The sequence below is a fragment of the Pinus tabuliformis genome, chromosome 7 (genome assembly GCF_031772625.1).
Source record: "Pinus tabuliformis cultivar Carrire ecotype Pingquan chromosome 7, CPIR1, whole genome shotgun sequence".
Taxonomy (NCBI): Eukaryota; Viridiplantae; Streptophyta; class Pinopsida; order Pinales; family Pinaceae; genus Pinus; species Pinus tabuliformis.
Genome location: NC_142293.1, coordinates 105,228,142 through 105,300,230, shown reverse-complemented (window position 1 = coordinate 105,300,230; position 72,089 = coordinate 105,228,142).

The window sequence follows — 72,089 nt, the reverse complement described above, 5'->3', positions numbered from 1 at the left end:
CTATGAACACATCAATCCTATGCTCCTCTGGAATATCTTTTACCCTTATGTTCAATTTTTGGAACTCCTCAATGTGCTCCATTATTGAACCCTTTTGTTTGAGACTTATCAATTGGCTAAAAAAAGTGTTGCTTTTTGTATCCTCATAATGTGCTATCAATTCTTCCGTAAAAATTGCCCAAGTGATAAATTGTTTACGAGAGCAAAGCCATTGATACCATACAAACTGATTTGGTTCCAAATATAAAGTTGCCATACGTACCTTTTGTGTGTTTTGCACATTATTGAGATCGAAGAATTTCTCCATCTGTAATATCCATGTTGCAGGATCCTTGCCATCAAACTTCCTCATATCGATTTTTGGAATATGGTGAGTCTTTGATCCAACATTAGCATCTATGGAATCATGATTAACATTTTTTTTATTCTCATCATGAGTTTCCTTTAGTACCCTTTCACCCTTAGTGCCCATTTCTTGTAGCAACTTATTCACATTTACCTTCAATTCGTCCATGTTTGTCTTCAAATCTATCTTCAAATCATCCATCTTAGCTTCCATGTAAATCATCTTAGCTTCTACACCTTTCTTTAAATAGTCCATCTTAGCTTCTACACCTTTCTTTAAACCATCCATCTTAGATTCTGTTCCTTTTTGTGTAAGGGACAGTTGTTGCACTTGGTCTTGTAATTTTGATATATCATGTTGCATTTCTTCCTCTTCTTCATGAGTCATGCTAGAGCTTTCAGGTTCCTTACTAGGTGTTTGCATGTTCTTTCCTCGGGGAATTAGTTACCGATAATAATTCTCTACTATGCCCTTTGAATTCCTTCAAAATAAATTTTCAAACCAAGCTTAAGCAAAAATTTAAGAAAATCTACACACCTTTTTTCACTTTGTAGGAGCTCGATATTGCCTCTGATGTATCTTTTCACCTTCCAATCATCTAGTTCTGAATTTGTGATCTGTAGTAGCCCTCTGTGTCCTCTTTCCAATGCCACAAGTCTGACCCAAATTGGATTCTCCAAGGAAGATTTATGTGAAATCTCCCACAGTGACTTGATTATAGACTAGTTCAGTAGAGCGAACTTGTACGACGTGCCACGAGTCACTGTTTCGACCTTTGGATCTGAAAAACACATACAAGAAACTACAGTCCGTCCTCTTTTTGTACCTTCTTACGAAATTTCAATCCGACCCCCATAGAGAAAGTTATGACGATTTTCCCAAGTTCACCTGTTTGGAATGTAATTTAGGAGTCTGCAAAAAGACCAACTTCCTCAGATCATATCTCCATAAATATAGCGCGAAAAATTCTGAAATTTAGATACAAGGTTCAGCACAATTTCTTCTCAAATTGTTTTTTTTTGCGACTTTTGAAACGTCACAAAAAAAAAGTTATAACGAAAATGCCACGAAGACCTGTTTGGAGCAGCGAAACCCTAGAATCCAAAGCTCCGATACCAAATGTTATGAAACCAGCTCAAGAAAAGATAGAAAAGATAGATCAACGCGTTAGAATTCAGCCTCTTCGAGGGGGAAACCTCCTTTACATTACATAAATGAACGATTCTTGGATGATTCAAATGACAAAACCTCCTTTCTATATATAGGAGTCTAAGGAGTCACAATATAATCCAGCCAACCTAACAATAATAATATAAAGCCACAAAAATAACAATAGAGGGATTCTATGGGGCACAGTAATAACAATATGGGGGTAATAGGGGCACAACAATATTAATAAGGGGTATAACTACAATAGTAATGGGGTAATCACTAGTATTGTAGGGACCCAACAGAATATCCAAATGATGAGAGTGGAGCCTTGCGAAGAGGAGCCTAGCGTTAATATTATGACACGAAGTGGTATATCCATAGTAGAAGATAAGGGAAAGCAGCCAGAGGCTGAAGGATGGGTACACAAGGTTGCTGAGAAGGAAGTTGGGTTCGACCTAAGCTGCGTAAAGGAAAATTTTATGGAAGCTAAAAATAGCTTCGTAGAAGCTTCTACTTTAGGAAGTCAGAAGAAGCGTGAAGGAAAAAATAGCACACAAGGCGTAGACCCTACATTGTTAGCAACATTTTTGAATACTTGTATGAAGCTTCTACGGGATAGAAGGGCAGTAGAAGGGCTTCAAGAGCTAATTGATAATTGTACAGGTAAGATTAAAGCTCCTCCAAAACAACGCACTATTATAGACATATTTGGGCACTGCAACCCCAATATTATATGTCAATAAACCAAGGGCTCTCTAACCCCTAAAAGTGTTGTTTCATACCCTAAAGGATCATGGTCAACTATGTTGTGTGTGGAGCATGATTGTTCAAAGGTCTTTTGTTTCAGCCAGATGTATACCCCAGGAAGTTTGTACACCCCTCCACGCGGGGGGGTGTGGGGGGGACTTGTCCCCCTTGTGGGGGTTTGAGGGCCAGCAGTCCCCCGGCGAGGGTTTAGGGGCAGCGCCCCCGAAGCCAAAAATAGATGTAAAATTGCCTTGTAAAAGTATAGTAATTTCTAGTCAATTTTGGGCCGTTCATTAGGCGGATGATCTGACGGTAGAACTTATGTTTAGTTTAGGGTTTTTTGCCCTAGAAGGTAACCCCTCTCTTTGTATGAGGGCATTGTATTTGAGGCTATGATATAGATGTGTATTCTCTGAGCGAGAAATAGAGAGGTGAGACTGTAAGAGAAAACAGAGGATATTACAACGAATTTGTTGTAGGTTGTGTCTCTTCATTTTGCTGGATAATAGAAAGGAAGGACTGGCTATTCAGGGTGGACGTAGCCCAAACTAGGTGAACCACATATATCTGTGTCTCTCTTGTTTTATGCATTTTCTATGTTTATATTTATGTAATATTTTATGTGTTCCATTGCTCCGTAATATATAATTTTCTAACAACTGGTATCAGAGCCGAAGGTTTATTTGGCTGATAAACTCGCAGGAAAGAAGGGTTCCTTGTTCGAGTGGGAGCAATGGCAGAAGATGGTAAGTTTAGGGTTGAGAAATTTACAGCCAAAACTTCTTGCTATGGAAGATGCAGATGGAAGATATTCTGTATCAGAAAGATCTATACCTACCATTGAGTGGAAAAACAAAGAAGCCGACAGATATGATAGATGAAGAATGGAACCTTCTTGATAGAAAGGCACTCGGAACAATACGGTTGTGCCTCGTTGCGTTCGTCGCCGTCAACATTTCGAAGGAAACAATGATAGAGGGCTTGATTCAGGCGTTGTCGAAACGATATGAAAAACCCTCGGCCTCAAACAAGGTATTTCTTTTGAGTTATTTAATATGAAGATGTCGGAAGGTGGATCTATTGCAGATCATTTAAATGATTTTAATACAGTTACAAGTCAATTAAGTTCTGTAGGGGTAAACTTTGAAGATGAAGTTAGAGCTCTGCTATTCTTGCGCTCATTGCCAGAAAGTTGGAATGGTTTAGTAATGGCCATTAGTAACTCTATCTCTTGATCTAGTACTTTAAAGTTTGATGATGTTGTCGGTTCTATCCTTAGCGAGGAAATGCGATGGAAAAGCTCCGGTGAGACATCGGGTAATGCTTTGAGTGCAGAGTCTAGGGGAAGAAAAATGGAAAGAGGAAAGAGCTCAGGATATCCCAGTAAATCAAGGAAAAGCAGATCCAAGTCCAGATCGGGGATAGTGTGCTGGAAATGTGGAAAGAAAGGACACCTAAAGAAAGATTGTAGATCTCTAAAGGGAAAAGAAGGAGATGAACAACAAGAAAACAATCATGAAGCAAATGTGACAGGTGAGGTGTTACAAGATGCTTTGATTCTTTCTTTCGAAAATATTATTGATTCCTGGGTGGTAGATTCAGGGGCCTCATTCCATGCCACACCTGATAAGAAATACTTCCATGACTATGTTCAAGGAGATTTTGGACAAGTTTGTTTTGGTGATGATAAACCCTGTAAAATTGTTGGAATGGGTAAGGCTCTTGTAAAACAGCAGAATGAAAACCAATGGCTACTAAAGGAGGTAAGGCATGTTCCAGATCTAAAGAAAAATTCGATTTCAACAGGGCAGTTAGGCGATGAAGGTTGTGTGACAACTTTCACAGATAAAGCTTGGAAGGTCACCAAAGGAGCCCTGGTAATAGCAAAAGGCGAAAAGGTTTGTACATTATATTTATGCAATGGTATTTCTAACTCTGTTAATGCTTTAACTTCCAAAGGAGCAGATGCAGCATTATGGCATCATAGGATCGAACACATGAGTGAAAAGGGGATGAAGGTTCTTCACTCAAGGATTTGTTGTCGGGTTTGAAGAATGTTGATTTGGACTTCTGTGAAAATTGAATTTATGGAAAACTGAAGAGAGTAAGATTTCTCAGAGTTGGGAAAGAAAAGAAGAGTGAAAAATTAGAGCTTGTGCATACAGATGTATGGGGACCTGCTCAGGTATCATCTCTCGGTGTCTCTCGTTATTATGTTATCTTTATTGGTGATGCAACTAGAAAAACTTGGATTTATTGTATTAAGAATAAATATGATGTATTTGATACTTTCAAGAAATGGAAAGCTTTGGTTGAGATTGAGACAGGAAAGAAATTGAAGTGTCTTAGATCAGATAATGGAGGTGAATATTGTATCAAAGAGTTTGATAGGTACTCTTCAGAGTATGGAATTCGCAGAGAGAAGATAGTTCCAAGAACACCACAAGAAAATGGTATGTCAGAAAGGATGAATAGAAAAATCATGGAGCGTGCAAGGTGCATGAGATTGCATGCAGGATTTCCTTTACAGTTTTGGGCAGATTCTGTAGATACTGCTGTTTATCTAATAAACAGAGGGCCTTCAAGTTCCTTGGATGGTGGTGTTCCAGAGGAAGCATGGACAGGTAAAAAGGTAAACTACTCCTTTTTAAAGCATTTTGGTTGTGAGGCATTTGTCCATATTGATAAATAAAATAGAACAAAGCTTGAGGAAAAGTCAAATAAATGTACCTTTATTGGATATGGTGTTAATGATTTTGGTTATCGCTGATATGATTACGAAAATCACAAAATCATTAGGAGCAGAGATGTAATATTCAATGAAAAGGTCTTGTATAAGAATCAGTTGCAGGAAAAGAAGCAAGAAAAAGAAAACAAGGAATATGCAGTTCTTGATGAAATCACTGAAAAAGTAAAGGTGCCTGAAAATAATAATAATCAACAACCACAACAACAGAAACCACCACAACAACAAAAGGCACCCCAAACACCTGAAAGTGGTGTTAGAAGATCTACCAGGATAAGTAGACCCCCTGAACGATACTCTCCTTCATTATATTATTTATTGTTGACTGATTCTGGTGAACCCGAATGTTATGAAGAAGCAATGTAGGTTGAAAACAGGAAGAAGTGGGAGGCAACCATGGAAGAAGAGATGGACTCCTTAATGCATAACCAGACTTGGGACTTAGTCAGGTTGCCCGCAGGAAAAAGTACATTGAAGAATAAATGGGTTTACAGGCTGAAGGAAGAAGATGGAGGAAAACAGAGGTACAAAGCTAGACATGTGGTGAAGGGGTTTTCACAGAAGAAAGGTATTGATTTTGATAAAATATTTTCTCCTGTTGTTAAAATGACTTCAATCAGAACTATTTTAAGTCTAGTAGTAGTTGAAGATTTGCATCTTGAGCAGTTAGATGTAAAGACAACCTTTCTCCATGGGGATTTGGAGGAAGAGATATATATGCAGTAGCCACAAGGATATGAGGTGAAAGGGAAGGAGAAACTAGTGTGCAAGTTGAAGAAGAGTTTGTATGGCTTAAAACAGGCTCTAAGGCAGTGGTATATAAAATTTGACAAATTTATGTCTGAAGAAGGTTATACTAGATGTAACTCTGATCATTGTGTTTATCTAAAAAAGAAAAATGGTTGCAGCTATATTATATTGTTATTATATGTAGATGACATTCTTGTTGCAGGGTCTAACATTTAGGAAATAAATGTGCTAAAAAGAAAACTGACAAATTCATTTGCAATGAAGGATTTGGGAGCTGCAAAACAGATCCTTGGTATGAGAATCACTAGAGACAGGAAAAATCACAAATTAAAATTGTCTCAGAATGAGTATATACAAAAGGTGTTGAAAATAGTTAATATGCACAATGAAAAACCAGTTAGTACACCTTTTGCTAGCCATTTCAAACTTAGTAAGGAAATGTGCCCAAAGACCCAAGAAGACATGGATTATATGTCTAAAGTTCCATATGCATCAACATTTGGAATCTTAATGTATGCAATGGTCTGCACAAGGCCTAATATTGCACATGCAGTGGGAGTTGTAAGCAGGTACATGAACAATCCAGGAAAGGAACATTGGATGACAGTGAAATGGATTCTTAGATATTTGAAAGGTACCACAAATCAAGCATTATGCTTTGGTGGTTCAAACATTTATCTACAGGGATATGTTGATGCAGATATGGTAGGTGACAGAGATAACAGGAGGAGAACTATAGGATATGTATTTACTGTTGGTGAAACAGCTGTCAATTGGGTTTCAAAAATCCAAAGTGTTGTTGCACTTTCAACAACAGAAGCAGAATATGTTGCTGCTACAGAGGCTAGTAAATAAATGATTTGGTTACAAAGGTTTATGGGTGAATTGGGTAAGGAGCATGATATGGGCACGTTATATAGTGATAGCCAAAGTGCCATTCATCTTGCAAAGAACTCATCATTTCATTCTAGGACTAAACACATACAGCTCAAGTACCATTTCATACGATCAGTGTTGGAAGATGGAGAGTTGAAGCTGGAAAAGATACACACTAGCCAGAATCCTGCAGACATGCTAACAAAAGTTGTAACCCGAGAGAAACTGAGAACATGCTTAGTTTCAATTTCTCTTCAAGGATGACGATGAAGATGAGAAATAGCCAGGTCCAAAGAGGAGTCATTTTCCAACAAATGAAGCAGCGGTGGAGTTGCTACAATCATTCTCCAAGTGGGAAATTGTTGTGTGTGGAGAATGATTGTTTAAAGGTCTTTTGTTTCAGCCAGATGTATACCCCAGGAAGTTTGTACTCCCCTCCACACGGGGGGGTGCGGGGGGGACTTGTCCCCCCTGTGGGGGTCTGGGGGCCATCGGTTCCCCGAAGCCAAAAATAGATGTAAAATTGCCTTGTAAAAGTATAGTAATTTCTAGTCAATTTGGGCCGTTCATTAGGCGGATGATATGACGGTAGAACTTATGTTTAGTTTAGGGTTTTTTGCCCTAGAAGGAAATCCATCTCTTTGTATGAGGGCATTGTATTTGATGCTGTGATATAGATTTTTATTCTCTGAGTGAGAAATATAGAGGTGAGACTGTGAGAGAAAACAGAGGATATTATAGCGGATTTGCTATAGGCTGTGTCTCTTCATTTTGCTGGATAATAGAAAGGAAGGATTGGCTATTCAGGGTGGACGTAGCCTTACTGGGTGAACCACGTATATCTATGTCTCTCTTGTTTTATGCATTTTCTGTGTTTATATTTCTGTAATATTTTATGTGTTCCATTGCTCCGTAATATATAATTTTCTAACAAACTAATTATATCATTCCCCAAAAGTTCCACTTGAAAAACCACTCAGAACTGGCTAAAACTGGACCATACTGACTGCTCCATTGTCAGGGTGCGATGCATCTCACCTTCTGCACTCGGGAGGTGTGAGGCATACTGAAAAGGCCCTCTGTAGGGTGCGATGAGAGAGGATGGACAAATGTCCGAGACAGTTTACTAAGTGGATGCTCATGGAATTTTCCAGAAACTTCTCATGTGACACTTGCCTCTCTGAATTTGCCCAGGGATGAGTAAGAGATCTAAGAAATCTCCAAGTGGAACCAAGAAAAACAAGTGGAGTGACACTAATAAAAAACCCAGAGATGACTCACACCCTTGGAGACATCTACAAATGGATCCCTCATCTAAGAGATCTAGAGGTTACAATTTTGTAATTTTTAAGGAAGTGTTGTTGGTTTATCTTTGAGAATAGACATTGTATTGTTGGGTGATCTTGCTTTTCATGAGGTGAAGAGGGTTTTGATGTTGGGAGGATGATTTTGATCAGAAATCTAGGTTGTAATAATCTCTTCTACTATTCATAAAGTTCTTTGAGTTTTCCTCCATATAATCGTGTATTTGTGAATCTTGTTATTTGTGAATGCAATTGTATGGTCAATGTATTTCTGATTCTGCATTGTTTATGATATTATAGATCGAGATGATTTGATGGTGTTTTGTTACTTTGACTCTACAGGTATTCTCTACAACGGGACAAGTAGGAGAGGAATTGCAAACTCTATCAAGGGAGAGAGAAATCAAGCAAGGAGCCAAACGCAAGATCCAGGTTGGTCCCCTTTGCTTCTCTCTTATCTATCATACATAAAGGAAATCGAAAATTTCTTTGATTGTTTATTTTCAAGATAGCTACCCGTCTTAGTGGGACTAGTAGATCGAAAAGACACTATTTTTCACATAAACATGCGCAGAATGCAAAATGGGAAAAAGTAAGAAGCAAACAGGTCACGAGATGCGACTAACTGCGCAAATTGGGGAGTACAAGATAGACCAAGTAATTCTCGATCTAGGATCTGATGTGAATGCTATGCCAAAGTAGACATGGGAAAGAATGGGGAGGCCTGTGCTGCAATGGTATCCTATCTAGCTACACATGGAAAACTAGCAAAATATCATTCCTATGGCATGCCTGTATGGGGTCATAGTGGATATTGAAGGAGCGAGTGCCCTAGCCGACTTTGAAGTGATTGAGATTGCTGACAATAGTAACTCTTACCCTGCACTACTAGGCATTGATTAGGCCTTTGATATGGACACAATTATTAACCTTAAGAAGCACAAAATGACGTTCAAAAGAAAGGAGCTCCGAGTCATTGTTCCATTGGATCCAATTGAAGGTGTGCAATATACCGAACCAGTGCAAGATTATGAGGAGCATGATGATCTCGATCAAATTTATAATATCACCGTGCATTATGAGGAATGGATCAACCCTACAGTGGATGGATAGTTCACTTTGTATAAGGATAGTTCACACTTCAGATTTTGATGAAGAGCTTGAGCATTAGTAAAACCAATTACATGAAGTCTCCTCACTACGCTGTAACATGTTGATGAAATCGATCTGATGCATATCCACTGAGGTAATGAAATAACCTTATTATGATGGTTTAGAATACGTTAATTTATTTTTGGACAAATTTGAGAGGGATGTTCTAGAAGAGCATCAATTTTGAGCACTAGATTTGGCACTTCGTGCTATGCCTTCCCGGTGTGGGGTACACTTTAGGAGAAATTCGCTAATTGGAAAGAATATAGGTGAATGGTGAAGCTGAGATTTGGGTATGATAATACCTGTATGACAGAGAAATACACAAGAAAGGATGATCCGCATAAACATTTGGCATGATGGACTCAGGCATGGGGAGAGGAACCGTAGTCGGAGTGGGTTCACATCTTTTGTCACACTTTGGATACCATTACAAAGAACTAGTATCTAGAAACTAAGTTGCAACATGGGAGTCGGGACGATCGAATGGGAAATCTTGAAGGAAAGATTCTTGTTTACATTCAACTTTGAATATGGCTTTGAGTGTATTGATGAGGTGCTCCAAGAAATCAAAGTTGCAAACTTTAAAATACCTGAGAAACCAGTAGCATGGGTTTAGCTAGATTAGAATACCTAGTTGTGCCGTGCACTGGAATGTTATAATGTAACTACATAAGAAGGTGAATATGACCCTAGAAACATCAATATTCCTGAGTCCAAAGGACATCGTGAAGTCTAGGGACCCAAAGCAACAATCCCTGACATAATAGAGCCTCTAAGGACTAAGCAGGTAAATATTGGATCAGGCGCACAACCAAAGTTTGCTAAGATAGGGGAATATTGGGATGAAGATATGGTTGATAAGGTCGTAGAGTTGTTTCACGAGTAACAGGACGTTTTTCCCACCAAGTTCTCTGATCTAAAGGGGATAGTAGGGGATTTGGGTTTCATGAAGATTACTTTGAAGTGAGACATGAAGCCTGTAAATCAGTGCCCCTATCGAGTAAATCCCAAGTATAATGAAAAGGTGCACAAAGAGTTGGATAAGACGTTGGAAGATGGGATCATTGAATCTATGGAGGAATCAAAATGGGTAAGTTCCATGGTAGTGATGAGGCTGATCAATGGGTAAAATATATGGATCTTGATGCACCTCCATCTTACTAAAATCAACTCTTCTCATAATTGTTTACATGTTTTAATTATATTTTTAATGAGATGAGTGAAAGTAAGATGTCATGTCTAGTGGTCTAATGTGCATTGATTATAGGTTTTGGGAGAAAATTATAGCTAATTAGGGTGCAAGAACTCAAATTAGACAAGAAGGAGAGTTTACAAGTGATAGGATCTCCCTCATTAACTCCTCATTCACTTGAAGATCCATCAATCAAATAACACTAGCTCAGAGTTGCAGGCAACCGAGTGATGAGGATCATTAGCAGCCAAGCCAATGATAGTTAAGAACCAGTTAATATCAAGATTTGGAGCCAAGCCTCCCTAGGTTTAAAGAAGTTGTTGCAAACTTTAGTTGTATAAATAAAGAGGCCTAGAGCCTCATTACGATTTATATTTTTTATGCAAGATAGCTAAGTAGTTTTGGAGTTGAAGGATTGTGACCAAACACTGTTATGTATTTTCTTGATATGTTAATGAAAATGAGCAAAATTCCCTTGATCCAACAGAGAGTTGACTCAGAGGGCTGAAGCTCTTGGGTTAGGGCCTAACCATAGTAGCATAGGTTCCTCTTACTATGCTTGTATGCTTAGGTTATCTCATTGTTAGTTGTTAAATTGATTTTGGTGTTGTTACATTACAAGTATGTGTAGATTTTATTAGTTTTCTTCCATTTGTGAATAGATTTAATAGTAGTATTATAGAGATAATAAAATATTTAAAAAAGGCTAATAATAGCTGGATCTTACTTCATTCCTCCCTTAGGGACCATGGCTTGAGGAACAACTCCCATTCAGCCCAAAAAGATAGAATTCTGGTTTCTTATGAAATTTAGGGTTTTCTACTAATTAGGTCACCATATTTCGGTTTTAGAAGATAGGTTGCAGTTGTAATTTCTGATATCTTAAGTTTTGCATTAGATTTCATGTTTCTTACATAATAGGTTTCAAGCATCCCCATGCATGAACTTGGTAAACAAATGAAGCAAATTTTGTTTTCATATATTTTTGTAAACCCTTCTTGTTTTAAAATGATTTATGGATAAATGCCAACAATGATGTATATGCTACAGGAGTTTATACATTGCAAGAAGACCTTATGTCATCAGCTTCAGCCAAATCATATCCACCCATGATCACCAAAGGCCACTATATTCTCAATCCGAGTTATCGTTTTACAAGGACAACTTTCCATGCTTATTGAGCAAATCCAACCATCATAAAGATTTGGTTTGAGTTCTGAGTGAGTTCTTACCACTCCCTTAACTTATTTCTTCCATTCCTCACCTTCCTTAAGCTCCATACAACTTTATAACCTACTCCCTATGCTTTTTCTCTATTCCTGTAGGAAAACAGGGGATCATGTAGGTGAACTAGGACATCTTGTAGACATCCTGTAGGAAAGCATGTATTGGCCTGTTTTGAGACTGATTTGTGAAAAAGACATCACGAACGCTAGGTGAAGACCCTTGCTTGCCTCCCAAGCCATCTGACCCATTTCACTCATCTCCCTCCACACCTATATCACCTACCATGCAACCAAGAAGGATTAGCATTTATATTTTTACCAAAAGATAAAAAGAAAAAGGTTGTTCTATTTATTCATGCACACAACAGTTAACTTCTTGTTTAGATCAGATTTCATGCTTAGGTTAGTTAATATTTCACATGTGTTAAATTAGAATTCTTTTGAAAGGTAAGTTATATTAACAAATAACTAGATTATTTAGGTGTTTTGTAGGCATCTATTTTAGTCCTTCATTACTGCAGTAAGTAGCATTTCAATTCTCTCAATTAGGGTAAAATTATCCTCTCTCAATTGGTAATCAAATTTCTTCTAAATCAATAGAAGGTTGGTTTGAGAAGCCCTAGTGGTTTATCGCCCCAGCTCAGCAGCGACAAAGAGTGGACCTATTACATCTATTTGTGTATAGAACACTGTCACCTCCAAGTTTGTAAGAACCTCGGGTTGATGAAGTAAAGTTGGTAGCCTAGGAGTTGCAGCATCCTTGTTGTAATATCGGTGCTCATCACTTTTTGGCACCGTTGCTAGGGAGGTGTCTGAGTAGATGTGATTTATGCTTTCTTTCTTCCATTCCTTATCTCTTTCATTTTGCTATTAGTTCCATTCTACAAAGTAGTTGTAAGTTGGTTTCTTTCCTTTCCATTCTACAATTGATTCCATTCAGCAGTTAGTTTCAATTCAATTTGTCTTTTCAATTTTACAATCAGACTTAAAGATTGAAAATCAAAAGAAAAAAGCGCCTTTCATGCCTCATAGGAATAGGGATAACTTAGGAAAATTTATACCAAATACCCCCACCACTTCAAACAACCAACCTTCCCTCTTATTTGGTGGTTGTGAATTAGAGGACCCCTTAGGCGAACAACCAGAGATTTTTGAAGAGCCTATCGGGGAAGAAGAAGAAACCATTCCAACTAACATAATGGTTGAAAATAGAAATAAAAGGTATGATAGAGAAAGAATTGAGGGTGCTTCTCCCATTAGAGAAACTAATGGGGATGCCAAGATGAAAAACATAAACCCCTCTACTCTTCCTCAGTTCTATGGCCTGACCTCAGAAGATCCAGATACTTTTGTATTCAAATTTGTTGTCATATGTAGAACTTATGATTACACCTCTAATGATCAGAAGTTGAAATTATTCCCATGCAATCTCAAGGATGCAACCCTATACTGGTTCATGGGTTTACCTAGGGATAGTATCACCACCTAGGCTCAGATGCAACAAGCTTTCAACAACAAATATAGGGACTACTACAGGTCCAAAGATACCAAAGAGGAAATTTTTAGAATGACATTGGGACATGATGAGTCTTTAGAGGACTATGAGGAAAGATTCCAGCTTAGCTATAAAAGGGCTAGGTGCACACTTGATCCTGAGTCACTTAAGTTAGTCCTTCTTAGGGGGATCAAATAAGATCTCCTAGAAACCCTAAACCTGCTATCACGATGGGACATCTACCAGCTACCCTATGAGGATATGAAGACTGTTTTTAAGAATAATTCTAGGGAAGCTAGAAAAAGGTGTAGGGTTAGTCAAACAGTGGCCAACTCATCCTCTTCAAACACATCTATAAAAACTGAAATTAAGAACATGTTGGGAAATTTTAAGAGTGAAATGTTGCAAATCCTTGCCTTGCAGATGGACACTATGCAAGTCAAGAGGAAGCAGGAGCAAGCAGAGAGAGCATTAGCCATCTTCTAACCTATATTCACAAGGAGGCACCCTATGAATGAATGTCCATTAAACCTTATTGAAATCTGCTCGGTCTGTGAAGAAAACCACTCCACAGAAAAGTGCCCTTCTCTTCCTCGATTAAAAGTTGTGTGTCAGGGAACTGAAGGGGTGACTGAACAACTCTTCTACATAAATCAAAGGATGCCTCATGGGCCTCGACCATACCAGCAGGGTATGCAAGGGTCATCCTATGCATATTACAACCCTAATCAAAACACATCCATTACCTCTTGGTGCCCCCCTGCTCGTCCCTCCTATTCTACACCTTCTCCTTGGTCTTTTGCACCTCAATACCATTCCCAACCAACCAACTAGCCATTTCAGCCATATACTCCTCAACAACCTTAGTGGAATGCACCAGCCCAGGGGTGGAGGCCCCCATGCAACAATGCTCCAACTTTATTGCCTTCACGTCCATCTCAACCACAACTTTTACACCCTGGTCCACCTAAAAAACCTCAGATACCAGCCCAACCAAACTCGAACCTGAACAACAGAAAGGCACAACAGGTCTATAATGGAGAGACATCCTACCCTTCTTATGTTGTGGAAATTCAGGAAATCAACCTTAGGTCTGGGAGAGTTCTCCTAGATAACCAACCTTAATCTTGACCTAGGGAGGGTGAGGAGGAAAGAGAGGAAAGTATTTGTTGGGCCTCCAAATTAACCTCAATTTTCACTCCATTTTCACCTTTATCCTAATTTTGTCACCTCATTTCATCTCATTATCATTACATAACCCTATATTTCCATTACCATATGAGTTTATATTTTCATTTTCCAAAGTTATTAATTTCATGTATTTAGAGCGAATTTATGATTAAAAGTTAGAGAAATAACATGTATTTGCTTATACCTAAAAGTGGCTTGAGTTTGATGACATGTGTAGATCATTTGGAAGCTTCCAAGGCACCCTTATGTGGCCTCCTAAGATCAAATTCGAATTTCAACTCAAGAGGTGGACCATATTCCAAGGAGAAAGATCATGGAGATTTTGATGTGTCATGGGATTTGTATCTAGTATTTAGGGATAAGTTGAGACAAGCGTGGGTCTAGTAGATATTTAAGGGATCTACATTTATTGAGTAGATATCCCTAATTCATGTATAAATAAGAGGAGCATCCTCCAAATTATGTTATGATGGAAAGGAGGGAGAGAAAACAATTATCAGTTATTCATTAGCACCAAATTTATGATTGTTCATTCAACATGAATAATATCATCTTCTCCAAATCATGAGTTATGAGTGTTGTTTGATTCTTAAGGTGTGATAGTTGTTCATGTGTGCTCATTGATGAATGGAAGGATCCCCATACTGAGATAAGTTCACTTTGTTGTAAAGTAATGTTGTGAATATACTAATGATGTTCATCTTATTTCTTTCTTGTAAATACTTGTAGATAATTTTAGTATGAATTCATGTTGTGGCCATGTTTTTTTGTGTGAAGGTTGATCTCCTTTCAATAGCTAGTTTTGATGTGAGAAGGAAAACCAGGAACTCCTATGTTAGGAGTCCCTTCTCCATGAGCTAGATTAAATTGAAATAAGATTTACTTTCTCATATGCTTTCCTAGATTACATTTATGTGAATATTGATTCCCTTTCAGTATCTAGAGAAATCAAGTCCTCCTAAGTTAGCAGACTCTTCTCCATTAAGAACTGAGCTGAAAACAATATTTACTTGCTTTCATTTACATGCTTTCTTTCTTGCTTTCTTAGGTGTTTAATAATGTTATTATATGAAGATTGTAGAAGGACAATCAGGACTCTTGAACAAGAGACTCTTCTCTATCTTCTAAAGTAAAATAATTCCATTAATCAAACATTTGTTCTTATGCTTTCATAAAGTAGATTTGATTGTTTAGATTTGTAATATGCATTTCCATTCTAAACAAACTTCTTACACCTGTTTCATCTAAGGTCCCATATATTTTGGTTTGCTTCTAAGTTTACGATTCCCTGGATTGATAAATTAAATGATAGGGATTTAGCAGACAACTAAATCACCCAACATTTTTGCGCCGTTGCCGGGGAAGATCAGACGTAATCAAACCTTGAAAGATAATTTATTCAAAAGCTGAAATTAATACATCCTATAACTCTAATTCAATTAGTTTAAAAAGAGGAAAAACATTGAAATGGTTCTTGACTCAAGAAGTCCACTTTCACCTCAATTACCACTTAATGAATCAGAGATTAAAACCAAGAACTTAATATGGATAAATTATTAACGAAAGAAGCTCTTAACTTAAGAGACACATAAGGTATTCCATCATAATTCATTCATCTCAATATCAAAATCTCAATCAGAAACTACTTGCATGAAAACAAAGGAAACTAGTTTTAATTCATCATTTTAGTAGAAGGGATGCTCAACTTGAACACTTGTTTTTCCAGCTTGATAAAGTGATGAATAAGCTATGAACTAATGAAATCAATCACTATGCATGAACCATAAAGCAATTTGAAATAAAGCTTTGAAAAACCAGTTCTACAATAACCAGATTAAAAAATAAAAAATTAAAAAAATTAAAAAAAATTAAAAAAAAAATATATATATATATCTCTCTCTCTCTCTCTCTCTCTCTCTCTATATATATATATATATATATATATATATATATATATATATATATAATTTCAAAACAATTAAAAAATAATAATAAAAAAAAGAAACTATAAAAAATTGCAAATGGAAATTTCTTAACAGCTGGAAATATTTTATGCTAACTTGTCTTGTTGGAGTTGGGAACGAGCGCACAAAGGCAACAGGTAAAAAAATTCATTTCATTTTATTTTGTTGCTAGCATTTATACTTGTATTCTTCAAAAAGCTCTCACAATTTTCATGCAATATTTGTACTGAGCTTTGACAGGTGCGCGATGATCCAAGTCCATGAAGATGTGATCCCTCGAAATCACATTCATTATTGAAGCTTGAAGGAGTTAATTAAAAATGTCGTGACATTTGTCACTACACATCATCTTTTCCGTCATGATATGTTACCCACACTTCTCCTTCAAAGCCTCCTCAGTCATCCATGTTAAAGTCCATTGATTCATTGCCTTATCCATCATGACTTCATACATGTCTACTTTTCTGAGTCGCATACATTTTTGCCTACCTTCAATCCATCATTTTGCCTCGTGAATAAATCATCCATCTCTCTTCATTGCCTTGCTTTCCTTGCCATAAAAACTGTTTGACCATAACATCTTGTATTTATAATCCTACCAATCATTTGTACGAACTCGCGTTGACTGGTGTGGGATTCCTTAAGGCCCACCTTTCAACAAGTCTTGACCCATCGACCTCAACACCTTATCTGGGATAAAGACTAGAGTCATTATTAGTACCTTGAGGTTTGCATGCCCTAATGGCAAGTCTTCTCGCCAACGAACAATGGGAATACATTAATGTCTCTTGTTTGTTGGATCTTGCAAGTGGCTCGACATCAGCTCATTCATTCGCACTTCGCAAGATGTACTTGGGTACCTTGGCACTCATTGACATTAATGGTGAGTTTGCCTCACATTGGTTAACAACATTCATCAATGGTCGGTAATCCAATGACTTCTTTCCATGTTCGACATCGACACATTCATTCACATGGAAAGAATTGTGCCACGATATGGGACGAGATGAAGACTATATGATTTAGGAGAAGATTCAACAGGTTCAGTAATAGTAATAAAAGATCCACATTCGCAACTTCATCCATCATATATGCAACCAAGACACAGATCACATTCTTGTATTCTTCATTCCATGATCCAACAGTAGGAGCTACACATTTCTACATATGCACAGTTTGTCCACTCAAGTAAGTAAAGGTATGTTCTTTTCTAGCTTTTTATCATACAATTCCTTTAATACTAAAATTATAAATTTTGGAAAATGTTTCACCATGTTCATATTCACATCCATACTCCATTATCACCTTCCATATGTCATATATTTCCTTTCTACACATATCATCCTAACCAACATACTTTTTCCAAACAACTACTATTGCATTATCAAAATGTTACATGTTTTGCAAATAATGATAAAAGAAAGAAAGGTTGATTAAATGTTTTCAAAGACTTTGATGCAACACAAAAATAATGAAAGTATTATTACACAAGAACCAATACTAAGAAAATTTTGGTTGTTACACAAGAACCAACCAAACTAATATGTTGCACTCGATTAAATGTTTTCAAAGTCTTTTGATGCAACACAAAAACAATGAAAGTATTGTTACACAAGAACCAATACTAAACAAATTATGGTTGTCACACAAGAACCAACCAAAATAATATGTTGCAAGCATATGTTTTTAAGAGAGAAGACTTTGCAAGAAAGAACAAGGTTGTTAAAAAGAAATTATGTGAAGCTCAAAAAAATCGATATCAGCCAAATTTCATGTAAAAGCAAGACAATTCAAAAGATCAAATCATGATCAATGCAATAGATTGCATGAGGACATGCAATAACTTAAGTTGGGGGTATGTTGGGCCTCCAAATTAACCTCAATTTTCACTCCATTTTCACCTTTATTCTCATTTTGTCACCTCATTTCATCTCATTATCATTACATAACCCTATATTTCCATTACCATATGAGTTTATATTTTCATTTTCCAAAGTTATTAATTTCATGTATTTAGAGTGAATTTATGATTAAAAGTTAGAGAAATAACATGTATTTGCTTATACCTAAAAGTGGCTTGAGTTTGATGACATGTGTAGATCATTTGGAAGCTTCCAAGGCACCCTTATGTGGCCTCCCAAGATCAAATTCGAATTTCAACTCAAGAGGTGGACCATATTCCAAGGAGAAAGATCATGGAGATTTTGATGTGTCATGGGATTTGTATCTAGTATTTAGGGATAAGTTGAGACAAGTGTGGGTCTAGTAGATATTTAAGGGATCTACATTTATTGAGTAGATATCCCTAATTCATGTATAAATAAGAGGAGCATCCTCCAAATTATGTTATGATGGAAAGGAGGGAGAGAAAACAATTATCAGTTATTCATTAGCACCAAATTTATGATTGTTCATTCAACATGAATAATATCATCTTCTCCAAATCATGAGTTATGAGTGTTGTTTGATTCTTAAGGTGTGGTAGTTGTTCATGTGTGCTCATTGAGGAATGGAAGGATCCCCATACTGAGATAAGTGCACTTTGTTGTAAAGTAATGTTGTGATTATACTAATGATGTTCATCTTATTTCTTTCTTGTAAATACTTGTAGATAATTTTAGTATGAATTCATGTTGTGGCCATGTTTTGTTGTGTGAAGGTTGATCTCCTTTCAATAGCTAGGTTTGATGTGAGAAGGAAAACCAGGAACTCCTAAGTTAGGAGTCCCTTCTCCATGAGCTAGTTTAAATTGAAATAAGATTTACTTTCTCATATGCTTTCCTAGATTACATTTATGTGAATATTGATTCCCTTTCAGTATCTAGAGAAATCAAGTCCTCCTAAGTTAGGAGACTCTTCTCCATTAAGAACTGAACTGAAAACAATATTTACTTGCTTTCATTTACATGCTTTCTTTCTTGCTTTCTTAGGTGTCTGATAATGTTATTATAGGAAGATTGTAGAAGGACAATTAGGACTCTTGAACAAGAGACTCTTCTCTTTCTTCTAAAGTAAAATAATTCCATTAATCAAACATTTGTTCTTATGCTTTCATAAAGTAGATTTGATAGTTTAGATTTGTAATATGAATTTCCATTCTAAACAAACTTCTTACACCTGTTTCATCTAAGGTCCCATATATTTTGGTTTGCTTCTAAGTTTACGATTCCCCAGATTGATAAATTAAATGATAGGGATTTAGCAGACAACTAAATCGCCCAACAGTATTCCTAAAGTAAATCCCCCACCCTTTCCTAAAATATTAACCCATCCAGTCCAGCATACCATAGAAGGGAATGAATTTCTGGGTGAATTGAAAAATCTATGTGTCAAAATCCTACTTCTCCAAGCTATTAAAGATGTACCCATTTATAAAAAGCTAATTAAGGAGAAGTGTTTCAAACATCCAGGGAGGTGGAAAAGAGACGCCCCTACCATTAATGTCATTGGACATCTATCCGACTTAATGCTGCGGCAGGTAATTTTCCCAAAGTATTTAGATCCTGGGAGCCATGTAGTAGATGTACACATCGATGGCACCATTGTCCACCATACCTTGATTGATCTTGGGAATGCCATCAATGTAATGAATAAGGACACTATGGTCAAGTTGAATCTCTAGGGATCATTAACGAAGACCACGATAGTATTGTAGCTTGCAGACCGTTCCACACTAGCCCTTGAGGGGATTGTTGAAGATATGATGGTCTCCATTGACTCCTGGGAATACCCTACAAACTTCTTAGTTCTCCAGCCTAAGTCCAAATTTAATGGTTATCCTCTCATCCTTGGAGGCCTTGGTTAGCCACTTTGGATGGCTATATAAGCTACAAGGATGGAGATATGACTATTAAAAATCAACATCTATCTAAGAAATTGGTCTTGTACCCTCCTTCGTAGCCATCTCTAGAACATGACTTAGCTTTATGGCTAGAAGAGCAGGAAGAATATGAAGTCTACTCCCAAATATATCCCCTTGAAACTACTAGAGGAGGAGGGCAGCCCAAGGAAGATGATTTGATTGAACACATCCTCCAAAATCCAACTCCCAACACCATGTCCCTTGAGGAATTTGTGAAGGAAACCAAGGAAAACCATCAAGTTGATCTATGCTTAGTTGAATCAAGCCCTACTCATGTTAAGACAATAGAATTTGGCCCTGAAAGAGCCTTGAAAATAAACCCTTCCCTCTCCATACACCAAGAAGAAGAGTTATATAATATGCAAAGAGAGAATTTGGATGGCTTTGCTTGGAATTACAAAGAAATGAAGGAAGTGCACCCCTCGATGTGCAATCACCACATTTACATCAAAGAAGGTTGCAAACTAGTTCGACAACCCCAAAGGAGAATGAATCCAACTCTAAAGGATATAGTCAAAGAAGAGTTGTAGAAGTTGTTGGATGCATGATTCATTTACCCTATCTTAGACAGTGAGTGGGTGTCTCCTCTGGTTCAGTTCCAAAGAAAAATGAAATGTGGAGGATTTTTTTTTATTACAGAGAGTTAAACAAAGTAACAAAGGAGGACCATTTTCCTCTACCTTTCATTGACCAAGTGTTAGATGATATGGCAGGGAAGAAGTTCTTCTATTTCTTAGATGGATTTAGCAGGTACAATTAAATCCAGATCAACCCAGAGGACGAGGATGAAACCACCTTCAACTGTCCTTGGGGTACTTTCTCTTATAGGCTCCTTCCTTTTTGTCTACGCAATGCCCCTTCCACTTTCCAGAGGGCATTCTTAAGTATCTTTGCAGAGCTAGTCCATGATACAATAGCCGTTTATATGGATGACTTCACACCCTATGGGTGTGATTTCTAGGAGGCTCTCTCTGCCCTGGGTAAGGTGTTGAATAAATGAATTGAAATGAACTTATCCCTTAGTCCCGAAAAATGTGAGTTCTTGATGACTGTAGGGACTATTATAGGTCAGTCAATATCCTAGGAAGGACTGTAGGTAGACCCAAATAAGATAACCATATCAAAAGGGTCCCAACTCCACAGAAACATCGGGATGTTAGAAGCTTTTTAGGTTTAGCTGGATACTATAGGAGATCTATAAAATATTTCAGCAAGTTAGCTTCTCCCTTATTTAGGTTATTGACTAAAGACTCTGAATTTGTATGGTCAAAATGATTCCAAGAAGCCTTGGACACCCTAAAGGACAAGTTGACTATTGCACCTATTCTTTGAGGCCCAAATTGGGCTCTTCATTTTCATATTCATGTCGATGCCTCTCACAAAGCTATAGGAGCAGCTCTAGGCCAGATAGATGAAAAACTACCTTATGCCATTTACTTCATCAGTAAGAATCTGTTGAAAGCTGAACTGAACTACACAGTGACTAAAAAAGAGCTCCTAACTGTTTTGTAGTCATTGAATAAATTTAGACATTACATTACTGGTTGGCAGACATTTGTACATATCGACCATGCTACCACTAAATACTTGATGAATAAACCTGATCTAAATGCAAAAATTATTAGATGGTTACTTTTATTGCAACAATTTGATTTAACTATTATTAATAAGCCTGTCAAGGAGAATTTTGTTGTAGATTTTTTATCTAGATTTACTTTTCCTGCTAGGGATGAAGGAATGGTTGATGATCAATTACTAGAAAAACATTTATTCGTCATTTCAGTTCTCTCTCCGTGGTTTTCTGACATAGCAAAATACATGGTGTCTGCATAGTTTCCTCCAAATTTGTCATCCAAGGAAAAGAGCAGGATCATAAGAAAAGGTGCCCCATTCACTTGGATTGGGGGAATATCTTCAAGCTAGGTTTGGATAAAATTCTGAGAAGATGTGTCAGGGAGGAGTAAGTCTTTGACATCCTTATGGCCTCTCATGATGGGCCTTGTGTAGGTCACTTTGGAGCCAAAAGAACAACATTCAAGGTACTACAAGATGGTTATTACTGGCCCACTCTTCACCAAGATGTAAGGAGGTATACCAGCCAGTGCAATTGGTGCCAAAGGATGGGGAAACCTACCCTAAGGGATGAGATTCCTTTGCAACCTCAAGTGACTTTCAAGCCATTTGAAAAGTGGGGCATGGATTTCATTGGGCTCATTGACACTCCATCTAGACAGAAGCAGTACATCATTTTGTTCACTGACTACTTAACAAAATGGGTTGAAGCGAAAGCCATCAAAGTGGCAACAAAAGAAAAAATGGTTGAATTCTTAAGGGAGAATTTGTTTTATAAGTTAGGGTACCTTACATACTTGGTCACTGATCAAGGCAGTCAATTTACATCTCACATGATTTAAAATCTATTAATCCAACACAAGATCAAGCACACAAAATCCACCCCTTACCACCCACAGGCTAATGGGAAAGTGGAAGTAAGCAACCGAGAATTGAAAGGCATTATGACCAAGGTGATTAGCAGTAGTAGAAAAGATTGGGGGGATAGATTAGTTGAGGCCACTTGGGCCTACAATACCACCTGGAAGACCACCACTGTCTTCACTCTTTATGAGCTGGCCTATGGGAATAAAGCCTGTTGTCCATTGAATTTGAGTACAACACCTTAAGGATGGAAGCACAACTAGATCTAGATATCACAAGGGCACAGCAAGAAATATTGCTCTAGCTGAATGGGTTAGATGAATTTAGGAAGCAGGACCTCCTGCACACGGAATTGACCAAGTTCAAAGGAAAATCTAACATGACAACAATATAAAAGACAAATAATTCCAATAAGGCGATTGGGATTTTATGTATGATTCCGGTAAAAAAATTTCATAGGCAAGTTAAGGACTAGATGGTTAGGGCATTATGTAATGGAAAATTGTCATGATAATGGTGATGTGCAGATAAGAGCCATTGGTGCAGAGGCTATCCATTTGCTTGTTAATGGGTACATATTAAAAATCTACAAAAAGCCCTTACCAGCACGAGAATTCATCAATAACATCAACAAGATAGTGATGGTGGTAGAGCAAGTCTCAGCTTCCACCCCACCAAGTCCCTGAAGAAAAAACACAAAAAACACAAAAAAAAACAAAACGACAAAAAAAAGAGACTCAAGTGAAAACCTCCAAGAGGCACCTGAGTACCACTTTTGGGTTGAAAACCTCTTGAGGCAGCCCAAGAGTGTTCAAAAAAATAAGAATAAAATATCTCTGCGTGAAAACCTCTTTTGAGGCACCCAGAGTAGGCAACTAGGATGAAACCCTCCTTGGGGGCAGACTATTTGTTTATTTGTTTTCAAAAAAAAGGAAAAAAGAAAAAAAGAGAGAAAAAGACACAAAAGATGACAATTCTGTTTTGCAGGTTTGCAAGAGGAAGAGAAGCACAACATGTGGAGGACAAAAATACCTACAAGAGCCATGTTTTACTTCACCCATCTCATATCTTCCATTATCCCCTACTCCATTATCCTCTATACTTCACCCCAAGTCATTTCAAATAGTTTTGTGTTTTCTATAGGATTTTGTGTAATCCTACAAGAGTTTCATATAGAAATTACAGGAGAACTTGAAAACCACAAGAAAATAAGTCTAGTGGCAAGGTGGTAACACAAGCCTATGTTTGAATGTAAAAAAAAACCATTTACCTCACCACACCACAACCAATACCTTTCATGACCATGTCACCCCTCTATCCATCAAAGGAATCAAGTTCAAAAAAAAATAATGTAAAAGAAAAGAAGAGAAAAGAAAAAAGGGAGAAAAAGGAAAGATGAGGCATAGCAGGAGCAGCATCCCTCACCTACCATTCCATAACCCCCTTATCCACTCATTTCAACACCCCTTCTACTTCAAAGCTGAGAAAAATGTGAGAATTTTAGGGAAAGGCAACTATAGGACATCATGTAGACATCCTATAGGAAATCCTGTAGCAATCTATCCGACAAAAGAGACCACGAAGACAACAACCATCTTTAGCACGTGGACTACAAGGATGAGGAAGCTCCTCGAGAGCTCAGTAGCAGCAGGAAGATCAACAGCAACAAGATCCAATACCTGTACATCATCAAAAGGTACAAAGCATCAAAAGAGGAAATATATAGTGAAAATATGAAGATTGAAAAGCACAACAAAGTGGCGCCACTCTCCAGCATGCATGATGCAGGAAACCCCTTCATGACGGAATCTGATTACAAAGGTAGTTCCCCCTTCATATATTCAACTATCGGGTCTGGACTTAGTGGTTATACCCACATAAACATATCGGAAGCATTTTCTTTCTTTAAACCTTTAAAAACTCGGGCTAAACAACTTTATCATAATACAAAGGATTTCACGGGAAAACCTACTCTGATTCCGTAAGCTGGAACTCAAAATATGTAAATCCACTTCTATAAATCTTTCAGGCCCGCCTCTTCCATGTGCCTTATCATCTTTTCTCCGATCTCCGCTTTACACAAAAATACAAACAAATCCGCCCACAAACGCATAGGCCGCATCTCAAATCTTATACACCCTCATTAATAAACTTGATCGGGTCCGCTATGCTGCTTCTTTATACTCTCGACACTCGATTGCCCCAATCTCCGATCTCTAATTTTCGGATATCACTTTATCAGCATTTCGTTACACTGTCCATTGGCCCTTCAACTCTCTAATATGCAATTAGATCTGGACTATCGATCCTGTTTTTTGATTCGACGATCTGCGATCAATCGCATTATCACAATCACTATGGTTTCGATAATTCCCAAAAGGTTTTGTTGATGTGATAAATCAGCAATGATCGTAATCGCAACTCTTTAAACCTGAAGGCATCCTTTGTAAAACAAGTTTTTCGATGCGATATTACATTGACTTTGTTCCCAGCGATTCAGTCTTGTCCATTGGTTTTACGGATCCAATGGCTCCTGAGTGTTGTTGCGTCACTTCCTTTGGGACTTAGCCCTACCTGTTTTTGATGGACTATGTGTTATAAACACATTCTCCGCCATACTCTGTTCTTCACTGTCATTACTCCATACGATAGATAACTATGGTTTTTGAAGGGAAGATTGGGGTTTAAGCGACTCAAGCACTATTATTAACAATAAGGCTACAATTATGTTTGATCGCTGCAACTCATGACTTGTGCATAAAACAAACAAAGCAGAATGCCTCAGTTATTTCGCAGGCAAACAAAACAGAGACAGGGAAAGGTTTTCAACAAAAACACCACCTCCACAACATTGGTATTTTATTCAATAATGAGTTATAGAGTCTCACCCTCTGGCTCGATTACAACAATAATAGACTCTGTTTCTCTCGCTGGCCTCTATCTACACTCCCGCTAATCTATTCAACCTCTCTCTTCTCTCTCGCCAACCTATCCAACCACTGAATTATACAAAAGGATCACAATTTATGCAAAAGTGGATTCATGAAACAATTTTGGTTCAGAACTAGAAATCTCTCACTCTCTCCTAAAAAGTCTCTCCAACTCCACTCTTTTCTAAACAAAAGCTAAATCAAGATTTCAATTTCCTCATATTCTATTCAAACTAGATAAATATAACTATTTGGCCTGATCTTCACAAAGGGAGGATCAATCAACCACTATACCCTTTTTAATCATTTTTGACAATAAATAAACACTTTCACACTTTTAAATGATTAAAATTAACTAAACTCTTGTCTTCCGACCCCTTGTTAGTCACAACATGTGATCATGCTATCACATTGCTGACTAGGCCTGAATGCTCATGCATCAGACTCCCAAAGTTGAATGTTTCCATGACCTCCTAGTCATGTGTTCCTTCTGTTGATCATCCAGTATCCCAAAATTTACTTCGCAACCGGTCATCACTTTCATCATGCTACTGATTCAATTCTTCTACCACTGTCACTTCTGTTCCTCTAGATTTCCAAATCTTATGTTGTAGTTGTCCTTTATCCTTGCTGATACAAATTCATGTTGTTAATTTCTCTTCTTTGTTGTCCCTCTTCTCATCTGATTTCATCTTCCATAATTTCTCAACATCCTCTTTAAAATTTGTTCTCAAGTGAACTCCTCTGACATCTGCCTGCTGTACATTCTCCTTTACCATATAAATTATAAAATTTATGTCCAAATATTCTTTGCCTCTGTCATTTACAAACTATTGTTTATACTCTACATCTTCCCTTCCATTATCATTAAAGATAATCCTTTCCTCTATGTTATCAGGTTCATCTAATAACCTTCCCAACAAAATTCCAATTCCTTTATATTCAATAAGCATGTCATTTTCATATGGCTCCTCTTTCCTATATAAAACATAATTTCCATCACAATTGTCAGATTCAAAATAAATATGGGTTTCAATCTTTATAGGTAATTTTTCCATCAACTCTTTATACTGTCCTTCTGCAAAAGTTGTGAAACTGTCATCAATTCACATTCCAATACTTTCCTCTACATTACACAGCGTTCCTTGTTCTAACACAAGGCTATCATTCAACAATTCAATAGCTAGAATTTCTTGGAGAATATCATTGTGAAGTATCCTTTCATCCTCTAGACTAATATTATTGCAACAAAATGATGTTGTTTCATTCTTTCCTACATCAGAAACAAAATTATGGTTTTCTAAAGTTTCTTCATGGTTTATAGATTCATAAAAATAATCCACTTTAAAATCACAGAATTCCTGAACTTCTGCATCTATCAACATAATCATATATTCCTTCATAATTTCCATAGTACTTTCATTTTGATTCTCTACTGAAAATACCCCATTCTGGTTATCATCACAAACTTTCATTTTCTTATATTCATCCTCTTTAATCATGACAATTTCCCTATTAATACCATCATTCTCAAAATTATTAAATACATGCTCAAAATATCTTTCTGCTTCAGCCATCTCTTCCAATAATATCACTTCTTCATCAACATGCATAAGCACATTGTCCAATTCTTGTTCATCACCTGTCAAACCTGAAAACATACAAAACATGTTAGTTTCAAAAATACAAGGCTCTTCATTTGAAGCCTCGGTGATCAGCTCCTCATGCTTCTTTGAACTATTCTGATAGTTCACTAAGTTATTGAGAAATTCTTCCTCAACATCTTTGATTTCTTCCTCATCAAATAAAACTTCTGGGACTGCAGATTCTTGACTATGCTTGGAAACTTCATCATAGGTTTGTAGAATACCTTCCTATTCTACACAATTCTTCCCAACATTCAATTTATCCAAATAAGACAACAATGCCTCCTCCTCTTCTATAATAAGTCTTTGATCATTCAAATATTTCCTTGACTTAACTTCTTCAACTAAGTTCTCTGTGTCAGCTTTCCTTCTCTTCACTTTACAAGTCTACAATGCATTTGTTTCCTTTCCTGTTTCCATTTCCCATTGGTCTTCTATCCATGCTAAAATTACTTCAAATATGATCCAATAAGTTTTCACTAAGAGAAGACACAACCATTTAGTCATACCTTTTAATTTCCTCCACGAATTGAAGTCTTGAAAGTCTTTATGCATCTCCTTTTGTGTTTGTCTTGCCTTTGCCTCTTTCACCAACACATTTCTCTCATTCTGATCTACATAGATCAGTTCTTCATCACTGTCATCACTGTCTCCTTCCCCAAGGAGAGATCCTTTCTTTGGTTCACAGATGTATTCTATTCCTTTATTCTCAACTGCTCGAAGTATTAATTTCTCATAAAACAATTCTCTGACAGGCCATTAACTTTTCTTCCCACATAAAATCCTTGTTTCCATTTTTCTTAATTCCTTTTAATACCAGCTTCTCCAAATGACTGAGTTCTGCCTTCATCTCAACCAACTCTATGTTCCTTCTTTACTCATTCCTTTGAGTCCAACTACTGGAGCACTATTTTCCCTTTGTCTATGACTTTCCTCTGAACCCCTGTCATGACTATCAATAGTCAATTACATTTCTTCCTCTGGTGAACCTTCCTTGTTCACTTGTGAGTTGTAACTAGCCTTTTCTATTTCACCTGTAATAAGTCTCCTTCATGCCTCACCAAACTTCCCCAAGTTCAGCCTTCTGGCACCTATTGTTTCTTTCCTGAAACCTTTCACTGACTAACAATTCTACCCAGTTCTCCTCTTGCTCGAATTGCTATCTCTTATCCACAATCACAATTGTGGAGCTTCCTCAACAACTTCTACCAACCACTGTTGGAAGTTGTTCTCATCTCCTCTTGAATATTCCTTGCTTTAGTCTTTGCATCTTCAATTTCTCACTTCCTTCTTTCCTTCAGTAAATTCATTTACTATCGGATACTATCACCTTTACTCATCTGAGAATTCTTCTTGCTCTATCTTCTTTACATAGCTCATATGCTATGATGATGGTACAACTCATTCCACCTTTCAGCAATTCCACTACTTCCACTGACCTGCACAATCTTATCTCAAGATACATCAAAGTATCTTTCAAACCTGCAATATTTCCTTCAAATATGTCTTAAAACTAATTCCCATTCCATCAATTAAATCTTTGCCAAAGGATTCATCTGCTCACTATTTCATTTAAACTTTCCATTCAAAAGACTCCATAGAACCAACAACTATTTCCCATTTTACTTTCCATAATGGACTCTTCAGCTTCCAAGACGAATAAGGATTAGATCTGAATTTCAATTATTTATACCAATTCGTGACAGACACTGTCAATTCCTTCTGATAACTTGTTTGTAAGAAAATCCTGTTTTGCTTCTACAAATTCCAAAATTAATTCCTTGTAATGACTCTCTTTTCAGATCTATTGAATCCAAGCTTATGTCTAATTGTTCCTTTATCTATCAATATCATAGTCTCCAACAATACTTTAAACAATCCTTAATCATTCTCAGTTCTCAAAACATCCTTCAAATCATTTAAATGACTTCAATGCCACAGTAAACCATTCTTGTATTTAGCTTTAACTTCTAAACCTTTCATCTCAATCAAATCAATCATGTAATCAACTTACCTGGAAGTTTAATTTTCCTGAAAGGAAAACATCTTCTCCTTTGAAACTTCAATCCCTTGTTGTTCTTCAAACATTCAAAACACAGTTCTGCAAAATCATCAAAATAAACATTCTTTCCAAACCTTCCTCAAAAAATTCACTGCTTCCCCATTTTGATTTCAGTGTCCTTTGTAGTCTAATCCCCATCTGTATCAAATTCACTTCACTGCAAATTATACATATGCTGAGATTACAATTCAATTTCCAAACCATTCTTTACAGAGCATTGATCTAGCTCTGATACCACAAATGACTGAGGAAACCCCTTCATGATGGAATCCGACCACAAAGGTATCTCTTCCTTCATATATTCAACTATTGGGTCTGGACTTAGTGGTTATACCCACATAAACATATCGGAAGCATTTTCTTTATTTAAACTTTTAAAAACTAGGCCTAAACAACTTTATCATAATACAAAGGATTTCATGGGAAAACCCGCTCTGATTCCATAAGCCAGAACTCAAAATATGTAAACCCGCTTCTATAAATCTTTCAGGTCCACCTCTTCCATATGCTTTATCATCTTTTCTCCTATCTCTGCTTTACACAGAAACACAAAGAAATCCACCCACAAACGCATAGGCCAGATCTCAAATCTTATACACCCTCATTAATAAACTTGATTGGGTCCACTACGCTACACATTTATATTCCCGACCCCCAATTTCCCAGATCTCCAATCTTCGATTATAAGATATCGCTTTGGATTTAAGACCTCTGTGGTTTATTACTTTCGACTTAGTTACCAGAGAATCCACAATAAGAACCACTTTCTACCCACGTTTCAAATCCCAACTGGGATCCATCATCAGGACAACTTGAATGCTTGATAGAAGAAGAGCTTAGTTGAGAGTAAAATGAGATGAAAGTCGGCTCTCAATATTTGAATAATAATTTTTGATGAGATGTCGGCTGTCCCTAATTAATTTAATTAATTAATTAATTTTTTTTTTTGGAAGAGTTAATTAATTGATTTAAATTAATATCAATTATCATTAAGATTGATCATTATCATAATTAAAAAATAATATTGATATTAATATTAATTAATTAAATATAATCTTTTAATAATTAGTTGCTTTTAATATAATATGATAGTTATTATTAATATTAATTTTATTATTAATTATTATTATTAATATAATAATTAATAATAATAATTAGTATTATAATAATTAATAATAATTAGTATTAATGATATTATAATAATCATAATTAATGTTAAAAATATTAATCCTAGAATTAGTTAATATTTTTAACATTAATTATGATTATTATAATATCACTAATACTAATTATTATTAATTATTATAATACTAATTATTATTATTAATTATTATATTAATAATAAAATTAATATTTAGAATAACTATCATATTATATTAAAAGTAACTAATTATTAAAATATTATAATTAATTAATTAATATTAATATCAATATTATTTTTTAATTATGATAATGATCAATCTTAATGATAATTGATATTAATTTAAATCAATTAATTAACTCTTCCAAAAAAAAAATTAATTAATTAATTAAATTAATGAGGGACAGTCGACATCTCATCAAAAATTATTATTCAAATATTGAGAGCCGACTTTCATCTCATTTTACTCTCCTCATTACTATTTAATCTCTCAACTAAGCTCTTCTTCTATCAAGCATTCAAGTTGTCTTGATGATGGATCCCAGTTGGGATTTGAAACGTTGGCAGAAAATGGTTCTTACTGTGGATTCTCCGGTAACTAAGTCGAAATATATCGCTTTATCAGCATTTAGTTACACTGTCCATCAGCCCTTCAACTCTCCAATATGCGATTATATCTAGACCGTCGATCTTCTTTTTTGATCCTATGGTCTACGATCAATCACATTATCACAATTGCTATGGTTCTGATAATTCCCGAAAGGTTTTGCCGATGCAATAAATCGACATGATCCCAATCGCAACACTTTAAACTTGAAGGTGCCCTTTGTAAAACAAGTTTTTCGATGCGATATTACATTGACTTTGTTCCCAATGATTCAATCTTATTCATTGGTTTTATGGATCCAACAGCTCATGAGCGTTGTTGCGTCACTTCCTTTTGGACTTAGTCCCGCCTGTTTTTGATGGACTCTGTGTTATAAACACATTCTCCACCATACTTTGTTCTTCACTATCATTACTCCATACGACAGATAACTATGGTATTTTTGATGCGACAATTGGGGTTTAAGCGTCTCAAACACTGTTATTAACAATAAGGCTCCAATTACCTTTGATTGCTGCAACTCATGACTTGTGCATAAAACAAATAGAGCAGAATGCCTTAGTTATTCTGCAGGCAAACAAAACAGAGACAAGGCAAGGTTTTCAACGAAAACATCACCTCCACAACACTGCTATTTTATTCAATAATGAGTTATAGAGTCTCACCCTCTAGCTCGATTACAACAATAATAGACCCTGTTTCTCTCGCTAGCCTCTAATCTATTCAGCCTCTCTCTTATCTCTTGCTAACCTATCAAACCTGTGAATTATACAAAAAGATCACAATTTATACAAAAGTGGATTCATGAACCAATTTTGGTTCAAAACCAGAAATCTCTCACTCTCTCCTAATAAGTCTTTCCAACTCCACTCTTTTCTAAACAAACACTAAATCAAGCTTTCAATTTCCTCATATTCTATTCAAACCAAATAAATCTAACAGTTTGGTCTGATCTCCACACAAGGAGGATCAATCAGCCACTATACCCTTGTTAATTAATTTTGACAATAAATAAACACTCTCACACATTTAAATGAATAAAATTAACTAAACTCTTGTCTTCCAACCCCTTATTAGTCACAACATTTGATCATGTTATCACATTTCTGACTAGGCCTGAATGCTCCTGCATCAATGCATCATCAATGAAGCAAAGGACCCATAGGTATTTCATCTTACCAGTGCTCTCTCATAAGTATGATATGAAAAACACTGTAGGAATAATGCGGGAGTTGATTTTATAAGTGAAGGTTGCTAGTTAACTTGGCCACCCTCGGTCAGACACTGAGAAGAAAAGGGTTAGACCACTACCCACTTGGCAAGTTCAAATCAAAAGAAAAGGGGGATGAATCCAAAAATGGTTAAGTTACAGAGGATAAGAGTGTGAGACGATTACGAGGTAAGGTGAAATGATGGACTAGTAGTGGGACCAATGATCCAAAAGAAGGTGCTCATACTCAGCCATCTAGCACACCACCCAACATGATCATCCATAAACATGAATAAAAAACTTACTCCCATACGAGAAAAGCAAAGGAAACTTCAAGGACTCATCGAACAAAGAGGTTACTCTCCGGCATTCCTAAAATAGCACCTACAGGAAACAATCATCATCTACAGCAAGCAGGAAACCTACAAGAAACCTATAGGATACAGAGAGATTAGCATATAGAGCTATCAATGGACACTGAGGGAAATCAAATCAAGGGTTATCACCACCAGAACATAGCAAAATGAGGTAGGTGCCATACGTTCCATATTTTCCACTTAAACAGAAGAAATCCTAAATTCGGTTAGGAATTTTCACTGCATATAAGGATAAAAATATTGTATTGCATGTCACTAAAATTCAAATTCCAAAACTTCCTCACCTACCAGAAGTCTTGAACTCTATCCAAACAAACCTCAAGAATTACCAGGAAAACATGACAGGAGGTTTCAATAAGAGAGAACCCACCAAGACAGCAAGAATCCACTAGCATCCTCCTATGGTGGAAATTTTTACAAGACACCAATGGATGGGGTTCTTTGAGAGGATGAGAGGATACGAGAAGAAATAAATTCTGAGGGGCATAAGAGAAGAAAGAAAAGACATTTCAAAAAGAATTACCAAATTTCCCAAGAAAAACCAAAAGGAAAACATTACAAAGCAAAACCTTATAAGCATACAAAGATGTTTTCCAAAGACAGAGAAATAATTTGTTACAATTGTAACAAAAAAGGCCACACAGCTCCAAACTGTCCAAACAAAAAGGAGGATTCATCTAAAAAGAAAGTTCAGTATAGAAATAAGAAAGGAAAGATAAATTCTTTTGATCTTCCTAGTAGCTGCGATGAGCTTGTATCTTCTGATTCTGGGTCTGAAAATGATTTTAACTTTGTTGACTCAGAAGAGTCATCTGATGAAGAATTTTGTAATGACCCACACTGTACAGAATGTAAATGTTGTGACTGTGATGATCCTGATGTTTGTGCATGTAATGCAGCCAGAATGATGAAGACTGATTATGATTGGACCAGCAAAAATATTTTTGCACAGATGATGGCTGCTACTAATCCACAGATGAAAGATATGTACAGATCTTTGCTAATAGGACATTTGAAGAAAACACCTTCTAATATGAAGAATTCTCCAAATAAAGGGTATGTACCTCCTGCTACTCTTTTCTCAGTTGAGGCCTTAACCAAACAGTTTAGAAATGAAGATTTTGGAGAAGATCTGCCACAGACTTTGCCTGCAGTTCATCAGGCAATTAAGGAATTGAGAAAAACAATCAAGGAGAACAGGAGACTGTGTGTTGAAAAACACAATGAACTAAGTCTAAGGATATTGAATGCACAGGCATCTCCTGCCTCTTCATCACAAGGCCCTGTTTCAGGAAAAACAAAAAACTGGACTTATCATCCAGGACAAGTTCAGCAGCAGTACAGTCGGAAAGAAGGAGAAGAAGAGGAAAAGGCAAGAACAAATTTTGGATGCAATAGCATGAATAGAGATGTCATGTATTGTGTCAAAATGAAGGTAAATATTGGAAACCAGTATGAGTTCTGGAAAGTTCTTATGGATACTGGTTCTAGGTTAAATATTGTAAGTGATACTGTAGTTGGTATGCATCATCGAAGGCCAACAACATGTCCGAGGGTGATTACTGCAAGTGGTGATATCCCCACTAAGTATGAAGCAGAAATAGATGTTCTGTTTACAGGAAAGATCAGAGTTCATTTGGTTTGTCCCATTGTCCCAGGACTAGATTGTGCAATGTACCTTGGGACCCCATTTTTTCAGAATTTTAGCATGCATGGAGCAAAATTTGATACAAATACCCAGAGGTATGGATATTTTATCAGCCTTGAGAATAAGGAAGTCTTTTTTCCATTTATTAATTCTAATTCTCCAATTAGTATTAAAAGACTGGAGAGAATGGAAAATCTTCTGGCAAAAATGGAAGTAAAAAGAGAAGTATTAAAAACATAAGAACATTTGGATAATGGAAAATATGCCTCTGAAATAGAAAATCTCACTGCTAAATTCAAAGAGTGTTGTTCGGACGATCCAAATTCTTTATGGCATATTAAGAAACAGGAAGTAGAGCTTCCTCTCAAAAAAGACTTCAACGGAAAATTAAGGAGATCCAAAGAAGTGGCAATGAATGAAGAACAGATGAAGCTTTGCAGAGAAGAAATAAAGGATCTCTTAAAGAAAGGGCTTATCAGGAAAAGTAAGAGCCCCATAGCATGTTTTGCATTTTATGTTAATAAGCACGCTGAAATTGCCAAAGGAAAGCCAAGATTGGTTGTGAATTACAAACCTTTGAATAGTATTTTAGATTATGATGCATACCCTTTGCCAAAGCCATCCTCCATAGTTGGCCAGATATGAAAATCTAAAATATTCTCCAAATTTGATCTCAAATCTGGTTTTTGGCAAGTAGGAATCAAAGAGGAAGACAAATGGAAGACAGCATTCTCGGTACCTGAAGGACATTATGAATGGAATATCATGCCATTCGGCCTAATTAATGCTCCTTCAGCCTTCCAGAGAATAATGGATGAAACTTTTGAAGGAATGGAGGAATTTCTGAAAAAGTATATTGATGATTTACTAATTCATTATGATAATATTGCTGACCATGTTAAACATTTGAAAATCTTTCTCCGCAGGGTCAAAGAAATGGGTATAGTATTATCAGAATCCAAGATTCAGTTATTTCGGCCAATGATAGACTTCTTGGGTTACAATATATAGTATGGATCGTATACTGTAATCCAAAGGAGTTTGAATTTTGTTGATCACTTCCCTGATGAAATTAAGGATAAGACACAGTTGCAAAGATTTTTGGGAAGTCTGAATTACATTTCTAAGTTTCCGAAGCATTGTGCACAAGAAAGAAAATTGTTGAATAAAAGGCTTCAGAAGGATCCAATTCCATGGAATGGTGACTGCACACAAGCAGTCAGAGCAATAAAAGAGAAAGTCAGAAATATCCAGCCTCTCTCCCCTATCAGAGAAGAATGGGAGAAAATCATTATGACAGATGCTAGTTATGAAGGTTGGGGAGCAGTCTTATGGCAAAAGAACCCCAGCAGCGAAAATGAGATTGAGATAAGTCAATATGCATCTGGATTATGGGCCAAAAATCAATTGAATTGGTCAAGTCTGAAGAAAGAGCTTAGAGCAGTTTGTTTGGGAATAGAAAAATTCAGAGATTTTGTCATCTACACCAAATTCACCATCAAAACAGACTGCCAAGCATTAAAATATGCCATTCACAAATGTGATTTTGAAGACGCTGCTATGGTAAGATGGATTATGCAACTCAGTCAATATAACTTTGATATTGAATTTGTCAAAGGAGATAAGAACATTTTTGCAGATATGTTGAGCAGAGAGTTTTTATCTGAACATTCAATAATGAGTCTGCAATGCAATTTCATCAGAAGACACGAAGATACTATAGAAATTGAGACTTCATCTGGATGGATTTCATATGATCTGGAAACAAGTCTTCTAGACCATGATGAAGATTGGCTACCAATAAAATAAGTCATGTACAGGACATGCATTGATTTCCTTTGGACAGATCCCCATCAAGATGAAGTCTCAATTTCTACAGTATCTTCGTGTCTTCTGATGAAATTGCATTGCAGGACATTTGGGTCATCTAATGCAACAGAAAAGTCTGGAAAAACATCATACTGTATAGGGCCTTCAGAAAGGCTTGTCTCAATGCCACCCATCATGGCTTGTGTAAATGTAGTCCATTGATTATCAAATAGGGCTGAGAATACATTCCTACGAGGCATGAAAGGAAATGTTTTTGGTTTGGTTTTGTGTTCTTTTTCAGACTTGGAAAGTACTTTTCAGAATTGAAATTTTTTATTAAATGAAAACTATTGACTGAATGAAAAAACTACTTGCTAAATTGAAATCTTTCTTGCAAAATGGAAAGGAAAGCAGAAAATGTAGAATGAAAAAGGAAGCAACTAAATTAATTTTGTAAAAATAAACTAATGGAAGAATATTAGAGACAAGAAATAGAAAAAGGAAGCAGTAATCACCTATTACTCGGATGCCTCCCTAGCAACGGTGCCAAAAAGTGATGAGCGCTAGTATTGCAGCAAGAATGCTACAACTCCTGGGCTACCAACTTTACTTTATCAACGCGGGGTTTGTAAAAACTTGGAGGTGACAGTGCTATATACACAAGCAAAAGTGATGGTTCTACCTTTTGTCACTGTTCATCTGGCAAGATGCCACTAGTGTTTTCAAGCCAGACTTCTATGGAGTCAGAATAAGCTTGGTTTCTTGATAAAAGGAAGGGAAATCTACTCCAAGGGAGATCTACTCTACTACAATAATGAAAAAAACCGAAATTAAATGCTAAATCACACCATTTCCTAATTAACTGCCAAGAAACTATGCTTTGAAATAATGCTAAATTAAGATGAACCAAATGCTACTCTCTAAGCATGGAATTAAACAACATCAAACATCATTAATGTGCAAGTAAAGGTACTGAAATAAATCTGTTTTTATCTTTTTGTCTTTTCATGCAAAATGAAGTATGCAAAATAAGTTCTTTTGGTGATGTGGCAGGTGAATTAAGGATGTTGGAGGATGGTTGGAAGGGTTAGGAGATGGTTGGATGGTGTGGGAGACCCTTGGGTGACCTTTGGTGGATTCCTAGAGGTTTTCCCTCAATTCAGCCTCAAAACAGGCCATTACAGGAAAACATACAAGATGTACTAGAAACCTACACGATTCCCTATAAACCTACAAGATATAGCTGAGAGAAAAATGGTAGGTGTTGGAAGTGATGGAAGGCTTAGGGAAGGTGGTATATGGGTGGAATGGAGTGATAAAAGGTCTAGTATCACTCAGAGGTCAACATCAAGGATAGAAGATAGTTGGATTTTCTCAATGTGCTTGGAAGAATTTCTATGTAAAATTATGAAAACTAGTGAAGGCAATGATGAAAACAAGGAATGACTATGGTGGATGAAATGGAAGGTGGTTGCCAGTTATGAAGTCTCTATCTACTCCTAAATCACCCACTTTGCATAAAACATGTGTAATTTCCAAAAATCTATGTAAACAGGAAGCATTCTCATAAGCTAGAAACATAGAATTAATGACTAACTGTCTATCTTGTGCATGAGGAAAATTGCTAAAAGGAATGAAATCATGGATGAGATCTACTGCAAGAATGAAGATAGAAGAGATGGAAAGGAAATCCTTTTCAGAACTGATCAAATGTTAACTTAAAAACAGTAAACTCTAAAGCTCATACAAGAAATAGAAATCTCTGTTTTGTGGGCTTCATAAGGGTCCCTTCCTCAAATCATGATCCCAAAGGGAGGAAATGAGGCCAAGAAACCTACTGATAGCCTTGTGGTTCTCCTTTTATCCCTGCTAACCTACTACTGAAGTAAGGCACAAATGGAAGCAAACTAATAAACAACCAATCCAATATACACTACTCACAATGAAAATACATCTAAAGGCAAATTAACAATGAAGATATGAGACTAATATAAACATAAAGATACAAGAAAGAGGAGATTTGGCTGCTAGGGTTGGGCCCTAAACCAAGAGCTTCAGCCCTCTGAGTTAACTCAATGTTGGCTCAAAACTAAACTCATTATTATTACCAAAACAGAAAATTACATCAATAAAACTTCCAGAAGTCTGAAGCTCGAAAATAACTTAGAGTTTTACAACAAAAATTTGAATCCTAATGAGGCTCTAGGCCTCTCTACTTTACAACTAAATTCCCAAACGACTTCCTTAAAATTAGGGAGGCTCGGTTCCCAAACTCGAGATAAACTAGCTTTTTGTCTCTCACTTTCTCGACTGCCTTCTAATCCTCATGACTTGGCTGCGTGCACTCTAATCTGGTGTGATAAATTGAGGAATATTCAAATGGGGAAGAAGTAAATTAGGAGGATTTACCTCCTACAATCCCTCTCCCTTGTCCCATTCCAATTTTAACCTTAGTCTTTGCCAAAATTCCTTGATTTTCTCCTTCAATCCTGCATTCAATGCATATTAGTCCACTAGGCATAATATCCAACTCTAACTCATCTCATAAACAAAATATAATAAAAAACATTTAATAAGTTGTGAGAAAAGTTGTTGTGACTAATCTAGGAGGTGAATTAAGGCCCATATAATTACCCAATGATGAGGCTCATCAGAAAGCATACAGAGAAGGAGGAAATAAATGATTTAACTGTCCTAAGTACATCTGTCAAATCAAAGGGAAAGAGACAAAAATAAACCCCACTTTACTTCAAGACAAGAAAGAACACTAGGGTTAGACAAGGGAGACCTCAAACACCAACCAAAACTCCAATTGTCATAGAGGACCCACCAAAACAACAAGAAAAAGCAGTCCCTCGAAAGAAAAATGGAGAAGGAACACCAAAAAAATCTTCTCCCAAGTCTCCAATCACCTATGTTAGGAGGCATGTCACAAGATGAGCCTCATCAAGAGGAAAAGGTATCCTACAGGAGACACGGTCAGACCTAGAGGAAGCAGAGACAATCCTACATGAAACTCTATCAAACCTACAATAAACACAGAAAAGGGACTATGAAAGAATTACTCAACAAGAAACAAAAGAAGAGGGCTAATAACTAAAGGAACCTAGCCCACAGCCAAACCTTAGCTCGTACTACAGGTTCATTGAAGGAGGTAGGGTGATACCACATAAGTTTGCCATTCCTCTATTCTTCGAGCTTGAAAAAGAGAGGGCAAGGACACAAAGGTGGATGCAAATTGCTAAATATTAGGGTTTAATATTATTGCCTTAGGTTTAAATGAATAATAATTAATTATTATCATTATTATTAACCATGGTAAACCATGTCTATTTTATGGTTTATAATAGTCATGTTAGAATTTATATACCTTGGGTTTATAATTTTTATCCATTAGGTTTATTATTCCCTTGGGTTTATAATATCAATCCCTTCTGTTTATTAATCTAAGGGTTCATATTCCTAGGGTTTAATATTCAACAATGGTCAACCATCCACCTTGGTCAACCATAATCCAATGTCGCAATGTGACAAGGATTGTCTCAATATGAAAATCAATTGTGCTGAACCATGTTTATTTGAGTTTTTAATATATATCTTAGGTTTTATATACCTTGGGTTTATAATATTAGTCCCTTGGGTTTAATATTATTCCCTTTGGGTTTTAGTATTAATCCATTGGGTTTATTATTCTTTTGGGTTTATAATATCAATCACTTGGGTTTATTATTCCCAAACCATATTCAAACATGGTTGAATGTCACATTCTCACAAAGACTGTATCAATATGGAAATCAACCATGGTCAATCATGGTCCAATGTCGCATTCTGACAAAGATTTTCTCGATATGAAATTCAATGATGGTGAATCATGATCCAACGTCGCATTGTGACAACGATGGTCTCAATATGTAAATCAACCATGGTCAACCATGTTTATTTAAGGGTTTATAATATTTATGTTAGGATTTACATACCTTGGTTTTCTAATTTTTATCCTTTGGGCTTATTATTCCCTTGGGTTTATTGATCTAAGGGTTCATATTCCTAGGGTTTAATATTATTCCCTAAGTTTTAAATGAATAATATTAAATTATTATCATTATTCTTAAACATTGTCAACCATGTTTATTTTAGGGTTTATAATAGTCATATTAGGGTTTATATACCTTGGATTTCTAATTTTTATCCCTTAGGTTTATTATTCCATTTGGTTTATAATATCAATTCCTTGAGTTTGTTGATCTAAGAGATCATATTCCTAGGGTTTAGTATTATTAAAAAACAATCAACCCTAATAAACCATGTTCAACCATGGTCCAACATCACATTGTGAAAAGGATTGTCTCAATATGAAAATCAATTGTGTTCAACCATGTTTATTTTAGTATTATTAATATTTATATTAGGGTTTATATACCTTGTGTTTATAATATTAGTCCCTTGGGTTTAATATTATTCCATTGAGTTGATAATCCATTAGGGTTTTCATATTAATCCTTTGGGTTTATTATTACTTTGGCTTTATAATATCAATCCCGCAGTTTTATTATTCCATTGTTAACCATAACCAACCAACGATGGTCAATCATGATTGAATGTCGCAGTGTGAGAAAAATTATCTGCATATAAAAATCATGAACAATCATGGTCAACCATGTCTTATAGAATCAAACTTGGTGAGCCATGGTCAATCGTAGTCAACCATGGTCGAACGTCGCATTGTGACAAAGATTGTCTCCATATGAAAATAAACCATGATCAACCATGGTCCAACTTCGCATTGTGACAAAGGTTGTCTCGATATGAAAATCAACCATAAACAATCGTAGTCCAACATTGCATTGTGATAAGGATTGTCACAATATGAATATCAACCATGGTCAACCATGTTTATTTTAATGTTTATAATATTTATCTTAGGGTTTATATACATTGGGTTTATAATATTAGTCCCTTGGATTTAATATCAATCCCTTGGGTTTATAATATTAATCATGGTCAACCATGGTCAATCATAACCAACCATGTTCAACCATGGTCGAATGTCGCATTCTGACAAAGATTGTCTCAATATGGAAATAATCCATAGTGAATCATGGTCCAATGTCGCATTCTGACAAAGATTGTCTCGATATGAAATTAAATGATGGTCAATCATGGTCCAACATCACATTGTGACAAGGATTGTCTTAATATGGAAATCAACCATGGTCAACCATGTTTATTTAGGGGTTTATAATATTTATGTTAGGGTTTGCATACCTTCGTTTTCTAATTTTTATCCTTTGGGTTTATTATTCCCTTTGGTTTATAATATCAATCCCTTGGGTTTATTGATCTAACGGTTCATATTCTTAAGGTTTAATATTATTCCCTTAGTTTTACCTTGGGTTTATAATTTTATCCCTTAGGTTTATTATTCCCTTGGATTTATAATATAAATCCCTTCAATTTATTGTTTTAAGGCTTCATATTCCTAGGGTTTAATATTATTCAACAATGGTCAACCATAATCAACCATGTTCAACCATGTTCAACCATTGTCAACCATGGTCCAACATCGGATTGTGATGAGGATTGTCTCAATATGAAAATCAATTGTGCTAAACTATGTTCATTTTAGCATTTTTAATATTTATCTTAGGGTTTATATACCTTGGGTTCATAATATTAGTCCCTTCGGTTTAATTTTATTCCCTTGGGTTCATAATCTCTTGGGGTTTTAGTATTAATCCCTTCGGTGTATTATTCCTTTAGGTTTATAATATGAATCCCTTCGGTTCATTATTCCCTTAGGTTTTTAATATCAATCATTGTCAACCATTGTCAATCATAGCCAACCATGGTCAACCATGGTTGAATGTCGCATTGTCATAAGGATTGTCTCACCATGAAATTAAACGATGTTTATTTTAGTGTTTGTAATATTTATATTAGGTTTTATATACCTTTGTTTATAATATTAGTCCCTTGGGTTTAATATTATTCCCTTGGCTTCATAATCCCTTAGGGTTTTAGTATTAGTCCCCATGGTTTATTTTTCCCTTGGGTTTATTATTAACTTGGGTTTATAATATCAATCATGGTCAACCATAACCAACCATGGTCAATTATGGTCAAATGTCGCATTGTGACAAAAATTGTCTACATATAAAAATCACGGACGATCATGGTCACCCATGGTCAACCATGGTTGATCATGGTCAGCCATGTTTTATAGAATTAAACATGGTCAATTGTGCTCAACCATCATTGAACATTGCATTGTGACAAAGATTTTCTCGATATGAAAATCAACCATGATCAACCATGGTCCAATGTCGCATTGTGACAAAGATTGTCTCAATATGAAAATGAATGATGCTCAAACATGGTCCAGCATTGCATTGTGATAATGATTATCTCAATATGAAAATAAACCATGGTCAACCATGTTTATTTTAGTGTTTATAATATTTACCTTAGGGTTTATATACGTTGGGTTTATAATAGTAGTCCCTTAGGTTTAATATTATTCCCTTCGAGTTTTAGTATTAATCCATTGGGTTTATAATATCAATCCCTTGGGTTTATAATCTTAATCATGGTCAACCATGGTCAATCATAGCCAACCATGTTCAACCATGGTCAAATTTCATATTATGACAAATACTATCCCAATATGGAAATCAACCATGGTAAACCATGGTCCAAAGTCACATTGTAACAAATATTGTCTCGATATGAAATTCAAAGATGGTAAATCATGGTCCAACATCACATTGTGGCATATATTGTCTTAATATGGAAATAAATCATGGTCAACCATGTTTATTTAAGGGTTTATAATATTTATGTTAGGATTTAAATACCTTGGTTTTTTAATTTTATCCCTTGAGTTTATTATGTCCACGAGTTTATAATATCCATCCCTTAGGTTTATTGAGCTAAGGGTTCATATTACTAGGGTTTAATATTATTCCCTTACGTTTAAATTAATAATAATAAATTATCATCATTATTATTAACTATGGTCAACCATGTTTATTTTCAAGTTTATAATAGTCATGTTAGGGTTTATATACCTTGGGTTTATAACTTTTATCCCTTAGATTTATTATTCCCCTGGGTTTATAATATCAATCCCTTGGGTTTATTGAACTAAGGGTTCATATTCCTAGGGTTTAATATTATTCAACAATGTTCAACCTTAATAAACCATGGTCAAGCATGGTCCAACATCAAATTGTGACAAGGATTATCTCAATATGAAAATCAGTCATGCTTAACCATGTCTATTTTATTATTTTTAATATTTATCTTAGGGTTTATATACCTTGGGTTTATAAATTTAGTCCCTTGGGTTTAATATTATTCCCTTGGGATTTTAGTATTAATCCCTTGCGTTCATTATTCCTTTAGGTTTATAATATCAATCCCTTGGGTTTATTATTCCTTTAGGTTTCTAATATCAATCATGGTCAATCTTTGTCAATCATAGCCAACAATGGTCAGCCATGGTTGAATGTCACAATGTGAGAAGGATTGTCTCACCATGAAAATAAACCATGTTTATCTTAGTGTTTGTAATATTAATATTATGGTTTATATACCTTGGGTTTATAATATTAGTCCCTTGGGTTTAATAGTATTCCCTTTGGTTCACAATCCCTTGGTGTTTTAATATTAATCCCTTTGGTTCATTTTTCCCTTGGGTTCATAATATCAATCCCTTGGTTTTATAATATTAATCGTGGTCAACCATGGTCAACCATAAACAACCATAGTCAATCATGGTCGAATGTCGCAGTGTGACAAAAATTGTCTCCATATAAAAATCATGGACAATCATGAACAATCATGGTCAACCATGGTTAGCCATGGTTCATCATGATCAACCATGCTTTATATAATCAAAGATGGTCAATCATGGTCAACCATGGTCGAAGGTTGCATTGTGACAAATATTGTCTCGATGTGAAAATCAACCATGATCAACCATGGTCCAATGTTGCATTGTGACAAAGGTTGTCTCGATATGAAAATCAACCATGGTCCAACATCGCATTGTGATAAGGATTGTCTCTATATGAAAATTGGCCATGGTCAACCATATTTATTTTTGTGTTTATAATATTTATCTTAGGGTTTTTATACGTTGGTTTTATAATATTAGTCCCTTGGGTTTAATATTGTTCCTTTGGGTTTATAATCCCTTGGTGTTTTCGTATTAATCCCTTGGGTTTATAATATTAATCATGATAAAGCATGGTCAATCATAACCAACCATGTTCAACCATGGTCGAATGTCACATTGTGACAAAGATTGTCTCAATATGGAAATCAACCATAGTCCAATGTTGTGTTATGAAAAATATTGTCTTGATATGAAATTCAATCATGATCAATCATGGTCCAATGTCGCATTGGGACAAGGATTGTCTCAAAATGGAAATCAACCATGGTCAACCATATTTGTTTAAGGGTTTATAATATTTATGTTAGGGTTTCCATACCTTGGTTTTATAATTTTTATCCCTTGGGTTTATAATATCAATCCGTTGGATTTACTGATCTAAGGGTTCATATTCGCAGGGTTTAATATTATTCCCTTAAGTGTATAGTCACTTGGGCTGAGCATGCTTGAATGTCGCATTGTGACAAAGATTGTCTCAGTATGCAAATCAACCATGGTAAATGCCCAACATCGCGTTCTCACAAAGATTGTATCAATATGAAAATCAATCATAGTCAACCATGGTCCAACATCGCATTGTGATAAGGATTGTCTCAATATGGAAATTAACCATACTCAACCATGTTTATTTTAAGGTCCCGAGGGTAGAAAGGAATTAATTAGTAGTTTTTTGTAACAAATTTTGTAAAACATGTAAAGTCTGTGTGATTTGTGGATGCATAGTGTGTAGATGAATAGGAGTCAAAGGGGCTTAGCCACTTGTTTTAAGTAAAGTTTTGAGTCAGTTTTGAGATTGACCCATGGTCCGCAAACCATGGCATTGTATGACAAAGTCTATAAATAGTTGAGTCTTAGCGAAAGGAAGAGGTAACAATATGGAACTAAGATAGAGAATTTGGTTCATTGAAGAGTCTTGGGTAGGAGCTAAGGCAGGAAGGCTCTACTTCTTGCGCTTATATAGGGAAAGAAAGGCTCTGTAGCTGAGTGCACGGAGGCCTAGGTAGAGTCTGCAGCTGAGTGTGTGGACCCCTGTAGCTGTGTGCGCAGGGTAGTTTGAGTCTGTAAATCTATGGATTGAAGATCAATAAAAGACAGTTTCCGAAGAATTATTGAGTATTTTTGTTTATATCTATTTATCTCATATGCTGCTGATAAATGACTTTTTTTATGAAATATTGATTGAAATTTATGTGATTACCTTGAACGAGTCTTAATAAAGTACACAATGCATGTTTAAACAGTTCTGCGAAGACTCTAGTGATTTCTCTTATGTTTACTAACGACTCAAGTAGATCTATGCGAACCTCAATTTAGGATTTCTTTTTTATATGTGTAAGTAGGTAGATCGATTGTTAAAGGTCCGCACGGACTGATTATGGAGCTTCATGAAGGTTTGAAGATTGTTTTAACAGAGTTACAATAACAAGTCATAGGAGTTTATCGATCTACATGAAGGCAGATCCAAGGCACTGGAAGACATCACACTAGTCTCCGGATGTAGAAACTTGCTTCTTGCATCCCCCATACTACTTCAGGTGAGACTGCAACCTGTGCTACATGGGTTGTTGCCGAAAGGGCCAGTAGTGTAGGGTTTTGTTGGTTGGTTCAACTAACTCCGAACTTGGGTCAGGACCCCCAAAGCCAAAAAATGGTTTGGTTGTTATGACTAGGATCTTCTTGGGAGATATGTGTGATGTTGCATCATTGGAACCCAACCAAGAAAGAAATTAAAAGTGGTTGGATCGCAAGATTCATGAGTTCCTGGCACAAGAAAACAGGAATTCACACCTGTCGAAGCAAGAGTGGTTGAACAGGTACCTGTATACAGAGATACATGAGATATTCTTCTGCACCTTCCCCATTGAACTATATGAGTGGTTAACTAAATTGACAGACAGTCAAGGAAGGTGGAATCTCGATAGTCCTATAGTGTGGACTCCTGAATTAGTGTGATGACTAGAAGCCTCTGGAAACAAGATCACACGGGTTGTCTATCATTAACTCAATCTAATTCTAAGAGGATTTGTTACAGAATTTGTGGTTGATACCTTAGTAAGCTATAACGAATATTCTTCAAAGGACCGCAAGGTAAGTATCTAAGATCATTGAATACTTGGATTAAAATGATATTACTTGAAAAACGGGTGATGCCATTACCTTCATGTTTGGAGCTCTGTGGACTGGACGACTATTTAGAAATCTTGAAGGATCCAGACCAGAGTATAGTCCATTGATTGGACCTCCTTCAAGTGACGACGAAGGGGCAGGGTAGACTATGCCACGAAGCACTGTTCAGCTAATAACTCAGTAGATTCACAAAACAAATCATCCATCCACCCCACCCCCACCTCCACCTTCACCGCATATGCCTTCACCCACACATCGGCCTCCACCACCACCATTCAACATGGCGAATGTAATAAATATGTTGATTTTCAAGGGCATAGGGAGTGAAGACCCAGAGAAATTCTAGTTTGTTGAACATGTTGTATGGATAGCGCAACAGATCACGGATGATAATATAAATAAGGCACATTTAGTTACAACTTTACAAGATTGCCCACTAACTTGGCATATTAAGTATTGCGTTGATAATCCTCTTGCAACACTAGCAAAGACTATGAAAACTTTAAACAAAGAGTTTAGTAAGCTGAAATCTGAATCACAGTCAGTAATTGGATTTAAAGAGATCATGATTAAGGTTGAGGAGATGCCTTGGGACTTTGAATCAGAGGTTGAAGTGTCATATCAGACATGCTAACATGTAGATCACAGATAGCCAACATTGTGAATGGTTTATAATGTTGCTTTTACCCCACTTGAGAATTTCTTTGTCACAACAGAAGATAGAAATATAGGCAGAAGCCTTGGAGATCACGATCAAGTTGCACGCATCACCTATTCAGGACACAAACCGAGGGGTACAATAGATCCACTCACAATTAGTAAGCTTGTACCTAGAATTAAAGAGTTTGAAGAATGACAAGGAAATTAAGCCTAAAGTGCTCGTAGAAGTTTGGTGTTTGAAGTGCAAGGGCCACTAGCACAATAAGGATCATTGTCTTGTGTATGCAAATTATATTACAAGAGGGGGGTCGATTCACCTGAAACCAGAAGCCCCAGCAGGGCCGAGCATGGGGGTTGGGCTGTGGTGCACCATTTGTCAAGTTATTTAGGAACATGCGATGAATAATTTCCATTTATTTTAGAAGTCTATTCACACACCCCAAGAGTTGTTCTATAATTTCTACAAATCCATGGGCCATGATGAGTGCCATTGTCGAAGATATGAGTTGATGATGGAAAGAACCCCTACGTATCGTATGCAAGTAGAAACCTAGCCTCCAGATCAGGGTGCCAGAGGAGTGCGCGAAGGATATCAGGGTTGAGGATGGGGCCGAGTAGGAGGACCCGATAAAGGTCACAGTCAAATTATCTGCTACAACTGTGGACGATCGGGGAACTAAAATCATACACACCCATCATGTCAATACTACAGATAGTTTGACCATACTATAGATGAATGCTCGGTGTTAATAGCTAAAATAAAAGAGAAGAAAATGTAGCCTCAACAGCCTACGCAAAATTTACAGATAATGAGGGTTGAGCCCCGCAAAGAAGATCAAAACATTAATATTGTGCTAAGAAGTGGAATGACAACTGGCGTTGATAAAGGTAAACAACCTGAAGAAGAGGTATGGGTTGCAAAGTGCCAGAACAACAAACCAACTTTGATATCGTTCATGCTAAGGAAACTTTTATGGAATCCAAGAAGAGCTTTGCAGAGGTCTCCACCTCAAGAAGCCAGGGCAAAATACAAGAACTCAACGCACTACAGATGTTGATCCCTCTGTACTCACTACATTTTAGGGGACTTGCATGAAATTGTTGCATGATAGCAAGGTTGTGGAAGGCCTACAGGAACTAATAAATAAATGTGCCCGCAAGGAATAGGCCCCTGATGGAAACCGCGCGGTCAGAAAGATTGGCAAACATAAGGCACAAACAGGACGAGGGATGCGTCGAACCATGCAGATAGGTGATTATGAAATGGATGAGGTCATCTTGGATATGGGCTCCGACGCAAATGTTCTACAGAAACATACATGGGTGAGGATGGGGAGACCTGCACTGCAGTGATCTCCGATTCAGCTCAGAATATCGAACCAATAGAAAATCATGCCCATGGGACTATTATATGGAGTAATGGTGGATATTGCAGGTGCAAGTGTGGTAGCAGATTTTGAAGTTATAGAAATTGTCGATGAAAGTAATCCCTACCCCACACTCTTGGGAATTGACTAGGCTATCGATATGAATGGGGTCATTAATTTCAAGAAGAGGATAATTTCATTTGAAAGAAAGTCGCTTCGAGTTATAGTGCCACCAGATCTGGTAGAAGGGGCGTGCTATACTAAACCAGTCCATGATTATGAAGAAAGTGATGATGAAATGGATCAAATTTATAAGATAATAGCACGAGACCAGGACTGGATCAATCCAATAGTAGATGGGTGGATTGCATGGGACTGGGAGAGTTCTTGCACCTCTGATTCAGATGAGGAGTTAGAGCATTGGCATAATCACTTACATGAAGTTTCTACATTGCGATGAAAAATGATGATGAAGGCATTGTGTTGTGTTTCATTGAAGCTAAGAAAATTACCTTATTATGATGGTTTAACTGTCACAGATCTATTTTTGGAGGAATTTGAGCATGAAGTCCCTGAGGAACACTGCTTCCAAGCATTAGAGATGGCACTGAGCACTACACCTACACGATGATGGGGTACAAATAAGGATAGTTTTGCTAGATGGAGAGATTACAAAGTAATGATGAAGCTACGGTTTGGGCATGCTAATGCTAGAATGACTGAAAATTATAATGGAAAGGAAGATCCATGTGATCACCTAGCAAAATGGACTAAGGCACGGGGCACATAACTGCAACCAGAGTGGGTACACATGTTTTGTCATACCTTGGATACAATCCCCATGAACTGGTATCTTGAAACAGAGCTCCGCCACGGCACTATAGAATGGGATGTATTGAAGGAAGGGTTCTTATTGACTTTCTATTTTGAGGACGATTTTGCATGCATCGATAAAGAACTGCAAGAAATGAAATCAATTATATTCAAAACACTGAAGGAACCTATGGAATGGACCCAACCATACTTGAGCACGCAGTTATGCAACACATAAGAATGCTATAATGTGACCGCTGAAGAGGAAGAAGAAGACCCAAGGAACATTAATATTCCAGAGGGAGAAGGGCATAGCGAAGTCAAAGGACCACAAATAGAAAACCTAGACATCTCTGCACCTTTGAAAACAAGGCAAGTAAACATTGGCACTGAAGAAGAACTGAAGTTCGCAAAAATTAGAGATTACTGGGATGATGCTACATTAGATAAAGTTGTTGAATTACTCCGCGAATACCAATATCTCTTTCCCACTAAGTTTTCAGATTTAAATGGCATAATCGGTGATTTGGGTGTCATGAATATCACATTGAAACCAGACGCGAAGCCTATGAAACAAAGGCCTTATTGCCTTAATCCTAAGTATAAGGAAAAGGTTCGCCACGAGCTAGATACAATGATGGAAGCAGGCATGATAGAACCTATTGAAGAATCTGATTGGGTAAGTCCAATGGTGGTTCAAGGGAAGAAACAAAAAGGTGAAATAAGGATCTACGTAGATCTAAGGAAGCTTAGTGATGCATGCCTCCATGATCCATTTTCGACGCCGTTTACACATGAAGTGTGATACAATGTTGGAGGGCAGGAGGCCTATTCCATTACTGACGGGTTTCAGCATATCATCAAATCAAGATCGTGCTAGAGGATAGAAGCAAAACGAGCTTCACAACAGAGTGGGGTTGTTTCTAATACACTGTGATGCCATTTGGACTAAAGAATGCACCTGTGATATTTTCCCACATCATCATAGCAGCATTCAAGGAGTTCATTCATAAGTTTCTAGAGGTATAATTTGATGACTAGATGGTGTTTTGATTAGTGAAGCACCATGTAGCAAGTCTACACCTAATGTTGGATACATGTCGCAGATACCGGATTGCGCTGAATTTGAAAAAATGCATATTTTGTGTTCCTTTTGGGACATTGTTGCGTCATGTTCTGTGCAAGCAAGGATTGATGGTGGAACCTGGAAAGATCATGGTAATTGTAAACTTAGAGGCCCATAGGAATGTCAAGTGGCTACGCTCGACACTGGGACACACGGGATACTATAGAAAATTTATTAAATCCTATGCTCAAATTACTGCATCCATGGAGAAATTGCTAAAGAAGGATGCAACATTCTGTTGGGACGAATAATGTTTGTACAGCTTAGATATGTTGAAAGAGAAGATGGTAACTGTGCCGATCTTAGTATTTCTCGATTGGAAAAATAAGTTTCAAGTACATGTGGATGCCTCTTGCATTGCGTTGCGTGCAGTGGTAACACAGGCCAGTGAAGGAGAAATGGACCATCCTATAGCCTTCGCAAGTAGGAAGTTATCAAAGGCCGAGAAAAATTACTCAATCACTGAGCATGAAAGGCTGGCCATGGTCTACGTGCTGCATAAATTCAGGCATTATTTGTTAGGAGGGAATTTCAAGATGTATACTGATCATTCTACCTTAAAGTGTCTGGTCAACAAGCCTGTGTTCAGGGAAAGGTCTGTAGATGGTTGTTATTATTTCAGGAGTATGCCTTTGAAGTCATTGTGAAGCCAGGGAGGTTGAATGTGGGACCTGACCATCTTTCACGAATTGAAACAGGTGAAGAACCCTGTAGTTTGGAGGAAGGGTTGCCAGGTGAACACCTTTGTACAGTGCGCATAGCAGATGACCATTTTACAAACATTATTCACTTCTTAACTATGGGGATGGCGCCAAAAGGATATACAAGTCAGCAGAGGAAGGAATTAGTAATGCGCGCATCCTATGTTTTAGTTATTGCGGGACATTTGTATAAAATGGGCGCAGATGAAATATTGTGAAGATATGTGCTATACTTTGAGCGGGATAACATTCTTGCTGAATCTCATGGGGGTTGCGAGAGGCCATTATGCAGGCAAGTTAAATGCACAATAGATTTTGAGTGCAAGTCTATGGTGGCAAACATTGCATAAAGATTCCAAGGCATACTGTAAGTTTTGCGATTCCTGTCAAAGAACTGGCAAACCGTCACAAAGAGATCAGCTACCACTACACCCTCAGGTATTTTTGCAGCCCTTTGAGAAGTGGGAAATTGATTTTGTGGGGCCAATTCAACCCCCTAGAAAGAAAATGGGCGCACGCTATATTATCACTATGACTTGAGGGCGAGTCACAATCTTTGTGTTGGGGGTTTGTTGGGATGGGGTCCCCAAAGGCAGAAAGGAATTAATTAGTAATTTTTTGTAACAAATTTTGTAAAAGATGTAAAGTCTCTGCGATTTGTGGATGCGGAGCACGTAGATGAATATGAGTCAAAGAGGCTTAGCCCCTTGTTTTAAGTAAAGTTTTTAGTCGGTTTTGAGATTCACCCATGACCCGCAGACCATGACATTGTATGAAAAGGTCTATAAATAGTTGAGTCTTAGTGAAAGGAAGAGGTAACTAGATGGAACTAAGATAGAGAATTGGGTTCATTGACGAGTCTTGGGTAGGAGCTAAGGCAGGAAGGCTCTACTTCCTAGGCTTAGATATGGAAAGAAAGGCTCTACAGCTGAGTGCGTAGAGACCTAGGTAGAGTCCATAGTTGACTGCGCAGACCCCTGCAGCTCTGTGCACAGGGTAGTTTGAGTTTATAAATCAACGATTGAAGATCAGTAAAAGATAGTTTTTGAATAATTGTTAAGTATTTTTGTTTATATATTTTTATTTTATATGTTGTTGATAAATGACTTGCCTTATGAAATATTGATTGAAAGTTTGCAATTACCTTGAATAAATCTTAATAATGTACGCAATGCATGCTTAAACACTTCCACGAAGACTTTGGTGATTTCTCTTATGTTTACTGAGGACTTAAGTAGATCTGTACAAACATCAATTTAGGATTGATTTCCAATGCGCGTAAGACAGGAGATCGATTGTTAAAGGTCTACAAGGACTGATCGTGGACCTTTATGAAGGTACGAAGGCCATTTTAATAGAGTTACGAAGACATCACACTAGTCTCTGAATGCAGAAACTTAGTTCCTGCATCCCCCCATACTGCTTCGGGTGAGGTTGTAACCTGAGCTACACAGGTTGTTGCCGAAAGGGCCAGTAGTGTAGAGGTTTGTTGGTTGATGCAACTAACTCCGAACCTAGGTCAGGACACCCTAAGCTAACAACATCACATTGTGACAAAGATTGTGGCAATATGAAAATCAACCTTGGTAAACCATGGCCCAACATCATGTTCTCACAAAAAATTTCTCAATATGAAAATCAATCATGGTCAATGATGGTCAACCCTGGTCCCACATCGCATTGTAACAAGGATTGTCTCAATATGCAAATGAACCATGCTCAGCCACGTTTATTTTAGGGTTTATAATATTTATGTAAGGGTTTATATACCTTGGGTTTAAAACATTTATCCCTTGGGTTTATTGATCTAAGGGTTCATACTCCTAGGGTTTAATATTATTCCCTTAGCTTTATAGTCCCCTGGGTTTACCATGGTCGAATGCTGCATTACCACAAAGATTGTCTCAATATGGAAATCAACCATGGTCCAATGTCGCGTTGTGACAAAGATTGTCTCAATATGAAAGTCAATCATGTTCAACCATGGTTAACTATGGTCGAATGTTTCATTGTGACAAGGAATGTCTCTATATGGAAATAAACCATGGTCGAATGTTGCATTGTGACAAGGATTGTCTCTATATAGAAATAAACCATGGTCAACCATGTTTATTTTAGGGTTTATAATATTTATGTTAGGGTTTATATACATTGGGTTTATAATTTTTATCCTTTGGGTTTATTATTCCCTTTGGTTTATAATATCAATGCCTTGGGTTTTTTTTATATAAGGGTTCACATTCCTAGGGTTTAATATTATTCCCTTAGGTTTATAATCCTTGGGTTTTTAGTATTAATCCAAATTGTTTGTTATTCCTTTGGGTCAAAAATGGTGAATCATAGCCAACCATGGTCAACCATGCTCAAGTGTCACTTTGTGACAAAGATTGTCTCAATATGAAAATCAAACATGGTCAACCATAGTCAATCATAGTCCAATGTCACATTGTGACATAGAATTAATTATTATCATTAATTATTATTATGTAAAAATGAATTAATTATTATTATTATTATTATTTAATAATATTAATTAAAAAATATTATTGTTGTTTAGTAATAAATAATTACTATTTTCAAGCTTCTGTGATCCATAATGAATTAATAATTAATTAATTAACTATTATTTATTAATTATTATTATAAAAATATTATTATTAATATTATTGTTATTTTTATTATTATAAATTATAAAATAAAATAAATTTATATTTTTCTAAAAACAATATTAAAAATTAATTATTTTTTTAATAAAATAAGTAACTATTTATTCACATTTTATAAAAAATGAATAATAAATTATTATTATTATTATTATTATTATTATTATTATCCATGGTTTGTGGCATAGATACAAATGAAGCCTTATGTGTATATCAACCACATTTACTAAAATAATTAGTGTTATTAACATTATTTTTGTTAATTAATATTAATATTATTATTAACAATTAATATTATTATTAAATATTTAAATTATATTAAATAATTTAAAATTTAAAAATATTAAATAAAATATTATACAGTAACTTAATACTATTTTAGTATATAATATAATATTAATATAATAATCATAAATATATAAATACATAAGAATATGGTTCTTATTATTTATATAGTTATTAATAATCATAAATAGTTGGTCTTTACAAAAAATACACATAATAGTTATTAATGTGGTTGATGTAACCCTGCCTATATCAACAACATTGGTAAATGTGGTTGTAGATGTGCTTCATATATGTCTATGTGCATATATCAACCACATTGGTAAATGTTGTGCTAGTTATTCTAACATAACATATATCGAGAGCTACCCATTCTTCTACGACACAATTCCTGTAAGAAAACAGTTTCCTCGAGGTCGAACCATAGGCAACTTTGTTGGAAAGGAGGAGGAGACAAGGCACGAATTAACACATGAAACACGAGTTGCGGCTCTTTTATTGATCCCGCAAATCTTCATTCTTACAATGAACCCAGTGAAGGGTATTTAAAACTTTTCCAACTAGCGACTCGCCTAAAATATCTTAACATGCAAGTACATGCAATCACACACTCAAATTCGTCTACCTCTTAACTTGACTTGACTCAACACTCAAACACTCAACCACTCAATCACGTAGTTAACTGACTCTCTATGTTTAGCCAACTCCACATGCAGAAGTAACTATCTTATTTTAACACTCCCCCTTAATTACGACTGCTAAACTAAAACATGATTCATGACAACTCAAACATGCCTGCTTGTTTATGTCTCAGCTAGTCTTACAACACCCAAGTTTCTTCTATGAAACTCAAACACATCTTGTGTTAATGGCTTAGTAAATATATTATAAAATTTATCACTAGATTTACAAGGCTTCAAGTGAACTTCTCCATTGCTCACAAGTTCTCTAATAAAGTGATATCTAGTATCAATATGTTTGCTCTTATGATGAAACACACTATTCTTGGATAGCGCAATCGCTGAGGTGTTGTCACAATATATTGTTGTTGATCCTTGTTGTTTCTGCTTGATTCCATCAAGTACTCTTCTTAACCACACTACTTGACGTGCTACTGATGTTGCTGCTACATATTCCACTTCTGCTGACAAAAGTGTCACAATGGGCTGCTTCTTAGATTCCCATGAAATCACACCTGAACCAATATGGAACAAAAAACCAGCAGTGCTCTTCCTATCATCCAAATCACCTACAAAATCACTATCTATGTATCCAACCAACTCCTTTTATGTGCTGCATACATTATGGCACAATCTCTAGTTCTTGCTATGTATCTTAGAATCCTTTTTCCTACACTCCAATGTGTGTCTTTTGGAGTATCCATAAATATGGAAATCAAACTCACTCTTTGCATGATATCCGGTCTTGTAGCTGTGAGATACATGAGGTTGCTAACCAATCTTTTGAATAGTGTTGGATTGACATATGATCCTTCATCATCCTTGCTTAACTTTGTACCTGTTATAACTAGTGTAGGGACAGGTTTGCAATTTTCCATCCTGAATCTTTTCAACAAATCTTTGGAATATTTACTTTGACAAATAAAAATTCCTTTTTCTGATTGCTAAACTTCTATGCCAAGAAAATATTTCATGAGACCAAGATTTATCATCTCAAATTCTTTCAGCATGGCTGCTTTAAATTCATATATCTCAAAATCACCTGTAAAAATCTGTATATAAGAAAAATCAAAATATGTCCATGCTCATTTACCTTTGTGTATAAGGTAGGCTCAATGTTGCTTCTGCGAAATCCATTCTTGATCATGTAGCTGCCATTTCTGTTATACCAATCTCTAAGCACTTGCTTCAGTCCATAGAGCACTTTCTTCAAACTGTAAACTTTGTCTTCGTTACTTTCAACTTCATATCCTGGAGGCTGCTGCACATAAATTTCTTCTTCTAGAATTCCATTCAAGAAGGCTGATTTCACATCCATGTGATATACTTTCCACTTGTTCTGAGCTACTGTGGCTAGAACTGCTCTTACAGTATCCAATCTGGCTACCAGATAAAATGTTTCTCCAAAGTCAATTCTCGGTTGCTGCAAGAATCCTTTTGCTACAAGTCTTTCTTTAAATCTATCAATTTCACCTTTCTCATTCAACTTTGTCTTGTACGCCCACTTCACACCAATGAGATTTCTGTCCTTTGGTAAATTGACCAAATCCCATGTGTGATTCTTTTCAATAGTTTCAATTTATTCATCCATTTCTTGCACCCAATTTTCATTTCTGATTGCTTCTTCATACGAAGAAGGTTGGAATGACAACGATGCAAAATTTGAACTAACATCCAATTCATCATAAATATCTTTCAAACTTCTCATCTTTCTCTTAATATTGCTTAATTCATCACCTGATTGATTGCTGGCAGAATCTTCATATGTTGATCTTCTTGAAGATCCATGCTACTCTAGAAATCTTGGAGTCCTTGTTGGTGTGTCTCTGTTTGGTGTCTTCACCTATGATTCTTGCTGATCCTTTTCTACTACATCATCTTCTTCCATCAGTGGCACTTGTGCATCAACTGTTTTGTCTACAGTTCCATTCCATGAATCTTGTTCTTTGAACACAACATCTCTACTGATTATGGTCTTCTTAGTGACAAGGTTATATAATTTGTAAGCTTTTGATTGCTCACTATAACCAGTGAATATGCATTTTTCACTTTTATCATCCAATTTTCCTCTTCGCTCCTTAGGCACATGTGCATAAGTTACACATCCAAATACTTGTAGATGAGTTACACTGCAAGACATACTTGACCATGCTTTTTCTGGTACTCTTTTCATCACACTGTTTGTAGGAGATTTGTTGATCGCATAAATAGAACATGCAACTTCTTCTGCCCAATACTCATTAGACAAGTTTCTTCCTTTCAACATGCCTCTTACCATGTTCATAATTGTCCTGTTCTTTCTCTCTACTACACCATTCTACTGCGTTGTGTACCTGGTTGTAAACCGTCTTCTGATCCCATGTTGTTTGCAGTAATCATGGAATTCCTTTGAGCCATATTCTTCACCACGATTTGACCTAAGTACCTTGATTTGTCAATCACTTTATTTCTCTATTAAGGCTTTGAATTCCTTGAACTTTGCAAAAGTTTCAAACTTCTGCTTCAAGAAGTAAACCCAAGTATTTATGTCATCAATGAAAGTGGGGAAGTAACAACTTCCACCAATCAACTGTGTCCTCATAGGTCCACACAAGTCTGTATGCACTAGCTCAAGAGGTTGCTTTGCTCTGTATGCAACTCCCTTTGGAAAAAATTCATGGTGTTTCTTTCCCAGGATGAAACACTCACCAGTACAAGCAGGTTATTTGATGGGAGGTAATCTTCTGACCATTTGTTTCTGCTGGAACAATCTTAAACCATAAAAGCTCAAGTGTCCAAATCGAAAGTTCCATAACCAATAATCATCAGAAAATGCAACTGTAAAAGAACTCACTTGACCACTGTAATTCAGAATTAGAGGAAAGAGTTTTTTCCTCATCATCTACACCTTCGCTATAAGCTACTTGCTTGGGGGCTTGTCATATATAACACATTCTTGACCTTGAAAGATAACTATGTATCATTTCTGTGTCAATTGACTAACACTTATCAAATTATGTTTGAGACTAGGAACATAATATGCCTCTAAGATTGTCTTCGTCTACCCCTGTTTGGTTAGAATGTCGACCACTCCTTTTCCATCTACTTCCAGAGTCTTGTCAGTCCCCAAATTTACTTTTGTTTTCATAGATTGATCGAAATTTGCAACCAAATCCTTGTTGTCTATCATGTGGTTACTGCAACCATTGTCTAACAACCACACACTAGTAGAAGGTTCATGCATGGTATGGAAAACTAAGAACATGGAGTTAGAAATCTCTATAGTGACATTAGCTCTTTGGTTCCCTTGATCAGCTATCTTCTTCCTGCAATCACGAGCATAGTGACCAAATTTATTGCAATAATAACATCTCAGCTTTGATTTTTCAACTCGTTGATTATTGTTGAAATTTCTATAGTTGCTTCCACTTTCATGTTCATGCTCTTCTCGGCCATCTCTCTGACCACCATATCTTCCACTTGGTCCTTAATCAACCATGTTCAACCATGGTCCAACATCGCATTGTGATAAGGATTGTCTCAATATGAAAATCAATCATTCTCAACCATGTCTATTTTAGTATTTTTAATATTTATCTTAGGGTTTATATACCTTGGGTTTATAAATTTAGTCCCTTGGGTTTATTATTCCCTTAGGTTTATAATATCAATCATGGTCAATAATAGCCAACGATGGTCAACCATATAAAAATCATGGACAATCATGGGCAACCATGGTGAGACATGGTTGATCATGATCAACTATGTTTTATAGAATCAAACATGGTCAATCATGTTCAACCATGGTCAAACGTCGCATTGTGACAAAGATTGTCTCGATATGAAAATCAACCATGATCAACCATGGTCCAATGTCGCATTGTGACAAAGATTGTCTCAATATGAAAATAAACCATGGTCCAACATCGCATTGTGATAAGGATTGTCTCAATATGAAAATTAGCCATGGTCAACCATATTTATTTTAGTGTTTATAATATTTATCGTAAGGTTTATATACGTTGGGTTTATAATATTAGTCCCTTGGGTTTAATATTATTCCTTTGGGCTCATATTCCCTTGGGGTTTTAGTATTACTCTCTTGAGTTTATAATATTAATCATGGTCAAGCATGGTCAATCATAACCAACCATGTTCAACCATGGTTGAATGTCGCATTGTGGAAAAGAGTGTCTCAATATGGAAATGAACCATGGTCCAATGTTGCGTTATGACAAAGAGTGTCTCGATTTGAAATTCAGTCATGATCAATCATGGTCCAACGTTGGATTGTGACAAGGATTGTCTCACTATGGAAATCAACCATGGTCAACCATGTTTTTTTAAGGGTTTATAATATTTATGTTAGGGTTTTCATACCTTGGTTTTATAGTTTTTAACCCTTGGGTTTATTATTCCCTTGGCTTTATAATATCAATCCCTTGGGTTTATTGATCTAAGGGTTCATATTCTCAGGGTTTAATATTATTCCCTTAGGTTTATAGTCACTTGGGCTTACCATACTTGAATGTCACATTGTGACAAAGATTATCTCAATATGCAAATTAACCATGGTAAAACACGACCCAACATTGCGTTCTCACAAAGATTGTCTCGATATGAAAATCAGTCATGGTCAATGATGATCAACCATGGTCCAACATCGCATTGTGACAAGGATTATCTCAATATGGAAATTAACCATGCTCAACCATGTTTATTTTAGGGTTTATAATATTTATGTTAGGGTTTATATACTTTGGGTTTAAAAACTTTATCCCTTAGGTTTATTATTTCATTGGGTTGATAATATAAATCCCGTGGGTTTATTGATCTAAGGGTTCATATTCCTAGGGTTTAATATTATTCCCTTAGCTTTATAGTCCCATGGGTTTACCATGGTCGAATGTCGCATTTCCACAAAGATTGTCTCAATACGGAAATCAACCATAGTCCAACGTCGCATTGTGACAAAGATTGTCTCGATATGAAAATCAATCATGGTCAACCATGGTCTAACTTTGCATTGTGACAAGGATTGTCTCTATATCGAAATAAACCATTGTCAACCATGTTTATTTTAGGGTTTATAATATTTATGTTAGGGTTTCTATACATTGGGTTTATAATTTTTATCCTTTGTGTTTATTATTCCCTTTGGTTTATAATATTAGTGCCTTGGTTTTTTTTATCTAAGGATTCACATTCCTAGGGTTTAAGATCATTCCCTTAGGTTTATAGTCCTTGGCTTTTTAGTATTAATCATAATGGTTTGTTATTGCTTTGTGTCAAACATGATGAATCATAGCCATCCAAGATCAACCATGCACAAATGTTGCTTTGTGACAAAGATTGTCTCAATATGAAAATCAATCATGGTCAACCATAGTCAACCATGGTCCAATGTCACATTATAACAAAGGATTAATTATTATTATTATTATTAAATCAATATCATTATTATTATTTAATAATATAAATTAAAAATTTATTAGTTTTTTTCAATAATAAATAATTAATTAACTATTATTTATTAATTATTATTAGTAAATTATTGTTATTAATATTAATACATCAAGCTCTCATTTGTGGATAAACAAATTATCTCCATCTCCGGATAAATGTTTATTTCAGGATAGATCAACTATCTTTATTTCTTAATCGATATCTCAACCTCTCACTATTCTCAGAAGCACCGAATTGGAGAGAATGTCTCATATCTAACTAAATTTATCAACCTACCATACTCTTTAAATAAAATTTATATCTACATAAAAATAACTAATAATTTTAGCCATCCACAAATATGATTACATCTAAAACAAGTAAGAGCTACACATGAACTACATGTTCGGACATGTTGAAGCTTCATCAAAAGCTCCATTAAATATATCAAATATACCTCGAGTACCGATTTGCTGCAGCATCATGGCATTCTCATCTGGATCATTGGCGAGCATAGGAACACTTGTTTCACTCACCTTTATGTCATCCACTACTCCCAACTTGTACAGATGGCGAAGGCTTTTGAACTCAGCTATCAGATTCTTCAAATCGAGATAATTGGGCAAGCATCTGGTACTGGATTTCTTTTTCTGCTTTTAGGAGTGTATAGTTCTGAGGACCAAATTCCTTACTAACCGTTAGATCACAGCCACTAGACTAAGTCATGGATCTCCTTTTGCAGCGGGTGGATTGCAGAAGCATTTCTGAAGTTTGCAGGATGGATACATTCAATTGCAAGAAGTTATGCAGTAGACTAGATGCAGCGGAATGTTAAGAAGGCTGGTTTTCTCACATTTTTTCATCAATTGAATGCCTCAATTGAGATACACAGGGACTTCTCATAGATGGGATTTTTCTCATTTTGGGGCTTCCGTATATTCAGTGGACAGAGCAGCCTAACTATGTGAATAAGGCCTATGAGCAGCCCATTTAGTGTACTGCATAACTTATTGAAATTTAACGTACCCAAAGAATGGGGTCTCCTTCCATGAAGCAACGTCGCGTTTCTCCTTTAATATATAGAGGTATCTGTAGTTCATAGTAATGCTTTCTATCGAGATCTAGCTGCTTCGATCTTCGATATCTACTTTCCCTTATTTGAGAAATTATGGCATTGTGCATTTCCGCCATTTTGGGATATTTTGCAGTTTGGGAGGATGCATGATTTATACTGGCCAAGAAAAAGACCCGCTGAATTTTTGCGTTCTTTCGAACGGTAGCGCGTGACCTACACGATTCAAACAAGACATGTTTTACCTAACTAACACATTCTCTCGACTCTCGAGAAACGATCACATTCTAATCCGAGGTTGGGGTGTGGTCAGTTACAGAAACATATAACGTTCAGAGTACGTTCTTTTGTTTAGGTTCGTAGATAACCAATGAAGGTGCTCCCTACCTAGCTGTTTCTTGTAGTTGCTGATTTGCACTCGCTGATTGTGTGCCGGTCACATACATTAATGGTCATAATCCATTATAGGATTTTCCGAATAAGACAACGAGACTCATTTTCGAACGTACGCAGAGGACAATTTCGTAACATTATCAATAAGGATATTTTGACCTTGTCATACATATACCATAAATGTAAAGATATTGTGATCCATCTTCACAATTTCAACAAAGGAGGTTAATGGTTTTGCAATTTTTTTAACTATGGGAAAAAATTTTAACTATTTTTTATTCGTCAAATTTCATTTTTAGCCCAATATCTTTATGTGTTGGGTTATTGAATTATTTTCGTGTATCGAAAAATTTTTAGTGATAGTCATTAGTCCCTGGAATCTAATCTGGCAATGGCATGGGACTATAGTAATAAAAAATCATTGTCATGGCATGAGACTATAGTAATAAAAAACCAATAGTAATAAAAAAGGAAGTGGATACTATTAATTGAGTTATTAATTAAGTTATTTATTAAGGCCAGTTAATCTAATATAATCAAATTTTTCAAGCATATAGTCATTTACCTTTTTATTTAGCCTCTTCCGCAGGCGTGGAGGAAAAAACATTACGTTATAATTATTTACTTATTTCTGATCACGGTTAGACAAGCGCTACAAGCATAGTGCTATTTACTTGTTTCTGATCACGGTTAGACAAGCGCGAGCACAATCGCGACAAGCACAATGTCAGCTTATTGCTAACATTAATTCCCAGACATTTAATGTTTGGGATAATGTTTACTGATATCTCATATCATTTTGTGGAGACAAATGATATAGTGTTTTCTTATTTCAGTTAGATGGCATTTTGTGGAGACAAATGATATAGTGTTTTCTTATTTCAGTTAGATGGCATTTTGTGGAGACAAATGATATATTGTTTTCTTATTTCAGTTAGATGGCATGCATGAAAATGCGTGTGGCGAGACTACGTGGAAATGATGGCGAGACTATCGTGGCAAGAGTGGCGAGCATGCAACAGCTACCAACTTATGCAAATGATTATCTGCTGCTACCTCTGCTTACGATGCCTCTCATGCCCATCCTGCTGGATCTTAAGTTCCTTATTTGGCTAGATCTACTGATGTTGGTAGTTCTATAATTACTGTTGTTGCTAGATCAACCTCGTAAACTGCTCTATATGCCCTTGCTTGCTTTGCTGTCGATGGATAAGCGTATCAATCAACAACTGGATCTGCTTCTGCTACTTATGCTTCTACTGATCTACCACATCGCTTATATATGCTTATTCTACTTCATTTTCACTTTAGATTGAATCGATTTTGAAATGCTCGATTGGTTAGATACCGATCAATTCGAATCTAGACCTTCACAAACTTGGCACCGATCACCACTTAGACTGCGGCTTTACGCTGATATCCACAAGAGAGAGGCACTATTTATTGATTGGATTGATTGGAAGGACTACTCGTGGGAACCCAACCCCAAGAAGGTAAACACTATCACCCCAGGCTTTACATAGAAAGAAACCGAGACAGATGGTCGAACTTGACTAGGCTGGTCCGAGAAACAACAGCGACAGGAAAAAGAAAGGGCTTACTGACGTGCGTGCTTGCTTCCTGCATGGATAGACTACAGGCTGGCAGTGTAGAAGCAAGGGGAATAAGGTCTACTGATGCGAGATTTAGATCTACTCAATCACTTTCTTCATCTACTACTGAATCGACCAGATCCTCTATTTGTTCCTCCATGAAAATGCAACTGTACTTGGGCTTGACGTTATGTTGAAGAACATATATGTTGTCAATAGGCACAAGATCAAGTAGATTTTGAAGGAGCTCCACATCTAGAATCATATTTTCTCGACCTCCCTGAACCCCAGAAAGCGTCACCCATTCATATAAGACATGGTTGAAGTCGTGTCAGTCTTGGCCCATCAATCTCTCTTGGTAGTGGTTTTGTCTTTCACGAGAATATATTATTTCATTCCACTCACTTTGCCTTTTCAGGTATGCCCCCCTTGTGCTTTGTTCCCGCCCATCCATCCTGTTTCTTAATCAAAGCTTCCCACCTCCTGCTCTGGCAACTCTACCTGTTTGATTGTACTGGTTCGTGCATAGTCTTGGCGGGAAATGAGCAAATAAGCAAACCAATTTCTTCATCTCCAAGGCTAGAAAGATCCAACAAGAGAACTACTTATTCAGCAAGCAGCAAGTTCAATCGATTAAACAAAGAAGGGTTCCTCAAGGAAAGGTAAGGTTGGTACGGTGTGGTGACTAATGGAGAACTCAAGGGACACGTGAAACGCATGCAAGCTCCACGTGACAAGTCAAGTCTTCCGCTATGATATTGTCTTCTTGTGGTTTGTGTTCTCACACCGAGCAAAGCCGGTAGGTGTTGAACTTCTGCAATGGGATCATGAGGCCAAGTTTGTGGTGGCCAATTATTACACGCTATCCTGTTCAATAGACATGTGATGTAGGTCAAGATCGACACTATGTTTCAAAGATATTAATAGGCCATGTTTTATATAATCATGCAGACCACCAAGTTTCTATCGGCCATTATTGATGCGCATGATTAACAGTCTCAGTTTTTGGTGAGTAGACACTTTTTCATCATGAGACAACGACAACTGGACGACAGTGAATCAGGAGGGTAGATGTCGAGACACTAGAATTCCCGTTGACACCTAAGCACATGGAGCAGTGCATCTAGAGACTAGAGATTGGTCCAGGAGACAGTAGAACAAAAAAAACAAAAAAGAGAAATAGCACTACCTCCAGATTTACCTTCCTCCTTGCCAAGTCCCGCATAGAGTTACAATTTAACTAAGAAGCTCTAATCGTCCTGCTAGGAAAATCACGATACTGATCTCTAGGTTTTTTCAAAACTCGCTTTAGATTATGGTGACTGTAGTGTGATAGTTTTCATCAAAAAAAGAGAAATAGCACTACCTCCAGATTTACCTTCCTCCTTGCCAAGTCCCGCATAGAGTTACAATTTAACTAAAAAGCTCTAATCGTCCTGCTAGGAAAATCACGATACTGATCTCTAGGTTTTTCCAAAACTCGCTTTAGATTATGGTGATTATGGTGACTGTAGTGTGATAGTTTTCATCAAGCCCTAGTGAGGGGCTAACTGCCTTGCAGCTCCTCTGGTTGAATTATTGATTTATTTCCTTGTATCCAACACAAATAAACTTCCTAGTCATAGTTAAGAAAGAAAACTTTTAATTATCATCACATGTTTTCACGTTTTTCTTAATTATCTCTTTGCCTTATCCTATCTACATCTTTAAAAAATTAAATCATATTCCGAAACCAAATTATATCAATACTTATACCCACTAAAACTTAATTATGATTTTTTTTAATAACTATTAAATCAATATGATTAAAATAAAACGTAAATATTACTCATCATAGACATAGGAAAATCAGTTTGACACACATAAAACAAAGGCAATAATATTTTATTTCAGTTGTACATGGGCAATATCCCGCGTGGCTGGGACGGCGCGCTATTTGCCTTCCCACCTAGGTTCAACCCACAACTACATGTTGCGCTACAACGATTGTATTTTTCAACATATTGTATATGTTGTACTGGGGTTAATATAAACGCTTATAAAGAGGGTCTTACCCCACCTCATTTTAAAAACAAATATTTTATTTTAGTTGTAATTGAATACCATTGGATGACAAAATAAACAAGTTAGCATTTTGACATCGTTGTTAGAGTTGATAAGTTGGTTATATCTCAATCAATTTTGAAAGAGTTTGTAAATATTTTTATGTTGGTTGAAAGAAAATATATTTAATATTAAAAATTATTATATAAATATCATTAAAATGTGAGTGAAAATAAATTTGATTTTTTAGTGTTTAGTAGATTTGGTTTTAGGATAAATCTATATTGATTTAATTATTAACTAGCACAATCACATTAAAAATATTAATGTAGTTGATATAAGTGGGAGGCTTCATTTTTATGTACCATTAATAAATATATAATAATAGAAATAATATTAAAAAACAACCCTTACAATAAAAATATTATTAATATCATTATAATTAATAATAATTATTAACTTATATTAGTTATTATTTAATATTAAAAGTAATTTATTATAATTCAATTTTAAATTATGTAATATAAAATAATTATTTAATAATAATATTTATTTGATAATAGGAATAATATCAATAATTTTAATAACAATAATTATTTAGAAATAACAATAATAATTTTATAATGATCATTATTAATTATTACTTTATTATTATTAATTATTAATTATTCATGAGTAATAATTAATTTGATCCGAATGGAAAATGTCATCAACCCAAGGTATTCATCCACCCATGTTATTCATCTACACATGGAATTTGCCCATGGTATTGTAAGTGGCATCCACCCATGGTATTCATTCACCCATGGAATTGACCCGTGGTATTGTGACATCCACCCATGGTATTCATTCACCCATGGAATCGACTCGTGGTATTGTAACTGAAAAATACTATAAATAACAAGTCACATTTTGTAAAAGGACAGATTGTCCACCACAATGTAGTCCTTACAGTTATTATCTTTTTTAATAAAAAAATCTTTGTGGTTTTGTTTACTGGGCATTCTACTCTTTTTCTTCTGGAATTTCAAATTTTCAGATCTTAGGGGCCTCCCCCCAAGATTCGGATCAATGGTATCGGAGCAGGTTACGATTCCATGGGAATGAGGGTTTCATGCATATTTCAGTTTCATATTTTTGTAGCAATATTCAACAAACTTTAGGCACACGCTGCAACCTCCACGGAGCACTTTCTTGGGCCAAGTAGGAAGAATTTTTCTTTTTTCATTTTTTTGCAGGAATTTTTAGTTTTGGACAGTGAGTTTGTAGATCATATCTGAAACATTTGGTGCAATATTTACAAAAACAAATAATAGATTTGGATTCTTTATGAAAAAATAACAAAATTCAAAAAAAAAAAATGGTCAAATCAGAGTCTGGATGAGCGAGACATCACTGATTTAAAATAAGCTATGTTATAGAATTGTTTTCTGACGGGAACTAGTGGATGACGACTCTCCTATCATTTTTTTGAAGTTTTTTGTGCAGAATTTTAGAAAAAGGATTGTAGATCTGAGCCCCTTTTGAAAATCAACCCAATTTCAAAAAAGCAATGTGTTGAATCAGAGTTTGGATGTGGGAGATATCGGTGATTTAAAATAAACTATTGTTTCAAAACTTTTGTGGCGGTGGAAATATTACAATGCGAATCTAAGATTCTAAGATTTCCAACACATGGGAAGATGCAAAGTGGTCTTTCTGCTTCCAAAAATAGGTTATAATAATTATTCTTAGTTATATTGAGTGAGTTATGTTCATTTTAATTCTAGAGCAACATTCGGAGCAGGTTCCCGTTAGAGACGTGCCCTCCCTCCACACTTTAGTAGGCACCTGCTTCACATTCATCAGTTTCAGCATAACAGCATTCGGCTTGGGTTATTTGAAAATATTACCTCCCGCCCGAGGCTATGTAGGCACCTGCTACTTCATCAGCAACCAATATCACGGTTATGGGTCAACCACACAAAATCTTTGTCATCGAAGTCCATTTGCTAGGCCCAGACACGGTTAGTATCAAAGTTGGTCACAAGCATTATAGGGTATCCCTATCCTCAGATCTTTGTTTTTCATGGTTATGGGCCATCTACAAACCCATGCTTCATCGAAGTCCATTTTCTAGGCCACACACTATCAGTATCACAGTTGGTCACAAGCATTACATGGTATCTCTATCCTCGGATCTTCATTCATCATGGTTATGGTTCATCCACAAACCCACACATCATCGAATTCCATTAGCTAGGCCGCACACTATCAGTATCATAGTTGGTCAGAAGCATTACAGGGTATCTCTATCCTCGAATCTTCGTTGATCATGGTTATGGGTTAACCACATAAAACCATTCTCTTGAGTAGCTCTTCATATTCAACAAAGGCTTCGTAGGAGGGAACTTCACGCAATGGGTGGACCATTGCTTCTTAAGGAGGGAGGAATGATCCGAATGGAAAATGGCATCAACCCATGGTATTCATCCACCCATGGAATTTACCCATGGTATTTATCTACCCATGGTATTGTAAGTGACATCCACCCATGGTATTCATTCACCCATGGTATTTTCCCATGGTATTGTGACATACACCCATGGTATTTATTCACCTATGGAATTGACCTGTGGTATTATGACATCCACCCACAGTATTCATTCACCCATGGAATTGATCCGTGGTATTGTAACAGAAAAATACTATAAATAAAAAGTCACATTTTGTAAAAGGACAGTTTGTCCACCATAATGTAGCCCTTACAATTATTATCTGTTATAATAAAAAATCTTTGTGGTTTTTCTTATTGGGCATTCTACTCTTTTTCTTCTGGAATTTCAATTTTTTAGATCTGGGGGCCTCCCCCCAAGATCTGGATAATAATAATAATAATAATTATTATTATTATTATTATTATTATAAAACATAGTTGATCTCCATATTGAGACAATCCTTGGTTCACCATGGTTGACCATGATTGATATTATAAACCCAAGAGAATAATAAACTCAAAAGATTATAAACCTAAGGGAATAATATTGAACCCTAGGTATATGAACCCTTAGGGATTAATACTTAAAGTCCAAGGTATTATGAATCGAAGGGAATAATACTAAACCCAACGGACTAATATTATAAACCCTAATATAAATATTATAAACATTAAAATAAACATGGTTGACCATGCTTAACCATGGTTGATTTTCATATCAAGACAATTTTTGTCACAATGCGACGTTCGACCATGGTTGACCTTTATGACCATTGTTGATTTTATAAAACATGGTTGAACATGGTTGACCAATGGTTGGAAAATGTAACATTGGACCATGGTTGACCATTCTTGAATATGATTGATTTTCTTAGCGAGACAATCTTTGTCACAATGTGATGTTAGAGAATGGTTGACCATGGCTGATTTTCATATTGAGGCAATCATTGTCACAATGCGACACTCGACCATGGTTGACCATCATTGGCGATGGTTGGCTATCAATTACCATTGTTGACCATGATTGATATTAAAAACCCAAGGGAATAATAAACCCAAAGGATTGATATCATAATCCAAAAGGAATAATAAACCCAAGGGATTAATGCTAAAATCCTAAGGGATTATGAACCCAAGGGAATAATATTAAAGCCAAGGGACTAGTATGATAAACCCAAGGTATTTAAACCCTAAGGTAAATATTATAAACACTAAAATAAACATGGTTGACCACGGTTGATTTTCATATTGAGTCAATCTTTGTCACAATGTGACATTGGACCATGGCTCACGAAGCTTAACTATGGTTCATTTTTATATCAAGAAAATCTTTGTCACAATACGACGTTCAGCCATGGCTCACCATGATTGACCATGGATGACAATGTATTATTTTATAAAACATGGTTGAACATGGTTTACCAAGGTTGACCATGATTGACAATGGTTGACCATGATTATCATATTGAAATAAATTTTGTCATAATGCGACGTTGGATCATGATTCAAACAATGATTGACTTTCATATTGATACATTTTTTATCAGAATACGACATAAGAGCATGGCTGACCATGATTGATTTTATAAAATATGGTTGGTGATGGTTGACCATGATTAAATTGATCAAACATGGTTGATCATGGTTAACCATGATCGATATTATAAACCCAATGGAATAATAAACCGTAGGGATTGATATTATAGACCCAAGGGATTAATAAAACCTAGAGATTAATACTAAAATCCCAAGGAATTATAAACCTAAGGGAATAATATTAAACCCTAGGAATATGAACCCTTAGATTAATAAACCCAAGGGAATGATATTATAAACCAAGGGAATAACAAACCCAAGGGATAAAAATTATAAAACAAAGGTATATAAACCCTATAATAAATATTATAAACCCTAAAGTAAACATGGTTGACAATGTTTTATTTCCATATTGAGTCATCCTTGTCACAATGCAACATCAGACCATGCTTGACCATGTTTCACCATGATTGATTTTCATATCGAGACAATCTTTGTCACAATGTGATGTTGGTCCATGGTTGATTTTCATATTGAGACAATTATTGTCACAATAAAAAATTCTACCATGGTTAATGATGCTTTATATTATAAACCCAAGGGATTGATATCATAAACACAAGGGATTAATATTAAAACCCCAAGGGATTATGAACCCAAGGGAATAATATTAAGCCAATGGACTAATATTATAAACCCAAAAATAAACACTAAAATAAACATGGTTGGCCATGGTTGATTTTCATATTGAGAAAGTCCTTGTCACAACGCGACATTGGACCATGGTTGAACATGCTTACATTCGTTGATTTTCATATAAAGACAATATTTGTCACAATTGGACGTTCGACCATAGTTGACCATGACTGACCATGGATAAGCATGTTTGGTTTTATAAAACACGCTTGAATGTGGTTTACCAAGACTAACAATGATTGCCCATGGTTATCATATTGAAATCATCTTTTTTATAATGCGACGTTGGACCATGGTTGAGACAATGATTGATTCTCCTATTAAGAAAATCTTTGTCACAATGTGACATTGGACGATGGTTGACCATGATTAAACCCTATGAATAATATTATACCCTTGGAATATGAGCCCTTATAATAATAAATCCAATGGATTGTTGGTATAGGGTCCCCTCGGGTCAAGTTTTAGTAATTAATTTTTTAGAAATGTAAAGTCTCCATGATGTAAGGAAGCAAAGCGCGAAGATAATAAGAGTCAAAGGGGCTTCACTCCCTTAGGTTGTTAGGAGATAAGAATTTTTGAGACCCACCCATGGTCTGTGGACCATGGTATTGTAAAAGCAAAGAATCTATATAGAAGGGTCATAGCAAGTATAGAAGACAAGTCATAACTAGAAGATTATTGTTTTGGGCAAGTAAGTTAAGGCATGAAAGTTTGTTTCATGTACATAAGCAAAGGGGAAGGCTCCTGCAGCTAAGTGGACTGAGACCTTGGTAAGTCCGCAGGCTAAGTGCACAGGCCCCTGCAGCTGAGTGCGCCAGTAAAAAGAGTCTGTAATTGAAAGAATACATCTAATAAAGATAGTTTTAATCCATTATTGGTGCATCTGTGTTTATATTTTTACTTTTGCAGTTTTCTATATTTTCGCTCTGTATTGCAAAGTATATGAATGAATTCTTATCTTATGCGCAGAAGTGGTAGATCAGTAATATTTGTTGATGTTATGAATGTTTAAATACCTTCATGAAGATATAGATGTTGTTCAGGTGAATTATTGTAATCTATTGTTTCAGAAGTGTTAGGGTTCGCGTAGACAAAGCTAATCCCTAGAAGCCATAGGAACCCATCACACAAGCCTCTAGATGTAGAAACCTGGTTCTGTCATCCCCCAATATTTCTTTGGGTGAGACTGCTACCTACACTATGTAGGTTGTTACCGAAAGGGGCAGTAGTTTAGGGTTTTGTTGGTTGACACAACTAACTTTGAACCTAGGTTAGGGCCCATCAAGCCAACAAACGGTTTTGTTGCCAAGACTGGGATCTATCTAAGGAATGTGTGATAAGTGGTTCCCCACTAAGAAAGAAATTGAAAAGTGGATAGATGGGAAACTGCACGCACTTGTAGGTCAGGAGAACAGGAATCTGTACTTGTCGAAGGAAGAGTGGTTGAATATATACCTATTCACAGTCGAACTTGAGATATTCTTATACTCTTTCCCCTATGAATTACACAAGTGGCTATCCAAATTGGTGGATAGTGAGGGTACGTGGAAGCTTGATGGCCCTATTGTGTGGACCCCATAACTAGTGAAGCGCTTGGAGGCTTCAAACAGCAAAATCACGGTAGTTGTCGACCACTGGATCAATAGCATTCTCGAAGGTTTAATTACTGAGTTTACGATCGATACATCCTCTAGTTATAGTGAAGTAGACTGCAGGTTTTTCAAGGGACCAAGAGGTAAGTACCTCAAATATCTTCAGACCTAGATTAAGATGTTATTGTGTGAAAAGCGGGTTATGCCTTTAACTTGATGTTTTGGACTACACGAAGTGGGAGAGAATTCAGAAAGAAAGTAGATTTGGGCTTTGAATATAATCCGCTATTGGGATTGTTTGATAGTGACAATGAAGGTAGTACTCTAAGGACACCACGAAACACGTTGTAGATTGTAAGACAAGGTCTCATAGGGATACCTCATCCATCCACTCCACCTCCACGTCTACCTCCTCCCCACACACCCACAACTTCGCCACCACCTCCACCTCCATCATTTAACATGGAAAACATGATGAAGATGCCTATATTTAAGGGCCTAGGGACTAAAGACCCTGAGCAATTTTGTTTCATTGCAGAAGTTGCATGGAAGGCACAATATATTACTGATGATGACATGAAGAAAGTGCAACTAGTCATAACATTAAAGGACAGAGCACTGAGTTGGTATATCAAGTTTTGATCAGGTAAACCTAACGTGACTATGCTATAAACCCAACAAGTGCTGGAGAATGAGTTTAAGAAACCCAAATCACAAGCCCACTCGGTAACGAAATTTAAAGAGATTCAGCAGAGGGTGAAGAATCTGCATGGGAATTTGATCAAAGAC